Source organism: Syzygium oleosum, unplaced genomic scaffold (assembly GCF_021117445.2).
Source record: "Syzygium oleosum isolate NSW1041296 unplaced genomic scaffold, Sole_v2.1 Sole_v2.13, whole genome shotgun sequence".
Taxonomy (NCBI): domain Eukaryota; kingdom Viridiplantae; phylum Streptophyta; class Magnoliopsida; order Myrtales; family Myrtaceae; genus Syzygium; species Syzygium oleosum.
The window spans coordinates 8,620,886-8,692,274 of NW_026607497.1; the positions used below are offsets into that span (position 1 = coordinate 8,620,886).

Sequence of the window (71,389 nt, forward strand, 5' to 3'; positions counted from 1 at the left end):
TGTTGTTTGCTTTAGATTTAAATGCATGTTTACTTGCTTTAGCACGACACAATGCACCCACGTCCCGCGGTCTAAAACCCCGGATCGCTTTTAGGGCACCTTTAGGAGGTATTAAGAGTGGAATCCGCATGTGAATGCATGTGGTAATCCATTCTTCAATACCGCTCATCTTGATTAGTAAGAAGTGCACCGACCGACGTTAGTAGCGGTGGGTAAACTCTTCTTATCTAATTAAGGTGGGGACCTTAAACCTTTAGAATCCTACCCTTAGATGTCAAAACTCACATGTCCTCATGCGATGTGTCGATGTGTTTGCCATTTTTTTCTTCGCGGTAAGGTTGATTGTATCGTTCTGCAATTTCAATTACGCCATTTCAATTCCACGTTATATTTCTTTCTATAATGCGTGGTGATTAATCTCGATGCCCCAAATTAGGGTAGTCAAAATGGATATGTCGGAGATTCGAATCATCCCCGTACCTAGAGCTCTCGTGACCATATGGGAAAGTCTCGAGTCAAAGCATAAGGACTACGTGGAAAAGAGGATCGGATATCTTTCCGCACTATTATACATCGAGCCTCGTGTTGCTATGATCAAAGCATTGTTCCATTTTTGGAACTCAAAGACATCCACTTTTGTGTTTGGTCGAAATGAGTTGACCCCTACAATTGAGGAGTACGATATTGCCATTGGAAGAGTCGGTTCTTTTGGTCTAGTTAGTCCTCCGATAGATATAGATCCTATAACTCTTTTGAGCCAATTCTTAGGAGTTGACATTCTCCAAATCAAAGGTGTTCTTAGAGGAAATTCCAATGCACTCTCCTTCACATTCTTAGAATGACATTTTTCTAGCTTGCCAAAAGAAGCGGGTAATCAAATTCCTCGAGTCTTTCTCTTAGCATTCTTTGGTTTTGTGGTCTTTCCATTCACCAAAAAGACCATGGATCCTTTGGTAGTTCACATTGTCAATCAAGTGTGTATGTTCAAAAGATTCTCCAATATGATCCTAGGTGAGACCTTCGTATCACTCAATAAGTTCAAACAAAACAGAAATGGTATCTTTAGAGCCCCAATAGGTTTACTCCAAATTTGGTTGGTCTCTCACCTCAAAGACTTCGGTTTGAGCTTGAAAATCATAGATGTGTCCAAAGATTGTCATCCTATCTCGCTCTTCCGAGAAAAGGAAGAAATCTTTCCTTATTGGTCATTCTCAACTTGGTTTAATTTTTTCAAGAACCTTGTTCCAAATCAAATCCAATGGCATGTTCGTTGGCTTGGAAATCCCGAGGTACGCCTTAATAACGGATCCGACAACCCAATCCCACTTTTGGGTCTAACGGGGTCTACGTCATATTACCCTTTTAGGGTGATCCGTCAATATCGCGCGCTTCAAAAGATTCCGCCATTCCTCAAGTTGGGGTTATATCATTTTGACTATCGCAAAGATGTCATCCAAAAGGACCAAATGGCGGATTTGAAGGAAATGATCAAGTCCATCATTGATATGTGGTACAAATGCCACCCGGAGCCGATTCTCATTATCGACGACTCGGAATTGGAAGGGGAAATGAAGATACATCATGCATTGCCGGAGTACATACACCGTCGTCTCGAGCTCGAGCTTATAGTGGATCTCCCTAATGTCCCCGAGGAACCAACTCAACAACAAGCTATAGCCGCAAGAGCTCTTGGGGAAAAGGATGAGGCTTTAGCCGAGGTTGAACGTTTGACCCAAGAAAACAAACGAATTCGCCTCGCACCTAAAGAAGATCCATTAGGAGTTTGGCTATATTCCATGAGGAAATCTCCTTTCATGTAATTTTCATTTTATAGATTTGATGTATAGGGTTTCCTTTTTACTCATTTTAGTAATGATGTAATAGGATTCTCTTCTTGTTTTTAGATTGATCTATAGGGATTGTATTTCACGAATTTTGTTGTTAATAGTGAAATTTCCCTTGTGTGTACTTTCTTTTTCGAGATTCCAATGGAATATAGATGGGGCATCTTGATTAATCATCGCGTGTTACTCCTTTAATTGTATAATTTCTTGTGAAGAAATTGTGATAAGAGATTATTCACATGATATTGGGATCATGAGAGTATTTCTTATCTCTATTTCATCCAAAGAAAATATAAAATTGAAGGGTTTTATATTTTCGTCTCAATTCATTTTCCGTATACTAACTTGATTTATGTTTTTTTTTTAAAAGGTACTAAAATACGGCTGAGACGCGTTCTATTATACGCACCCGTCGCCAAGTAAGGATGGAAAACGAGGACACTCGTACCCGCGTTATTACCATTGAGAATCAGATGGAGCAAATGATGGCGCTCTTAACTGATCTTGCAAACCAAGTAAAGAACCTCACACCTGTGGCTCCTGCTGCTGCAGCTTCTACTCCTAATGCGCCTGCTAATGCACCGATGATAGATCCTGCCGACAAAGGACCTGCTGAAGAGGTCCCCGTTAATGCTATTCCCACCGTCATTGGTTTGGAAGCTCCACCTAAGGAGTCGCCTGTTGTTCATATGGATGAAGAGAGTGTGAGACGTCTCGCAAAATTGGAAGAACGCCTGTGCATGTTGCAAGGTTACCAACTCCAAGGCTTTGATAAGCTGTCGCCGTTTACAAAAGTGAAAGTCCCTGATTTTTACAAGGAACCCAAATTTTCAAGGAAGTACAATGGAACTGGGTGCCCTAAGACCCACTTGAAATATTATTTGAATAAGATGGCTCGTTACTCCGATAATACTCTGCTGTTGATCAACAATTTTCAAGATAGCTTGGCTGATTCCGCCTTAACATGGTTCATCGAGTTGGATTTGGAGAAAATTTGCACCTGGGAAGACCTCGCAGATGAATTCCTCCAACAATACAAGTTTAATACTGAAATTGCTCCAACCCGTGAATAGTTGGTCCGGGTTGATAAAAGGAGAAATGAAACTTTTAGAGCGTATGCCCAAAGGTGGAGAACTATGGCGTCCCAAGTTAAACCTCCGCTGTCCGAGAAAGAGATCATGCAACTGGTTCTTCGAGCTCTGCCTCGAGAATACTTCGAGAAGATGTTTAATAACACTTGTATCAATTTCCCCGCAATGGTTGAACCGGGAGAACGTATCGAAGGAATCATGCGAGAGGGACGATTATCCGAGATAACGACTCGCAGATTTATCCCAAAGAAGGATAATGAGCCAATGGTAGAGGTTGCTTATATTCAAAATTCTAATACTCAAAAGCAATTAAACACACCAGTTCAAAGGTCCGCTATGGAAGCAGGGGGCTCTTCCCGAAATTTTGATCGAAAAGGGAAAGCTCCACAAAGACAATTCACTTCGTTGCCAAGACCTATGTCTCAGTTGCTGCCGATGTTGATTGAACAAAGACTCGTAGCAACAGAAATCCCGAGAGACAACCCACCAAAGTTTGCTGGGCTTGATTTAGCAAAATCTTGCGTGTACCACATGGGTGAGAAGGGCCATGATGTGGACAATTGTTATACTCTCAAGATCAAGATTCAGAACCTACTGGATAAGAAGATCTTGTCATTTAAAGATGCCACACCAAATGTTCAACAAAATCCACTCCCCAATCATACCGAAACCGTTAATGTGATATTTGGAGACGAGATTGAGAAACCTTTCTTGTTCGACATGGTGAAGATGGAAGAGCTATTGACAGTAGCTAGATGTCAACCGAAAGAAGGAAATGTCTCCCGAGAGGAGAAAATGTATTGCCTAGCCAAGATGGCTGCTTTAGGCATAATCTAGCCATTTCAAGGAAAGAAACCCGAAAGGTCCATCGAGACCACTGTAATCGATTTGTCATCCGAAAATTTCTCTTACAAGTTCTTAGGCGAAGTCTCATGCTCTAAGCCGAACGAAGATGGATACGAGTTAGACGTTGACGAACCTTGGAGTGACACATATTTCGATAGTTATTTGGAATGTGAGAGCAAGAATGCCCGTCGAGGTTGTGAATTTATGAAGAAGGCCCACGAGAAAGACTTAAAAGACATTGTTCCGACTGAATGGAACGACGAAGATAATAGAGAAGTTCTTTCCGATGCTGATTCGGAATTTGAATGCCATACCTCCTACTGGGATCGAGAGTTCGTTAGGAAGGCAATCGAAAAGGATGAAATTGTTGATGCTCTCGGGCAGCCGAGTGGTAAATATGACTTCATGGTAAAATACACTCCTCCTCCAAGCGCTTTTATCGACCCTAAGACTATCGTCCCAAGTGGATGGGGGCCCGAATTTGAAGATGATGGCATGGTAGCCATGATTGATCCTGTTGTGATTGAATTGAATGCTACTTGTGAAATCCAAGCGCATGTTGTGGAACCTGTGGTTATAGATTTAATGGCTGATGGCTTCAAGGATATAAAGATCTCCAATGAGGACTTTGAGCCTGTTGTGATCGAGCTACCACCGAAGAAAGATAAGAATTTGAAGGCAAGAACACCCCATGTTTATGACTCCAAGGCAGTTCCTTGGAATTATGAGTCTAATGAGATAGACGCTGTTACTCGGTTAGGCCGATGTTTTCCATCTCGTGAAGGTGTCGAGAAAAAGGCTGTAACCGAAGAGAAGGCGGAGCAACTCCTCAAAACCCTCAAAACGAGTGAAGCAGAAGTGATCGAGCAGTTAAGAAAAATGCCGGCTCAAATCTCGTTACTTGAACTATTCAAGTCTTTTGAGAGACATAGGAATGCTCTCTTAAAAATTCTTAATGAAGTACATGTACCCGAGACAATCGGAGAGGTACAGTTGGAAGAGTTTGTAGGTTCTATCCTTCTTAAGGATCAAATTTCCTTTTCCGAAAAGGACTTGCCGCTAGAAGGGCGAACGCACTCTAAAGCATTATACATCTCTGTTCGACACTTCGATACAAGGATATCGAGAGTACTCATTGATAACGGTTCAGCTCTCAATATCTGTCCATTAGCAACCTTGCGCCATCTAGGTGTGGGTATGGATAATGTTCGTTCTTCTAACACTCCAGTCAGAGCCTTTGATGGCATAAAGAAGGAAGCTCTAGGAGAAATTGACCTACAGCTGATGATTGGTCCAGTCATGTTCACTCAGAAATTTCAAGTGCTCGACATCCCAAGTAACTTCAGCTTGTTGCTGGGACGACTTTGGATTCACGCTGCGGGTGTTATACCCTCAAGTCTACATCAGATGATTCGCTTTGTCGTGTGTGGCAAGATTATAACTGTCCATTGCGAGAAGGATACCGAAACCTTCAACAATACTGCAATTCCCTATGTGGAGCCAGAAGTAAAAGGGGAATCAAGCTACCATTCATTCGAGTTAGTGTCAGTAGCTCATGTGCCCACAGGTATCGTCATAAGAAAGCCTCACTATTTAAAGGCGGCCCTTATGTCTAGCAAAGTGTTGATCGAGCATGGATTCACTATTGGCAAAGGATTGGGAAAGCTGTCCCAAGGCATCCTCACACCCATTGAGGTGACTAAGAGAAGGAAACGAGAAGGCTTAGGTTACCAAGGCGATCAACAAGATCAAGGTAATCAGAAAGTCCCGAACATCAAAGAAAAGAGTTATCGACGTGTGCTCCCTCCTCCGTTGAAAGATTTCTTCCCTGGACCGCCGAAGTTGCTCCAAGATGAAGAAGTAGATATCTATGGTATCGTCGACCTATTTGAAGAGAGTTCTGCGGGTGCCATTTCCGAAAGCTTTGAGGATGATCCACCGACCAATCCCGCTGTGTAAGGGATGTTTCCATGTTCTACTTTGTTTTCAATTGTAATCCATATAATTCTCCCCTGTGAGGGACTTTCATTTGTTCATTTCATATGTTGTAATAATTCGGATCACGAGCTTTGGATCCAAAACACTATATAGCATTTACTGCATATCAATAAAAGCATTCTCATGTTTTGTTAATAGATGTGTGAAAGTATGCCAAACCAGCCCTATGATGATGCTTTGAGGCCTGGGCTTTTGCACGATCTATAGTTTTCAAAACAATCCGTTGGAACAAGGATGTCCAATGATATGAGGACGAGTTCCCCATGAAATTTTTGAAAACCTGGAATTCGAAAAGTTTTTTCATCACATCTGCATGCATTACATTTCTTATCTTCATATACTAACCATTTTTTGTTGCATCTCAGGCATAACACTTTGCATAATCATGATAGTCATATGCATGGCTTGGATTCGTGTCCAAAAAACTCTTGCGAACCCGATTATTCTGATCCCGAAAATGAAGAAGATTCCAAGGTTATTAAAAAAGAATGGATCCGACATGAAGAATCCAAACCTCCCACGGAAGAACAAACTGTCATTATAAATTTGGGTGATTTTGAAAATCCCAAAGAAACAAAAATTGGGGCAAGTCTCTCTCAAACAAATGCTGATCGACTGATCGAACTCTTGAAAAAGTACCGGGATATCTTTGCTTGGTCTTATGCTGATATGCCGGGTCTGGACCCCAATATTGTAGAACACACATTACCTCTCGATCCTGCCATTCCGCCAAAGAAACAGAAGCTTAGGAGGACGAAGCCAGAATTATCCAAGAAGATTGAGGAAGAAGTCATGAAACTGTTAAAAGTTGATTTCATTGAAGTTACTCATTATGCCGACTGGATTGCTAATATTGTCCCAGTCATGAAGAAGGATGGGCGAGTTCGGGTATGTGTCGATTACCGTAACTTGAACAAAGCAAGTCCCAAAGATGATTTTCCATTACCACATATTGACGTCTTGGTCGACAGCACGGCAGGATTCGAATTATTTTCCTTCATGGATGGTTTCTCTGGCTATAACCAAATCCAAATGAAAGAAGAAGATAAGACTAAAACATCTTTTATCACCCCATGGGGAACATTCTGTTACAAGGTTATATCCTTCGGCTTGAAGAACGCGGGGGCAACTTACCAAAGGGCTATGGTGACACTATTTCATGACATGATGCATAAAGAGATTGAAGTTTACGTCGACGACATGATTGCTAAATCACGACAAGGTGAAGACCACATTGAAGTCTTGAGGAAACTGTTTAGTCAACTTTGAAAATTCTAGCTAAGGCTTAACCCCGCTAAATGCGTGTTTGGGGCAAAGTTTGGAAAGCTCCTTGGATTTATGGTTAGAAATAAGGGCATCGAGATTGATCCCCTGAAGGTGAAGGCCATTTGCAATTTGAAACCCCCCTCTACTGTCAAGGAGGTCCGAAGCTTGTTGGGAAGATTGAATTATGTAGCAAGATTTATTTCCCAGTTATCTGAAACAGCCAAGCCATTCTTCAAGCTATTGAAAAAGAATGCAAAGTTGAATAGAACGAACATTGTCAGAAATCCTTTGAACAATTGAAGCAGTATCTTTCACAACCACCAGTTTTAGTACTGCCTACTTAAGGTATACCTTTGATCTTGTATCTCACCATTCACGATGAGTCTTTGGGAGCTATGTTAGCGCAGAAAAGACCGGAGGATGGAATGGAACGCGCTATTTACTACCTCAGCAAGAAGTTTACCTCTGGTGAAGCTCGATACCCTGAAGTTGAGAAAACATGTGTAGCCTTAATTTGGGTATTACACAGATTATGACAATACACTCTTCACCATCGTATCCTGCTTGTGAATGAAAATGATCCTATCAAGTATCTTTTGGAAAAGCCTGCACTGGTTGGAAGGCTTGCCAAATGGCAAATATTGCTCTCTGAATTTGATATCCAGAGCATGTCTCAGAAGTCTGTCAAAGGGCGAGCCATAGCTGACATGTGAGCTGAAAGTCCCTTAAAATCGGACGACTGGGATGAAATTGATGAAAGAATCCATTTGGTATCACATGACAAGTGGACCATGTATTTTGATGGAGCTGTTAACCTCTCCGGTTCTGGCATTGGAGCAGTCCTGATATCCCCAGCGGGTCAGCATTATCCAGTAGCTGCAAAGTTGGTATTTCCTTGTACCAATAACATTTCAGAATATGAAGCTTGTATACTTGGTCTCCAATTAGCCATCGATATGAAGGTTAAAAGATTACAAGTTTATGGTGATTTCGCGCTTATCATTCTCCAAACAGGAGGTGAATGGCAAACTCGTGATTCAAAACTGATTCCTTACCATGAGTATCTTAAAGATTTGGTGGAAGAATTCGAAAATATCTCATTTGATTATTTGCCAAGATCTCAGAATCAATTTGCTGATGCCTTGGCAACGTTATCCTCAATGTTACAAGTAACCAATGGTTTGAATATTGATCCTTTGCAAATCGATGTTTTAAAAGAGCCTGCGTATTGCATGGTTATAGAAGAGGAACTCGATGGTCAACCATGGTACTATGACATTATGAATTACCTTCAAGAAGGAAAATTTCCCCAAGGAAGTCGAGCTACTGATCGGAAATACTTGACTAAGTTAGCTTCCAAATTCTTTCTCAGCGAAGGTGCTTTATATAAAAGATCTTTTGATTCGGTCCTGTTGAAGTGCGTAGACACCAAAGAGGCCAATTTATTAATGAAAGAGATACATGAAGGAGAATGTGGTCCTCATATGAACGGCCATCTTCTAACAAGAAAGATTATGAGGCTAGGTTACTACTGGTTAACCATGGAAGCCGATTGTATTCAACATGTTAGATGTTGCCATCAATGTCAAGTTTATGGAAATAAAATCAATGCTCCTCCAAATGAATTACATCAAATGTCCGAGGCATGGCCTTTCTCAATGGGGCATTGACATTATCGGACCAATTAATCCTAAGGCATCAAATGGACACCGTTTCATTCTAGTAGCTATCGATTACTTTACCAAATGGATCGAAGCCAATTCTTATGCCCACGTCACTGCGAAAAGTGTGGTAAAATTCATTCATCGAGACATTATCGCTCGATATGGGGTTCCAGAAGCAATTATCACTGATAACGGGTCAAACCTGAATAACAAAGTAGTGGATGAGCTACTTAACAAGTTTCACATTCGCCACTTGAATTCTTCTCCTTACCGCCCACAAATGAATGGAGCTGTGGAGGCGGCAAACAAGAACATAAAGAAGATTCTGTCCAAGACGGCAGAAAATTACCGAGATTGGCATGATCGATTGCCGTACGCGTTAATGGCTTACCAAACTTCTATTCGCACTTCGACTGGGGCAACACCATTCTCATTAGTGTATGGAATGGAAGCAGTTTTACCTGTGGAAGTGGAAATTCCTTCATTAAGGGTACTTTCGCAAGTAAAGCTTTCTAAAGTAGAATGGATTCAACAAAAATTTGAACAGCTTAACATGATTGATGAAAAAAGGGTAAAAGCTCTGTGCCATGGACAAAACTACCAAAAGCGAGTGGCTAAGCCATTCAACCGTAAGGTTCGACCCAGGCATTTTGAGGTCGATGACCTGGTTTTGAGGAAAGTCCTACCCATCATTCCAGATCGTGGGAAGTTCACCCCTAATTATGAACGACCGTATGTCATCAAGAAGGTGTTACCTGGCGGAGCATTGATTCTTGTAGAAATAGATGGCAGAGAGTTGCCAAAACCTGTAAATGCTGATGCTGTCAAGAAATATTTTCCCTGAATAAAAAACCTTTGAGCTGCTTTTGGATTGAACCCAAGTCACTTTAGGACATTTGCATCATGCATCTCATGCGTACATAGCATTTTTGCATATTTGTTCATTTTGCAGATACTTAGCTATTCCCCAAGGAGGCTATTCCAAACCCCAAGGAGTCAACCTCGAGAAAGCGGCTACATAAAATCAATCTTCTCCCTAGAGCTTAGGAAGTAGATCCTATTTGTGAGGACCTTTTTTGTTTAAAAAGTTTTTCAAGTTTGAGATCTTAAAAAAAAAATCCCAGAGGAGTGAGCGAATCATTATTCTTAAAATCATTTCCAATCGTTTTGGTCTATCAAAATTTCCCACAGACGGGAGATTTAACCAAATGATCCTTTGAAAAAACAAAAAAATGGGGATTTCTCAAAAATGCCGAATGGAAATGCCTAGGATGATAAAAGGCAAACCTTTGATCAAACACGTCCCTATACACATTTTGAGAAAATTGAGCGAAAAAAAAAACCATGTCCTAGGACGTAGGGTTCGTTCACATTGAATACATGGATTGAAATGATAAAAGACATTTCATTTCTCTATCCTAAACACTCATTTTATCCTTTGCTAGCCACTTTGAGCCAAATAGGGAGAATTTTCAAAATACCCCTGTCAAGAACCACCCCACATTGGGGCAAGTTAAGAAGTTGTGGTTGATCATTTTTTGAGCAAAAAGATTAAGAAAGATTTTATTGTTTTCACTTGCATCAACCTTCTTGGGGTAATTTCAGGTGGATCTTTATGCAAGCTCGAAACATCCTAAAGTGAAGAAGAGCATTATTTTCCTCTACCCAAACACAGTTATCCCTTGCTTAACCAAATTGAGCCTTAAGCATGTTCATTTCAAAGCCCAAAATGTTGATTATCTCCCTACATTGGGGCAATGCATATGATTTACCAAGAAAATTTGGAAAAATTGGTGAATATGTATAGAGTGTCTCGAGAGTCCAAAGAGCTCAAAAGATAAATATTAGGGGGCATGAAAAAGCAGTGTGCCTGGTAAAAGCAAGGCCGATGCCCATGAAAAAGAAAATGTATCAAAAGCAAAAGCAAAAGAATAAAGCAACATGATAATGATGAAAACGAAATTCCCATTGCAAAAGATGCTTAGAAAGAGCAAAGCTCTTATGTTGCAAGAAAAATGGACTCTCGAGACAATTTGATTTTCAAGAGTCAAATGATGTCAAATTTGGATGATTTGGTAATGATGCCAAGATAATCATCATTTCTCTTTCAAACCCCTTCTACAAAATTTCAAGCCTTTTGAGCCTAATCCGAACCGACATTACAACCCTCTCCGAAGTCTCTTCCGATTGGGATGGTTTGAGTTGACATAAAGGTTTCACAAAGAAGCTACCGCTAGAGGGAGTGGAAGTAATCCTATCTTGTCTTAACTTCAAGGTTCTTGACTTGTAAACCCGCTGAAGATGTTGGTGGTATATTTCTTTTCTTGGCCTTAAAACAGAAACCCTTTGTGTAAGCCCATGACCAAGCCTATATTACGGTCCTTTTGAAAGACCTTTCTGATCAATCAATTTGTATTCAATGTGAACGTTTTCGAAAACCTTTGGCATAGGTTCGTGAGGCATCACCAGTGAGAATTGAATAGCTTTCCCACATCAATGGATGGGAATCAAAGCCTTTATGAAAGCCAATGCGAAAGACCTTTTTGATTAGGTTATTTCTAATTTGGCATTTTTTACCTAACCTCTTTAGATGGATATTCAAAGATCATTTTGTTAAAATTTCCTCTTAAGGAAATCAGTGTCCTTTACCAAAATGTGAATAATTCCGTTTGATTTGTCGTTAAACAATCTCGGAACTTCTTTCAAAATATTTTTCCCCAGTGGATCGGTTTTTGGTCAGCCTAAACCATACCCCTCATTTTTTATTTTTGGTCAGCCTAAACCATACCATTCATTTTTGGTTTTTGGTTATCCTAAACCATGCATCGCTTTCAGTTTTCATACCATCCCTTTGGTTTTTAAACCTTGTCTTAGGTTCTAGGTCATCCTTAAACCTTGTTCTTTGGTTCCTGGTCATCCTTAAACCTTACTTTAGGTTCTAGGTCATCCTTAAACCTTATTCTTTGGTTCTTGGTAATCCTTAAATCTTACTTTAGGTTCTAGGTCATCCTTAAACCTTGTCCTTAGGTTCTAAGTCATCCTTAAACTTTGTCCTTTGGTTCTCGGTTATCCTTAAACCTTGTCTTAGGTTTCTGGTCGTCCTTAAACCTTACCGTAGGTTATAGGTTATCCTTAAACCTTGTCTTAGATTCCTGGTCATCCTTAAACCTTACCTTAGGTTCTAGGTTATCCTTAAACCTTGTCTTAGGTTCCTGGTCATCCTTAAACCTTACCTTAGGTTCTAGGTTATCCTTAAACCTTGTCCTTTGGTTCTCGGTCATCCTTAAATCTTGTCATTAGGTTTTTGGTTATCCTTAAACCATAGCTTTCCTACAAAACCCCTTCTTTTTCTTTCTTCCTTTATTCCACCATATGAGAGAGAGAAGAGAAAAACACATGAATGAGTTGACAATCCAAATGGTCAATGGTAAGTGCTTCAGGTAAGACTCTGATCAAATGTCTTTGTCTTTAGTTTCTTTTATTTCCCAAGTGGAGTCGACTAAAAATTTGCAGGTGCCAATTAGTCTTTGAGCGGAACCTCTTCGAACTCCCACTCAAAGAGGGGCAGCTGTTGACACCTAATTTTTAGCTGACGCGTCATTAAAAGCAGAAAATTCGAGATTATGATTTCTAATCGCGACGAAACCCGTTTCTTGAACAAAAAGTGCGGCAGAGAGGTGGAGAGCAAGACAATGATCGATACCATGCTGTCGGAGGGCTACTCGGACGACATCATCAAAGGCCAAATCCTAGTATGTGTATAGCACATGTTCTGTTCACATCACTCATGCATGTTTCAGAGTTTTGTGAGACAGGTCTTTTAGTGCTCTCCAATGAGAAATGATTAAATGACGAACAATAATTTAATTTACTGCGAAATTAATAATATGTTATGAATTACAAAAACTAAATAACAAATAATTATAAATTATTGAAGGATCCACTCCTTCAAGTTCACCAAAATAAGAATAACAATGGTGAGAACATATCCGGAAAGAAAGGAAATGAGAGATGAGGGAGCAAATGGACAAAAATATGACTTCTTCCCAAACAAGGCATTTTCTATGACCTTTAGGTTTGAATGATGGTTTAAAACAGAGAAAGAAGAGAGTGGCCAAAATGAAATTACTTCCATCATGTGTGAGGTAATTGATTTAGGTCAAGTTCTACTTTTCTTTCTTGAATTTACGCATGTTTTTCAACTCCGATCGATTCAAGCTGAATACCGGTCGAACCATACCGAAGCATGTCGTCTCGAAAACTGTCACCATTGACAAGACAAACCACCGTAGAAAATCACTTCTACATCTACATGATGCATGAAACAGATAAATTTTGCACTTACACATGAACAAGACCATAAGAGCGGCCAATTATTGATACCGACTTAAAGCGAACATTTTCCTTTGCATTTTCCTCTTTACGTCTGAACCCGATGGTTCTTCAATTTCGAAAACCAGTTTCATCTCTCTTTGAAACCAACGAACATACTTAGGGCCTGTTTAGTAACTTGCTAAATAATAAAAATTTATGTTCTTTTGTTCATAGAATCAGTTTGGGAGCAGAAATCCGTTTGTTAAATTTTTTGTACTGGACACAATTTTGCAAATAATTGTTCCCAGAATTAGTTTTGGAACAGAATTAAGAAGCACAAAAAAGTAGCTTCTTGATTCTGGAACAATTTTTCCATTTCTGATTCTTCTTGATTTTCTTCTTTTTTTTTGGTTTATTGTCGTTCTTCGGCCTGTCGCCCGCCACCCGCCGGTGACCGGCTAGGGCCGACGAAGGCATCGCGGCCCAAGCGACCTGGGCAACGGCGGCTCGCTACCGCGACGGCGAGGCCTCACCCAGCCAAGGCGAGGCTGACCTCGCCGTCGCCACCCAGGCGATGGACTTGGGTGGCGACGGCGAGGTCGACCTTGCCGTCGCGACCGACGAGGCCGGCGGAGAGGGTGGCGACGAGGGCCGTGATGTCCTCACCGGCCCTGGCCTATGGCCGATCGCGGGCGCCGGCGACCGGCCTTGGCTAAGGAAGGGAAGAGAAAGAAAGAAAAAAGAAAAAAAAGAAAGAAATATTAAAAAATTCAAAATATTATTAAAATATTATTAATAAAATGAAATTTTGTGTAGTTACCAAACGCATTTATGTTCTTTTTCTATTCTAAGAATAGAAATTTTGAGCAGTTGCTAAACACCTTCAAATGCTTATAAATTATTTCCGGGCACAGAATTAAAAAGAATCATTTCTGAGCAAAATCTATTCCCAAGCACAGAATGGCTGCCTTGCGTAGCCTTAGCAAATTACTTAACCATATTCCGCGGCAATCGATGTTAGCTGCGGGCACGGACACGTCCTCGGTGACATTAGAATGGGCCATGTCCCTCCTACTCAACCATCTGGACGTCCTGAAGAAAGTTCAAGCAGAAGTAGACGGCGTCATTGGTCGAGACCGTCTAGCTGACAAAGCAAACATCCAAAAGCTGCCTTGCCTTCAAAACATCATCAACAAAGCGCTATGATTGTTTCCGCCGACGCCACTCCTAGTGCCTCACGAGTCCTCTGAGGAGTGCACGATTGGCAGATTCAACGTGCCTGGAGGCACCGTGATCCTAGTAAATGCGTGGGCAATTCAGAGAGACCCAAAAGTGTGGAACGATCCAACAAGTTTTAAACTAGGGAGATACGAGGGATTGGAAGGGCATCATAGGTGGACGGCTGTTGCCGTTTGGCATGGGGAGGAGGAGGTGTCCCGATGCTAGCCTTGCCAATAGAGTGGTAGGTTTGGCTCTGGCGGCGCTTATTCAATGCTTGGAGTGGGAACGAGTCGGCGAAGAGTCGGTGGACTTGTCGGAAGGGACGGGACTCACAATGCCCAAGAGACAGCCATTGGAGGCTATGTGCAAAGTGCGCCAATGCATGATTGGTAATGTTCTTGCATAGCTTTGAGAAGGTCGTTCTCCAGTGAATTTATTTTGGTCATGTTCAACCGCCACAATGCTTGTGAACTAATGTGTAATAACAAAGTAAGTTGGTATGAATGGAAGGGAGAAAAAAACACAAAGTAGAGTGGAATGAAATAAGAATTCTAATTCATGTCTAATGATAATGTGTTAAAGGAAAGAAAAAGAAGATGGGATGTGTAATGTATTAATGAAATGCCCATTCACATGGACTTTCATTAGGTCTTTGAACGGACTAAGAATACTTTGGACGATTATTATTGTAAGATGATATGTATGTTTGAAGAAAGGACCTGCCATTAACTAAAGTTGCAATATGATTTTCATCTCCTTGGTATACTAGGGATTTCGAGGTTTGATTGACATCTCCTCTGGACATCATATCGGTCCCTAGGCAAATCCAATGTCATGGGGTTAGAGGTTGTTGTGTAAGTACAAAGATTTGGCGGTTGCAAAGAAAACACATTGGTTTGAGAGAGAGAGAGAGAGCGCCTTAGTATACTCCAAATTTCGAGGCCGTCAAGGAAAGAGATAGATTTACAATTGGTGTCGTCGTGATGGTAACGCAAGCATGATAGAGCTAACGAAGCTAGAGAGAGAGAGCAATGCTAGGCAGCGATGTCGACCATAGTGGCCGATGGCAACAGGTGGTGGCTACTGGTGGTGGTGGACGGTGGCTCTGCATAGGACCTAGAATGGGTGAGTTGCTTGGAGTGAGTTGCTCATACCTGATAGTTCGAGTCCGACTCTTATAATCGGTACATATCCTGCTCCTTGGTGGAATAGTTGCTGCTAGTTTCTAGGCGTCTCCTCCTAGGTTTCTTTGCTAGGTGCGACTTCCTTTCTCATCCTCTCTGTTAACAATTCCACTAAAGATGGAAAGCTTTTCTTGGAAACATCTCGTTCGGCTTTGTCTTTCCTAACTTGCCATAACCCCCGTTTTCGCTTTCACTTTCGCTTTCCCATGGCGGATCGGTCTGGATGATCACTTTATGAAATTCCCGAAGCTTTATTAGTCACCCAATGAGAACTTAGTTGCTTTCTGGAGAGAGTTCATTAAACTTGGTTTGCTTGGTTGCTTAGTTTATGTAATTTGCACTTTTTTCATTCAACTGCACATGTAACTGTGCACACTTACATGAAATATTATTTACTTGGTGTGTGACGAACTTTTTAAGGATTATATTAATGAGGGCCCCGGGCATACTTGTTAAGCAACCAATTAAGAAAATTTTATAGTGTTTAATGTGTCGATTGCTTTCTGTTATGCACGATCAGTGCCTTGAAAATTAAATTATTATAAATAAAGTATACTTGATGAGTGCCTACCGTGACTCTTATTTTAAAATGGATCTTGACCATTTAACTTGATGACTCTCAAATGAAGTTCATGTGGAACAATGCGGACCGTTTAAAAGCATTTCAACACTATGTGGCAGTCATTGAATACTTTGCTTGTTGGTAAGCAACATCATGGATCAGTATATGCCCTGGGTGGGGAAATTCTATGATCCAGTCTAGCAATTTACAGAACCGGTCCGATTTGTCATGTTCACCATTGTGGAGAAAAATTTCAAACGTCGAATAACTTTAAAAAGATAGTAGCTTATGAACATTTAAGGAAATAATTGACTATAAAACTGTCAATGTTACTAGTGATTAAGAAAGATAATGACATGTGAGGACTATTGCCCACTGATAGGGTCTTTTAGTTCACAAACTGTAAAGAATTGTTACGATCATAAAGGTAGGTTCCTAAGAATAGGAAAAGACATTTACGATGAATTCAAGATTATTGTGATTTTTCGTAGAAAGCTATTCAGGCTTGCATGTTCAACCTTACGAGACTTTAAGGTTAATAATTACATGCAGAAGACGGTTACTAACTTTTCATTGACAAGAACTTGTAAAGAAATTGCCATTATTAAGGGCAACTACTAAATATAGCTACAGTCACTTATAACAATCTGAATTACTTCTCTAATTGAATGCTAACATTTTCATGTTACAAACTCTATGAATAAATTTATCATTATAAACGGATGTTACTAGTTCCAAGTGCAAATAAATTACGACTAGTACATATAAGTTACGATCGATAGAGCAAAATGGCGTTAACATTTTCGTGTTACGAACTCTATAAATAAATTATCGTCGCGAAGTTATATTACTTAGTTACGAGCGTAAATCCCCTGCTTACTCTCCTGCTCTACTCGTTTCGCGTACTCGTCCTTTCCCTGCTCTTCTCCCATGTCTGAATCGGAAGAAGTTGTGGCTCCGCCGGCGCCGCCGCCGCCGCCGCCTCCTCCACCAGAACAGGATTCGCCGCCGCCTCTACAAATAGAAGCGCCTCCCGAAGAGCCCGACCCCGACACCGCGTTTCGCCTCTGGCCCCCGACCCGGACCACGCGCGACGCGATCGTCTCGCGCCTCGTGGAGACGCTGTCCGCTCCGTCGGCGCTCTCCGCTCGCTACGGCACCCTGCCCCGGGACGAGGCGGCGCCCGTCGCCCGCGCCATCGAGCAGGAGGAGTACGCCGCCGCCGCCGCCGCCGCCTCCGCCGACGACGACGGTGCGGACGTCCTCCAGGCGTACGCCAGGGCTATCGCCCGGCGCATGCTGGATTCCCTCCAGCCGCGCACCGCCCGCGACCGCGGCTCCTTCCCGCCGAAGACCCCCGAGGTGCTGGACGTCTCCCCTTCTTTCGATTCCGGGGTCGAAAGGTCGTCGTCGTTTTGAGGTGGGGTGTTCTCTTTTTGGTCGCGCCTTCCCTTTAGATGACAAGCTCGGGGTTTTGAGGTAGTACAGTGAAGTAGTATGTCTGATAGGATAACATGTGTTGCTGTTTGTCGTGGATTTGTGCATAACATCTTTTACCCTTTGCTCGAGGAGTATTGTTGATCTCGTATGTGTTGTAATTAGGGCAACTTGGACGTCTGAAAGCCTCTCGGTTGTTGATTTGCTATGAGGAAAGGCTCTCTTTTGTGCTAGATTGTACTTTATGTTTGGTTCTGATAGCACTTCCAATTCACAGGGAATTCTTTGGCCCTCTGTTTTGATAAATTTTCCTGCTTAAATTTGGGCTACGGAACTGTTTCTTAGGGGTCGTAGTCATCAGATTACCCTAGATTTTCAAAGTGTGCATTGTAATGTGATACCTTGCAATGCGAATGTGTAGCGTGGCTACGTACCCCGTAACTACGAGAACCATCCCTTGAGGGCCAGGGACATAGAAGGGGCCCTTATGAACTTAAGTCTGATCTGTCTTCTCCATGCAAGCTTTTCTGTTGAAAATAGGATGTGGACCCGTTGATCACTAGCTGTACATACCGTGAAGAATACAGGCATTATCTTGAATGTAAACATGTGTGTCCAAATGAGGAAATTAATTTGATCGAATTTGGTGGAAGTTTGAGCAATGGTTATCACTAATGAAGGTCAATTGGCAAAATCAATCAACACCCTTTTTGACCGCTTTCTGGTGCAGCTCTGCTCATGGTTTTAAGCCTCTAACCCCTTTGCTTCATGTTGCCTTTCTTCTTATTTTGGGCTTGAGGTGGCTTGCTTTGGCTGTTTTCTATTAGGTTATGGTGATTGTTAAAACTTGAAAGTAATAACTGCCAATGGTTATCACTAATGAAGGTCAAGTGGCAAAATTAAATCAAACCCCTTATCCACAATTTTCTGGTGCAGCTTGGCTCATGGTTTTCAGCTTCTGAGCCCTTCACTTCATGTTCCGTCTCTTCTTATTTTGGGCTTTTGGTGGCTTGTTTTGGCTACGGTGACTTAAAACTTGAAAGTAAGAAGTACCAGTCAACTTTTAGTTGGCACTGAAATTGGCTTAGCATTTATCAATTAAGCGAAGCTCCTAAATGCTATCACACATGTTTTAAAAGCTGATATACCAGTTGCTGCTGGAAGCACTTTGATGCACTCAGTCGGATTATTTTGATCCCCCTCATTTTTCCAAAACTAGTCGTCTTGAAGTCGATCGATACAGGCCTATTGGAATCTTCTATTTACCTGCTACTTTTTCTTTGATTTGTTATTTGACGGGTCCTATCCTCTGCGGGGATGCAGCGGCAGATGGCAGTGTGAATAAATGTCTTGTTGCCTGTCCTAGTGTGAAATAGTAGTAATAAGAATAGAGATCTTAAGCTGTTTTTTCTTCACCATATAGATAGATATCCCAGGGCTCAACCCCAGACAGGCGGTGGAAACTATGGAGGACTATTTTAATCCTTACCAACTTGATCTTGTCACCCCTGGATCCGATGGTGCTGAGTGGAAGGGCCATCGCTCAAGGCATTTTGGTCCTTGGTTTGTTCCACCATTTTACCTAATGAACCTAATGGTCCGAAGTCAAACATCAAACCCTCTGTTAAGTGCAGTAATGCATGCTGTTGAGGTATCCTATCCATTAAACTTATCAAATAAACTTCTCATTTTTGTATTGTTTCTGAAGGGATATAAACTGTCGGGGAAACGTAGCTCAGTTGGTAGAGTGGTGCAAGTGCATGTGCCTCAGTAAAAGAATTTTTTTCATTTAAGAACCCTCCTCTCCATTGTATTGCAAAAATGGAAGCTAGCCTTGGGTCACTGACCTCAAAGTCCAGTCCATCAATGATTCCCTCAATATCCATAAACAAACAGTTTCGTAGATGACCAAAAGGCAGGATGATTCTGCGAATGCCTAAACTACTATTTATTTGCAATTGTCTTCATCTTAAATCTGCGCTCAGGCTTATTAAAGTATCTAAACTGAAAAATCAGAACATTGTAAGAGCATCCGAGTCTGATTGTGAAGCCGGAGTTGAAGCTTAGCAGATGCCTCTATCTTTAAACATTTGCACCAAAGAATACCTTCTCGTGATATGACCACATTGAATTACGAATTTGAGTACAGGGTGGAAGGATAACTGGAAATACTTTTCTTTCAGTATAGCAATCACTTATTTTAGCAGTGTAGTTTTCTATATGCGGGGCTCCTAGGAAGTTATTGTCCGTACTTTGGGTGCATTAGCTGATATTATGGACTAGCCTTTATGTTTTGTCGTGTTCAATTTTTCAAGCATGGGAATGTTTTTCCTTTCCACCACTGAAATTAAGAGCAAACCAAGTTGAGTTATGCCTTTATGAGGCGCAATATGAAGCCAAGAGGATCCTTCTTTTTTGACTTGAGATTTGGCGCATAGGAATTTAATCTGTATTGCTTCGCACATATTTGGTCAGATTAGTTTCCTTCTGCACCTTGCTAGTTGCTATTGCCGTTGGTGGTAACCCAGTTAGATCATCTTAAGATTGACTTAGCAGCATCTGCACTAGAGGAACTTTGCAGCATGATGGATGGGCAAAGGATTTTTAGGATCTGCAACATGTGTCGGGGTTGAGACTCGGAGCATAGTTGAACAGAAGTAAACTACCCGGCCTACTAGACGCCAGACACCACCATTTCAGTGTACCTTCTGCTTTAAATCGATAAGCTATTGGCAGCTTTCTTAGCTAAGCGGACAGCCTATTGTCGAGCCGCCAGTCATCTTTCATTCCCCTTCTGTGTTTTTTTTTGGTTGAATCCACTTCTGTGTTGCTTTTTCTAGTTTCTACCAGATAATGTCTAGGCATCAGATGGTGATATCTTTTGGTTCTACATCTAGTTACAAGAACTTGTTCGATGTGAATAGGCTCTGTTCAGTGTTCAATGTTCAATGATTCAAACCCTTTTGCGTCCATCATACGTACTTCCCACAAGGTTGGCCGGGAGTGCAATTTGTTTTCGACCTTCTAAGAAGATTTGAAAATTCAAATCTACCTATATGTCCCGCATGAGTATATTAAATTGCACTTTCACTAAATTATCAACTAGTCAGCTGATTTTGGCGATTTTTGCAAGGATTCCCTTCAAAGTTCCTTGGCCATATTAATTACAAATGGATCTCTCTATCCAACTTGGCAGGACTCACGGACAATTTTCATTAGCAGATCTTTGTCATACCCAAGAGCAAGATGAAAGCAATTTAAGCGAAGTTCTTGCCTCATGACTGGCAACAGAAACTCGCCACGTACTTGAACCATGATAGGTTCTGGTTAAGGTCTCAACTGAGATGAACGAGAACTGTTCCCAAAGTATCACGGCCGTGCGATCAATCTGCCGATCGCAACCCAATCTACCAAACTTGCAATTTTTTTTGCTAATATGGTCTTCGAGTTAGTAATTTGTGCTATCAAGTTCTAGGTTCGGGCAAACTCTATGCTTATCGATTGAAAAGGAAGAGAGAGATCTCCCGAGCCTGTGACAAAAATTCACGGGCTCAAAGAAATAATGATACGCAATCTTTCAACAATCGATTGAACTCCCATTTCGTCAACCTTGGAGTACTTCCACCGTCTCCTTCCCCCATATCTTTAGTCCCTCCAACAGCTAGCACTCGGTTTTAGCATGTGAACGAGGTGTATAAATATCAATCGTTTCTGTGGAGGACACAAATCACCAAAGAGAAGCTGCAACCATGAAGCATCAATGGCGTCGTTTCATGTCCTGCGCAATATTGCTCGGCATGGCCTTGCTTCTCCTCTCACGTCGAGGCATGGTGGCGTCGAGGCATCTTGATGCCAACGAGATGTCCCTGACCCGGTCCTCGCTTCCCATGTTCAAGGCAGCTCAAGCTTATTCCGGCCCCAGCAATAGAGGAATTGGCCACTAGAAGAATAATAGGTCGGGTCCATTGAAGACCCGCCTACGCCAAATTGTTTGTTTTGTTTAATAATCTGATCATATGGTGTTATCTGATACTTTGCAAATTGCAAAGTTGTTGTTTTACCGCTGTTTCATTTAGATAAATAGAGCAGGGTTCGAATCTTGGCGAGTGCGAAACACTTCTTTTTATCAATTGAAAAGAAAAAAAAAAGGCAAATATATCAGATTTCTTGTGGGAGAAAAATAAATCCTCGATTACTGCTAAAAGGAAAGCAAATTTGAGGGGCCCAACAAGCATTTTATGTTATGTCAAATTCATGTTATGTTAATCGTTCTACGGTGTTTATATCGTGTCTGAATCCAGTCTCATCGTATGTCTTTATCTTTATCTTTTCTTTCTTTAGTGGACAAAAAGAAAAATCCAAATATGGTGAATTATTTTTGTCACGACTCGTGGGCCTTTACTTTTTGGCTCCGACGCAAGAAATAGTATTTTTTATTTGTTGAGATTAAACGACGAAAATCGTATGGTCAAGCAATAGAAACACTCATCGTGCCAAAACATAGGCCACGAAATTTATCTACGCGAGGGAGAATATAAAAAGGTCAGAAGGGTTTTGAACCGGATGAAAGATCCGGTTCAATATAAAAGCGAGTATGGTAACGCCAAAAACATCCTTGTCGTCATCGATCCTCGAAAAGTTTGCTTGTAATCTTCCCATCAAAACAAGACACTTTGGCTAACCATAAGATGAAATGAACGTGGATTTAGTCCCAACCGCTTAATTTGCGCTCTCATCTTTATTCAATCTTTCGCCGTTTTGTACTCTCTAACCTTTTGAGCACTTTTCTTTTGTTGTCTCCCCTCCTCAACGCATGTCCCCAAAATTTTGTGATGGGCTATATTAATTAGGGTTCTTAGGCTCCAGTGCTATGTTTGAAGAGAATTTTGGTAGAAAAAATAAAAGGAAAAAATGACGTCAAAAATGTGGTAATTTTCGTACAACACTCACTTGAATGTTAACTAGAAATCGGAAAGTGGTGGTGAAGAAAGTGTGAATTTGGTAATAACTTTATGTCAGATGATTTGACACGTGCTATTTTTGAATGAGAAGGGAGGCTAAATGCGAAGGTTGCCTCAACCCTTTAAACCGGGCTATCCTAGCATGCCAATAGCAACTTACGCGACGAGAACCGATAAAAGAGATCGTTTGCCACGGAACCGTCGTCTTTGAATAGGCTTGGTCAATCTAGCAAGCGATTGTTATCGATTAATCAAAACAAGCATCAGGAATCGGATTCGCCATATGCAACTCTTATATCACATGAAGCACGTGCATTTCTAATTCTTAGGGTGTTTAGTTATTAGGATAACAAGAATAGCTATCTAAATTAGATTCAACTTCGTCAATAAGTACCTCCACCGTGATGAACTACATCTTGGAATAGACGCATGAACAGATAAGATGAGTAATGTATTGGGAAAAAATGAAAATTAAAAGGGTTAATACCACAAAAAAAATTTCAAATTGATACATTTGTGACAAATATACCATAAACTAATTTTTTGACTATTGAAACCCCAAACTGCTACACTTGTGATAAATTCACCCAAAATTAATTTTTTGACCACTAAAAACTTCAAACTTGTACATTTGTGACAAATTTACCCTTCATTAAATTAAATTAATACAAAAAAAATCACAAACTAGTACACCCAAGACAAACGAAAGATAAAAACCTCAAACTGGTACATTCGTCAATTGCAATGTGTTATTTAACTAAGTAATTTGATAATAAAATTTAACGGAGAATAACAGAGGGTAAATTTATACAGATGTATTAATTTGAGATTTTTTATGATCAAAAAATTAATTTAAAATAAATGTATCATAAATATATCAATTTAAGGCTTTTCGTGATAATAATTACGTTAAAAACGTTTCAAGTGAGAATTTCTAATACAAAAAAATCAGCTGCGTCCCTGCCGCAATTTAAGCATTCAGTCATGTCAAATCAGAAACTTTATTATGCCTCCGACAAAAACAGTTAAAAAGAAAAGTCGCTTTGTGCAGCTACTGCTCGAGAGAATCTTCACGAGTTTCGATCGCAAACCCTCGTGCTCCCAACATCACTGGGGCGTTATCACACTATTTGGAGTGACTTCCTTTTTTTTTCGTTCGAAGAGAAATCAAGAGTTAATTCCACCTCCAATCCTTCATTTCATGCCAAATGCCCAATTATTACTAATATGTGCGATCAAACTTTTTAACTTGGGTTTGGGTAATCAAAATTATTAATCATGCACCAATTTGTAATTACGGTTCCGTCGTATTTGCTTGCTCATGCATGGGCAAGTGCCAAACGTTCTCGATAATACGGATGTGTCGACGACGTGGTATGCCACATTAGTGAGAATAGTAGGGAGGGGGCAAGGAGAAATGGGGTGGCACCGCCATCTCTTCGTCGCTAGTTTAGAGTCAATGGGCTCTCGCCTAGCAAACATATGCAAAGGCCACAAAAGTACTTCAATGACCTGTTATGGCGGGGGCGGATCTTTGCTGTGTTAGCAATGCAATGTGATCGAAATAATGGATCGCTAATAACATGTAATGGAAGAATCGGATCTCACCAATTGAGTAAGTTAGAGAACTTAGCTACACAAAAAAAAAAAAAAAAAAAAACTTAGGAACCCAATTGAACATGTGATGGGAATTAGGGGTATTAAAAGCATGTTGGCCCAAAAAAATTGTTATATTGTTAGATCACCAAAGTGCTCGGCCGATGACATGGAGGAGGACGACGAGAGAGTCGGGAGCAAAACAATTGTTACAAGTTCTATGTAGCCTCGTCATGATGAATCCTATGTGTATCGGTGATGAGTATACGACGCAATATTGGTGATGAGTATATGACGCCGCTTGAGTAGTAAAGTCTTGTGTTATGAACACAGAAGCAAGTAAAGAGTAAATGTGTTGAGCCACCAAGGAAGTAATAACACCCAAAGAGGCCAGAGCGATGCCTATATGAAAATGAATCGAATTATCGATCGTGTCATAAAGACTTTTATATTCATGCCCTTATTGCTCCCCCAGAGGAATATGTGCTTCAAAAAGATCTTTTATATTGTGCCCAATTCCGAATTTAGTTCAATACATACGACCAACAAATAGAAAAATAAATACGAGCAATTTTAGTCAACTAGAACGACTATTTTTGCCAATAGACGGAGCAAGGAGGAGCGATCGGAACGGCTACCCTCTTTGACATTACACAAATTCGACGTCAGTCATCGTCGGATGCCACCATCAATCCAGTTGTCCTGCGTTATGATAATAGTCCTTCCAAGGTGCTGGAGGTCCATCGTAAACTGGCTCGAGCTCGCGATCTCGTATTACCTATTATTGGCCCATCGCCATCGTAAACTGGTCCATCGCAAATTGGTTCGAGCTCGCGATCTCGTATTACCTATTATTGGCCATCACCACCAGTGCTACATCTCATCTTTCCATCGGTTCAAATTGGGGGTATGCAAAATGGACCGCTCGGACCGAACCGGACTGGCCGGTTTAGTCCGGTTCTCAAGAATATCGGTCCGATTCTCGGTTTCTAAAAATGGAACCGGTGTCCGGGCGGTCCGATTCTCGGTTCCAAGGGAGAACCGGGCCGGACCGACTATATATATAGTTTAATTTTTTTTCAAAAAATTAGTAAAATATGAACTAAACCCTAAGTGAACTTCATCGACATAAATTTATTGACAAAAATTAGTAAAATGTGAATTAAATCCTAAGTGAACTTCATTGACATAAATTTATTGATAAAAATTAGTAAAATGCGAACTAAACCCTAAGTGACCGGTTCCCGGTCTTAGGACCAACCGGTCTAGTCCCCGGTTTCTAATTTTGGGAACCAATTCTCCCGATCCGGTCCCGTTTTGTGGAGCCGGATTGGATTGAGAACCGATCGCCCTTAGTTCAAATTGGTGTCTCTACAATTCAAGCCACAAAAAAAGAAAGGAAAAAAAAAGAGGAAAGACTTCCAGCTTTCGACAAAGAGGAGGGAAAATGTGGGTGAGAGTTTGGTCCAGATTGCGACTAATTTCTGATGTTAGGAAAAGACTAACACTAGCAGTAACGCAGCTGTACTTATCCGCTTCGAGGAACGCAATTTCAGGAATCCACTGAAATTCGTGGGGATGATCAATGATCATGGCCATTGGGGATCAAGGACCCGCTCCGTATTAAAGCGAAACCAAATAGAGTTTTAGGACACGTTCATTTTGCGAAAAAATGAGTGATTAAAAAATATTTTTCAAAAATAACCGCTTATATTACTTGCAAAAATAAATGAATAGAAACTTTTTTCATCGCCCATGAAAATAGGTAAGTATAGGTTGTTATCGATGATAAAAACATTTTCCGTTGACTAATTTTTCTAAACGATATAAATAATCATTTTTTGAAAAATATTTTTCTAATCACTCATTTTCCACGAAACGAATGTACTCTTAAACGGTACACATGTAATTAGCAAAATGAGCTCAATTGGGAACTTTAATATTCATACGATATAATTTCATCTATTCTTTTTTTTTTTTTGTGGGTCGATTCCATGTGGATCAAGGTAGAAATATGCGGCATGAATGATGATGATTCGCAAAAATTGGTAAATGTCATAGATTATCCCAACCTTCTTCATCTCTTTAATCTAGTAACCCCTCGAGCTTCGTTGTCGATAAAGGAAATAACGATTGCCCGACAAGCATGTGCCTTACATGTATTATGCGTTCTTCAAAATGCGAAATTCGGGGCGTTTCGATGTATTGCCCGATGAGCACATCTCTGCTATTTTTGCCCGATCCAAATGCCCTCGGGAAGGCGTAAAACGTCCTCCCGACAAGCACGTGTTCGTCGGCCACAATTATTCACCGTGATGACGAGCTCGGGATGTCGTGGGATCGAGTGGAATCGAGTTTAAGAGTACTTTGGAGTAAAACCAGGGTCCCGATATTTTATTCGGAAAACAAAAGCCCCGCATGAGATATTTCCGGAGTCTCCCTTCATAAAAATAAGCTAGCACCTAAACCTAGAATAAAGTATTCGAATCTAACATTACCTTGTATAACACACACGATCCAGAAAACACCCTCACTAGTTAACGATTTCTCCGGTTGAGCACTAAGCCCAAAAAAAATCTCGAATGAAGAAGTTAGGAAAAACGGGGGCGTAAAATAAAATAAGAGCACCGCCCAGGGCCAGTTGTTGCGGGGCATTTTGACTTCTTTTAGGTCCCAAACAAACGCACCGTGAAGGGGCAAAAACATTAAAAAAATATACATAAAAATAAAGCAGTCAAAAACTTAAAGGGTTAATTTTACGGGAAAACTCTAAATTTGTGATAAAATTTACCTTAAATTAGAAATAAATTTACGATCGCTAAATTAAATTAATATCACGAAAAATTATAAATTGATAAATATGTGACAAACAGAATGGTAAAATCCTAAATTGATATATTCGTTAACTGCCTCACGTATCATCCAATTCAGTAATTTGACGATAAAATTTAGCGAAAATTGATGGAGGGTAAATTTGTCGTAGAAATACAAGTTCGGAGTTTTGGATGGTACTAACCAAAATTTAAAATCAAAAGGGGGAAAAGTAAAATAAAAACAGGAAGAAAACAAGGTACACGATGAATTTAACAAAAAAGGAAGAAGAGGACAAAATCGTGAATCAGAGAAAGAATCGAAGCGCATTCATTTCTTCGCTTGTCGTCTTCGAAAGCATCCCCCCATCCATCATATCATGTGCTTCCCCTCCTCCTCCTCCTCCTCCTCCCTCCTCCTTCCTTAACCAACCCTCCATCGCCGCCACCATCTTCATCTTCATCTTCATCGTCTTCCCCTTCTTGGCCTCGGCAATCTCGAGTGCCGCCGGTCAGCTGAATCGCTTAAGCCTTCTGGGTCTTCGAGTTTCGGAGGCGCGGGGAGCGAGGCCGGAGATGAAGCGCCCTCTTGCCGGCGAAGACGCCAAGATGAAGAAGAAGGTGAAGCACGACCAGGAGTTCGAGGAGGAGGACGGCGGCAGCGGTGGCGGCGCGGTCCCGCCGACCGGGTTCGCCCACCTCGACGAGAACTTGCTGTTCGAGGTGCTCAAGCACGCGGACGCCCGCACGCTCGCGATGGCGGCCTGCGTGAGCAAGCTCTGGCACCGTACGGCCCAGGACGAGCGGCTCTGGGAGCTGATCTGCACCCGGCACTGGCCCAACATCGGCTGTGGTAACCAGCAGCTCAGATCCGTCGTCCTCGCGCTCGGTGGCTTCAGGCGGCTCCACTCGCTCTACCTCCCCCTCTCCAAGCAGCAGCAGCAGCAGCAGCCCGGGTCGGCCTCCTCCAGCTCGGCTCCGCCCTCGGCTTCGGCGTGGGCGACGCCGCTGCCGCCGATGATGGGGGTGAAGCCGCAGACCAGGTGGGGTAAGGACGAGGTGCATCTGTTCCTGTCCCTGCTCTCGATTCGGTGCTATGAGAAGATGAATTTCACCGGCAGGGGAAGATGATGAAACCCTTTTCAGGAATCATCATATTATTGCTCTAATGATAATTATAACTGTGTATTTTTCTATTCTAACTTGGGTTATTGATTTTATCTCTCTTATGGGGCTCTTGGGTTTGTTCTTGTCCCTTCTTTTTCCAATTTATTACTTGGTTACATTAGCCTTAGGACCTGGGGATTTTCTTCTGATTTCATGTGAAATAGTATGGGTATGATGATTTTTGTTCTTCTTTCTTCTCTGTGTAAACCTGACTATGAATGAATTACATGTTTGTTGACCTCTTCTCTCAAGCCCTTTCTGTAAATTGAGGCGGAATTTGCCAAATGCGTCCCGTTATTGCCATTTCATTCTGCCTCGAGTGGGGTGTTTGTGTGGAGGAGAAAAGGCCAAGCTGTGTTTGGATGGCAAACATTTAATTTGGGGGAGGAGGGGGGGCGTAGTGGGATGCAGTTGCAGATGCTTTTTACTTGTATAAGCACAAGGAGACACAACCAAAAGTCCAGTTGGACTTTAATGTCTGGTTCTGCTCATGTTTTCTGGACTGAGAGAGAGTGGAGAGAGAAAGAGGGAGAGAGACAGTGATATGCTGTTGGATCTGCAAAAGCCAAAATGCTTCAGCCAACGATGTTGTCGTATTGGTGGGCATTTTTCCCCTTGGAGCAGGTACTGCTTGACTTTTGTGCACGTACAAAATGTAGCTCCTCCACTCTTACCATCGAGAAGAATACGGTATAGCCCAAGTTTATTCTCTTACCGAATTTTGACTTTTGGTTTGGTATTTTCTTTGAACCGTTCTTCTTGTACTCAAGTACGATGCTTCTCTATAGATAGTAATGGCCCAAAGGACGATCATCTCTGATATATTTCCATTCAATTTCGTGAGCCCTCGAAACCAAATTACTAAAACAAAGCAGAAAGGGTTTAATTGTGGCAATGGGGACTCGCTAGAAGGAAGAGATGGAAGGCAACTATTGCCCAAGAATTTTGCGGAGCGATCCGTTTCTTTCTGTGTTTTGGGTGTATTTTGCACTTGCAGATCACTAAACTTCTGAGTGGGGATTGAGTTCCTTGTGGAAAGGTTGGATGAGACGGGTCCTGGCGATTTTAAGCAGCAATGTCGCGGGTGTACGACGGCTGTTTATTCTGTACAGCTATAATCTGGACATTGTTGAAATGCATCACGATCTCAAGTCTAGCGGTGAAAACCTGGTATCTGATGGCCCGAGACCAGAACGTATAGTGCCCGCATCCTAGGAAAAGAAGTGTTATCTGAAAGAGAATTCTCATGTTCCCTCTTGATCTGTGAGCATATCAATCTAGTATCATCTAACATGACGAGGAAGACAGGCTTCCAAATTGCACTCTTTTTGCGCCCGTCCCAATTATAATGTAATTAGTAATTTCGTCATAGCAAATGATGTTTTTTTTTTTATAACCATCATAGCAAATGATGTTTATGTTCATGTACTCCTGGAAGTCAACTTGGACCGCAAAGAAGCAATTCCATTTGGTTTTCCAACAACCCAGACATTTTGGTGCTAGTTGCGCTCCTGTGTCGTGGATAAGCGACGAGAAAGAAGAAGATGGCTGTTGCCGACACGGGGACTCTAATGGATAGCGTTCGACTCGGGACTGGTCGACCAATTCTCATTTCCTTTAAAAATTTCTGGAAACTGTTTCTTTCACTTTGTAACTTAAGATATGCCTTTTTTTATATATTATTTTGGACTTCTTTGGCTGAAAAACAGTTGTTTCGGACTGCCATTTCTGCAGTTCTCTGTGATCTTTCGTTTCTATTTCGGTTGAACAAACAGCTTTAACGCAGAACTTTCATAAATGTTCCCTTTATCTTTTAGTTCTTCTCTTCCTCCCTTTAGAGTCACTTTCGAGCTCGAGCTGAAGCTAGCTAATGGACACTTCGACCATAGCGAGGAAATGGGAACTTCGATTTGTTTTGAGTTAAGGAAAACAGGATTGGTTTTGGTACTTAGTTGGTTTGTATGTGAGAGGACGGCTAATACGAAATGCGTGATGGTCATAGAGTTAGGGATAAAGGCACCGGTGCGCCTCTAAACTTTCACAAAATGTTCAATCACGTTTTTTACCTTTTTTTTTTGTTTGATTGATTGGGTCTGGCATCCAAATGGCTATCAATATTTGTAAAAGAAATAAGGCAACAGGTAAGGCTCCGTCGGTTTCACGGAAAATATCGTTTTTTGGGTGTTTGACTGGAACTTGAAAATGAACTGGAAAATGTTTTTCATCGTTTGATATTGAAAATCCTAAATAGACATACATTATTCTGGCACTAGTAACTTGCGCATGGACAATTGGGGACCAGATATGGGCACTAGAGTCCCGGGTTTGGCCGCGATGGACCCCAACCCAAGCACCAAGGATCAAGGCATGGGCACCTAGGTCCCGAGCCTGGCCTCAATGGACCTGGGCGCAGGCACCTAGGTGCCGGGCTCGGCCTCGATAGACCCGAGTGTAGGCACTTAGGTCCTGGGCCCAACTTCGTTGGACCCGGGCACAACATTTGTGGACTTGAGCATGGCCTTTGTGGAATCGGGTCCAGGTGTCAAGGCATCAGGCCCGGGCACCAAAGCTTGAGGTCCAGCATCCCCAGACGAGCTCAAGCGAAGCCACCACCTCGGCACAAAATCATACAAACAGACACGGAGAGATACAGGCGAGGGGCCTGGCGAAGGCGCGACCCACTTGACATGAAGAACGGGGATGGTCAACTAGGAATTTTGTCAAACACGTAGAAGGCATCGTCTACCCACTCGAAATGCTAAAGAAAAATCAACAGTTTCACCATACCATACTATTCAGCAAGCAAAACCCACACAAAAATTTGGACTAAAAGAGCTGCAAAATTGACTTGGGGATTAAAGAAATTCAATGATTCGAATTGAACATTATGCAAAAGTTTAGGAACAAGCCGTTAGAGAGAGGATTGCGTGTGAATTATTACAACGGCTGAAGAAGGTCCAAAAGTTTTTAAATAAAAGAACCACAAAGGAAGAACAAATGCTCAAATTACACCAAAACTCTACCAAACTTTTTGGGGAAAAGTGTTAAAAAAGTCCTAAACCTTCTGCATTAATGCCAATTTAGTCCTAAATCTTTTTTTGATGCCACTTCATTGGTGCCAATTTAGTCATAAACCTTTTTTTAGTGCCAATTCAGTGCTAAACCTTTTGCATTAGTGTCAATTCAGTCATAAACCTTTTGTCTTTGTGCCAATTCAGTCCTTCCGGCTAATTTTGGCCCGATTTTGCTGACATGGACGCCGACCGGCACTGACATGGACAACTTTTAATAATATTTTCATATTTTTTGAATTTTTTTTTATTTTTTTCTTTTTTTTCTCTCCCTTCCATCCTTCCTCCAGCCGGTTGCCGGGCCAGAGGCCGGCGAGGTTGACCTCGCCATGGCTAGGCGAGGCTGGACCTAGCCAGATCCGGTGAGGTCGGGCTTCGCCCAGCCACTGGCGAGGCTGGACCTCACCCAACCGCCGGCGAGGGCTCGAGCCCTCACTAGAGGCCTTTGACCTCACGGCCTCCAGTGAGGGCTCGAGCCCTCGTCCAGCCATGGCGAGGCTCGCCTTTGCCATCGTTGGCGAGGGCGAGCCTCGCCAGCCTCTGGCCTCTGGCCGGTCCAATGATCGGCCGGAGGAAGGAGGAAGGGGAGGGAAAAAGAAAAGAAAAGAAAATAATAAATAAAAATTCAAAAAAATATTAAAATATTATTAAAAGTTATCCATGTCAGCGCCGGTGATTGGCTGCCGGCTAGCCGGCATCCACATTACGAAAATCCGGCTAAAATTGATTGGAAGAACTGAATTGGCACAAAAATAAAAGGTTTATGATTGAATTGGCACAAACACAAAAGGTTTAGGACTGAATTGGCACAAAAAAAAGATTTATGACTAAATTGGCATCAATGCAAAAGGTTTAGGACTGAATTGGCACTGAAAAAAGATTTATGACTAAATTGACATCAATGCTAAAAGTTTAGGACTTTTTTGACACTTTTCCCAAACTTTTGTTTTACAGCATTTCCGTTTGAAAGCAATTTCTTTCCATTTGGCGTTTAGTTTTAGAGTTCCGCATGTGATTCGCGGCGTGGGTCAGGAATGCCAATATAATGTCCGCTTCGATATTTCCATTTGAGTTTGAAGGTGTTTGTAACGTTCGTTTGATTACTATCTCAATGACATTTACTTCCTAGTAATTTCCTTTTCAGTGTTTGCATTCCTTTCACTTTACTTTTCAAGCCATACGTGTTTTATGTCGTTCTAATCCATCTTTGAAAGATGTATTCTGAAGAGTTTGATTGCTTTGTGATCGGGCTAAAATCGGTAAAACTAAGTTTTTTGTTTGTTTTTCCAATCGCCCGATCGTCGGAATTGCCAAAGCCCAGCAGACATATATATAGGAATTGGCTTCAACCTCGTCCTCTTGTAAATCTCAAGCTTATGGGCCTGGGCCTGTCCGACCCATTTGCCACCCCCTTGTCGCACGGGTTGCGTGTGACCCGATTCTAGTGGTTAGGAAAATATAAAGGAAGAAAATGAGACAACATGAATTTCAAGGGACAAGCACTTTAATTAATATTACAAACTATCACCTAATAAACAACATTATCAAAATTCTTCACAATGATAACATTGTTCAATGGTCTTTGTACAAGAGAATGGGAACTCGGGATGCTTTTAGGGTATATTTTGTTTCGCAAAAATTGAATAATTTTAAAAATATTTTCTAAAAAATAACTGCTCGTATAACTTAAAAAAATAAATACACAATTTTTTTCATTATTTAATGAAAATATTTAATCATAAATTGTTGTTGATAATGAAACATTTTTCCTTAACTAATTATTTCAAAAGATATAAACGATTATTCTTAGGAAAAATGTTTTCCAAATAATTCATTTTTCGCGAAGCAAACGCACCCTAAGATAGTTTCCTTTTTTTTTTTGTTTTACAGAAAAAATGGAGAGTAAAATTTCAAGGAAAGCATCAAATTTGGGCTGCTGAGTATGGTGTATGTGATACATGAATATTGAGAGAAAAATTAACCGAGTGGCTATCAATTCTATTGTATACCTTAAAATTTAACGAAAACTCTGACTATTCAAAGCCTTATTTAAGGTTCGACCCCCAAAAAAAAAGCCTTATTTAAGGGATTTGCGCACGAGAAAGTGCGGATCGGGATAAAAACGCTCCATCGATGGGAACCCACTTTGACTTCCACGTCGTTCATGCACTGAGAAATTCCACTTTATATGCTTGCGCGTTACTTCATCACATATTCACAAATCCAACTTCTCCCCCTTTACCCTTCTGGAATCGCCATGCACTTTGGAGCACGAATTCGTCAACGTCTGCGGTCCAACCCATGTAAATCTTTCTCGATCGACGCATTATTAGACAGCAGCTCTTTACTACAGCACCAGCTTTCGGTTTCTCAACCAAATTGTTTAATTTTTACTTTGACCGAGCGTTGGTCAACTTGGACTTGTGACTCGCGAATCACAAATGCATCGAGCTCTTCGGTCCACGGATTCACTCCATCTTTTTGTCATTGTTACGCAGGCAATTACGTCGCAGCAGCAGACGAAGACAGACGACGACCGGTAAAAGGAGTAACTCTCGAGCTTTAGGCGAATTCGCGAGGCCTCCGAGATTTTTTCCACACTCGTTCTTCGTTTTTCGAAAGCCGTGTTTGAATCATAGAAGAAGGAGGAAATGGCTGAATTGTCTAGATGGGTTGTTGGGCTTCTTGTATTGATAGTCAAAAGCAAATTACGATGTGTCATTTTCGAATATTGTGGGTTACATGACGAGGGTTCCCATTGTATTTGTGCTGTTTGGCAACAGACGTGTGTGAAGGTCCGTGGAATTTGTCCTTTCTTGGGTCCGCTTATTTAAAAGAAAACTGTTTCGAAAAATTGTTTCGCGACTTTCCGGTGAAAATAATTTCCAAGAAAAATGGTTAGTTTTCATTTATTGGATAATTTAGGGAAATGAATTTCTTCTTATCAGAAGGAGTAGTCGTTTTTCCTAAATTTTTGGTGTTTTCAGTTCATTTTTTCCATAGATAGATTAGTTTTCCAATATCCAAATACCGAAAAGCCGAAAAACAATTTCCCAAAAAGATTTTTCTTTCAAACAAATGGAGCCTTAGTATCCTTTCTACAGTAATAAAACATACGTTAGTTGAGGACATGCTTAGGGATTTGTGAGATCTGGCGCAAACCATATGTTCGATTCTCTTACGACATGATACAAAAAAGACTTTCGTAACAACTCTATAGCTATGTTATAATTCAGTCATTTCGATAACCACAGCAATTTCGAAATAGTTTTTACTGTTCACATTAATTGTTCTTAGCCACATCACAGTACCTTTAAAGGATGAGTCGCCGAACGCTTGTGTATCAACACGGACACAACATTGCTACACCTGTACCAAACAAACTAAAAATGGATCGTGATGTACGAAATATTATGGCTTAATTTTGTAACTTGAAACTGTTAAAACGAATTTAGGCGATATCTTCTTCTCTCTTAATTAGTTTCCTCTGGACTATCATACTTAGAGGAGATTAGTCGTATGTCCAAGGAACCATGAATATCCCAATGCTCGGAGATACGGAAGGTTCGGGTGGAAACTGACCTACATCGAAGCATCTTTTGAATTCCACCTACATTGAATGAAATCTAACTCGGCATGGTATACCGCTTCAATCCAAAGTTCAGCAGAAGGAAACATTGACACCTCACGTCGCGAAAGGAGTCTGCCCACGTTAATTCCACCACTTCGCTTTCAGCACAATAGAAAAGTAGAGGAAGTTGTTGTTCAAATTGGACTAAAGTTAGTATGGTCACCTTCTAAACTTGGACTACTGCATTAGTTTCTATTTACGAGCTTGGTTCATGCCAATAGTGAATTTCCATGATCGTTCCAAGCGTCAAGTCCTACTTTTCCATGCAAGCGATCGCCCCAAGTCGTGGAGGTGGCGGCAACATCACCCCACCACGTGTTCGAAAGCACAGAAAGAATCAAATTCAACTATGATTCGTTCATCTAGTCCTTGCTTGATCAACTTTGCATGAGACGAACCGGTTCCTGAATCTCTATATATACCAATCCAAACCTTCACTCCTCAGCTCAAACACATCCCATAAAACATCATCCGACTTCACTCTTCCTGTCACGTATTGCCGATTACAAGATCACCGTTCTTTTGTCTTTCCATATCAATGGCGAGAAACACCAAAGGTTGCTTCACTGTCACATGCGTTCTCTTGCTTCTGGTGCTGTTTGTGAGCTCATCGCTTCTTGTGTCGGCAGCTCGGCCTCTAAGTAATGTCGCTGCAGATTCTGTTTCCGGTGACACTGTGAAGAAGGGGATCACGGTGCTGATCGGGGGGCTGCATATCAAGGCAATCAAGGCCGAAGGCGGGCCAAGCCCCGGAGGGAAGGGCCACGGTTCTCCGGGTGTCGCCTTCAAGAACTCTGGTCCCGGCCCCGGCGAGGGCCATTGATCGGAAGTGGGCCCGACCGAATGGAAGAGATTCTTACATTATTATTCTCTTTAGCTCTCCAGCTAGAGAGGATGTTTAGTTGATTTATTTAATTCGATTGGTGGAATATAGTATTGATTTGTGATTTCATACTTACTTAGAGTATTTGTTCGCGCTACGGGTCACTTTTTCAATTGTGATATGCAATAAATCCTGGGATGTTATTGTTCTTTTGGGAGTATTGGGAGTACTATGTATGTTACGAGATATACAATCATGTTCTCTTTGTTTAAAACGGGATCGCATCTCACTACTTTCTTTGTTTCCGACTACTAATGTTTACGTCGCAAAGATATGACTTCGTTCATGACATTGTCATTGTTCTAGTGAATGTACCAATTAAACTTGGCAACGGAATCTTTTTCGTTGCCAACAAAGTATGAGCTTATAGCAGCAAATTTGCTTTGTTAGTAAAGCTCAGTATTCTTGTAATGAATCGTAATTTTGAGATCAGGTGAATTGAAAGAGCATAAACAAATGCAGACAATGAAAAGCTTTAACTGGGAAAAAATTTAAAAGAGGGCCTTATCATCTGAGTTTTATTTATAGCTCAATCATTTTAGTGTAGGAATAAGTGCCTTGGAAGTTTTAAAACTTATCAAGAAAGTACAATTGAATCCCAAAACTTTCAAAAAGTGTAATTAAATCCTAAAACTTGTCACGAAGTGCAATTGAGACCTAAAACTTTCAAAAAGTGTAATCAAGTCCTAAAACTTATGAAATTGCTCTAATCTAAGTAATTCCGTTGATTGCACTTTTTGAAAGTTTTAGGACTCGATTACAATTTCGTGGCAACTTTTAAGACTTAATTGCACTTTTTGAAAGTCTTATGACTCTATTGCACTTTTATAATAAGTTTTAAAATTTTCAATATACTTATCCCTTTAACATGTATATAGAATTATCAGATAAACAGGAAAAAGAAAAGAAAGTGATGGGACACGATTTCGTATATAACAGTGAACAATTATTTCATAGCTCGTAGATCACAACTGAGAAAACGATGAATACTACAAACAAAAAAAAGAAATAAAAAAAATATTATATATCCCACCATACAAATCAATAATCAAACTTAGACCAGAAAAAAACAGTTAATAAACAAATCAACTGAATGTATCCTATCTAGCTAGCTAGATTGCTGAAAGAATACTACTGTAAAATCTCTCAGATCCGATCACGACCGTGTCCCATCAGTGGCCCTCACCGGGAGCTGGACCGGCGTTCTTGAAGGCGACGCCGGGGTAACCATGGCCCTTCCCTCCGGGGCTCGGACCACCGTTGGCCTTGATCGCCTCGATATACAGCCGCTCGATCAGCACTTCGATCCCCTTCTTCATGGTATCACCGGAAACAGAATCTGCAGCAACATTGCTCAGGGGCCGAGCTTCTGACACAAGGAACGACAAGCTCATGAACAGCACCAGAAGCAAGAGAACGCACGCTGCGACAGCGAAGCAACTCTTGGTGTTTCTCGCCATTTTCGAAATGGAAGACAGAGAACGATGGTGTATATTTATTGGCAAAACGTGACAGGAAAAGTGAAGCCCGATGATTTTTCTCCTGGGATTGTGTTTGAGCTGAAGAACGCAGGTGTGGATGGGTATATATAAAGGATTTCAGAAGGTGGTAAGGGGTTCATGCACGAATCACAATTGAATTTGAGGGTACAAATTCTCGCTATGTTCGAGCAAGTGGGGGGTGGTGTTGCCGCCACCTCCACTTGCTGGGATCGCTTGCATGGAAAGATGGACTTAATGCTTGGAAACAACGTGGAAGTTCACTAATGGGATGAAGCATGTATCTATGGAAACTCGCACTATACTTGGTTTAGTCCAATTTCAACGGCAACTTTAGTGTGTCTTTGTTTTGCGAAAAATAATTAATTTGAAAAATATTTTATAAAAAGAATTGCTTGTATCGCTTACCAAAATAAACGAACAAAAAAAATATTCATCGTTCATGAAAATGTTCATGAAAATGTTAAGACATAAATTTATAGATAATAAAACATTTGTCGTCGACTAATTATTTTCAGTGATAATTTTTCAGAAAAATATTTTTCAAATTATTTATTTTAGTCGAAATAAACGGAACCTTTAGCTTTATATTTGCCATGCTGAATGGAGAAGTGGACCCTGTATGAGGTTTACCCCATTTCAAGGGCTCATTGCGCTAATTCCTAAACAACGACCTGATCATCATCCCCTTGTGCAGCTCCTCCATGTGCATCGCCCTCACCTTGAACGCCTTCCTAAAAAAGGTCAAGTCCTTCCACCTCCTCAATTGAGCCATCACAACACCATCTCCTCCTTCTCTCGCTCCCTCCATATAGTCATCGCGGCATCTCCAACAACGGCTTGTACATGTGATCCTAGTATGCGCCGGTGTGCCAGGTTGGATGCCGGTGATGATTGGACCGCCAAGTCAGTGATTTCCAACGGAAATTGATCATAATGACTAAATTGAAATTTTGCACAAACTGTTAAAATTATGTCTCGATTTTGATCCCAAAAAGAAAAGTTTTCTAATTCAAGTAGGTTTCATATTTTGAATAGGTTTCCTAATTAATGGTTTCCTAAAAAGAGGTTTCCTAAAAAGAGGTTTCCTAATTTGGATCCAATTCTTGTCTATAAATAAAAAGGGATATTATTTGTGAAGATCATCAAAGAGGAGCTTCTGCTAGTGAATTACACCCTGAAGATATCCGAGTGTGTTGTAGTCAATTAAATTCTTGTTGTAAGAATATGTGTATAATTCCTTCGCGAGATTGAGAAATTATTTCGTAAAAAATTGGAGCTAAATACTATGTGAGCTATTGGGTGTAATTAGGGCTTTGGAAACACTGAAAGTGTTTAAATGACTCAAGTGTGGTTGTAATCTCCGTTGTATCGCTTGATCTATAGTATAATTTCGTGCTGCTCTCCTTGTAGACGTAGGTCACTACGATTGAACCACGTAAATCTTGTGTCCGATTTATTTCCTTATTTTGTCAATTTTATTATTCGATCGTTTGGCTTCCGCAACAATTAGTATCATCGCCGATTGGTGATTGGTGGGCCTCCAATCTATTATGGTATTTGGTGAATATCTCAACAAAGAAATTTCACGATTGACGCTTGTTTCGAGTGGAAATTGTCATCACAGTTGGTCTAGCGAGAAGTGACCATGGACAGTTGGTCTAATGACGCAATAAAGACCATGGGTGATGCAATCCCAAGTTAGCAATTGATGATGGTTGTTGTGCATAGTTGTGTGTGCATTGCAATGACTTGGAGATTCAAGTTGAGATAAGCTGATGCAGAAGAATACCTAAATTAAGGGAGAGCAAACCTAACACTGAGCTCACTCGTGAGGGGGAGATTGTTGAGATATACGTGTGAGTTGTGTTAGAGAAGTTTCATATTGGATAATTGATGTGGTGTTGAGTAGTTAATATATTCTAGTTGGCCCATAACTCATTGGTTTAAGCTTTTGAGTGAAGGTGGGTCCAACTGGATATGTTGACGGGCTCGGACTTGGACTCCCTCTTGGCGATCTCCCCAGATAAAGGTATCGGGCTTTTGCTGCACTCCCAACAATTGGTATCAAAGTCTGGCTTGGCTGAGTTGAAGGAAATCGATGGTAACAAAAAAAGGAAAAGTGAACATCAACAGATATGATGGGAAGGACTTTGGTTTCTGGAAGATGCAGATTACGGATCATCTTAATCAGATGAAACTGCACTTGCCCCTGTTTAGGGAGAAATCAAAGACGATGAAACAAGATGACTGGGAATTGCTGGATAGACGAGCTTTGGGTATTATTCGGCAGACGTTAGCTTGTAACGTCGTGTTTAACATCGTGAAAGAGACGACAACTGCGGGTTTGATGGAAGCCCTGTCGGACATGTACGAGAAGCCCTCTGCGATCAACAAAGTCTATTTGATGCGACGTCTGTTTAATTTGAAGATGAGCGAAGGTATGTTAGTTACTGATCATATTAATGAATTCAATGTGATCGTTAGTCAATTGAGTTTGGTTGAGATTGACTTTGAAGATGAGGTACGTGCTTTGATTCTATTATCCTCATTGCCTGATAGTTGGAATACAATTATTACTCTTGTTAGTAATTCCTCTAGGTCAGCAAGCTTGACGTTTGATGGTGTTCAAGATTTAATTCTGAGTGAAGACATCCGTAGAAGAGAATCAGGTGAACATGTATTTACTACTTTAGTAGGTGAAAATAGAGAAAGAGCTAGTACACTTGTTAGCAGGAATAGTATAAACATGAATAGACGTCGTATGCGTTTCCTTGCTTCTGGTGCTACTCTTGGGATTGTTGCTTCTTGCACCGGAAGCTCAGCCTCTGAGCAATGTCGCTGTGGATTCTGTTTTCGGCAATGCTGTGAAGAAAGGGGTTGAGGTGCTGATCTAGGGGTTGTATGTCGAGGCTATCAAGGCCGGAAGTGGGCCTAGCCCTGGAGGGAAGGGCCACAGTTAATCGGGTGTCGCTTTCAACTACTCTGGTCCTAGCCCTAGTGACGGCCATTGATCGGAAGTGGTCACGACCAAATGGAAGAGATTCTTTACATTATTATTTTCTTAGCTCTCAAGCTAGAGAAGATGTTCAGTAGATTTATTTAATTTGATTGGTGGTGTTCGCTCGTTTTACGACGAGGAATACCTTTCACCGAAACTTTGATTTTCGGTTTTTATTAAGATAGGTTATGTGGCTTGATTTCTAGGAGAGTTGTGGCGAAAAACAGAGTGTAGCACATGATTATATGGAACGGATAGAAATCGAATGGATTGAAAATGAATTTGAGATTAACAGAGTTCCAAGCTAAGTTACAATACTCCTCTGAAAGCTGTAAATGACTTGAAAGTTAACTAAAGTTGCAGTAAGCTGTAAATGCAGGAAGTAAATGTACAGAGGAAACTAAAGTGCAGATAAACTTGAGTGTTTTTGCATGTTGTTGATTTCTCTTTTCTCTTTCTTTATATGAGTATTTGTATCTCCTCATACCCTGTAACTGCTTGCCGGTTACTTCTATGTTTTCAAACTTTGAATCTTGGCGCTTCCAATAACTGCTGTATCTAACCACGTTTTCCAAATTCATTGTCCGCCAAAACTTGATCTCAACCGCTGGGACGATTTCAAATTTGGACAAGTAACTCCCCACAATCTGCTCGTACTCACTATCTCCGCTTCTTGCTCATAACTTCCTGTTATCATGATTCACGTGGCTGGGTCATGATTCATCTTTACCGATTTTTTGTAATTTCGGTATATTCCCGATTATAGACTTTCCATGTTTCGGTAAATATCCCGATCTTCATCAATTACCGAATTCGGGATATGATGCCATTCACGCTTGCTTCCGAGCATGTTCCCGAACTTTATCCAAACGAATTTCGGAAGATGGCTGATTTCCATTATACACCAGATTCGGCATTAAAGCCGACTTAGCATTTATGCCGATCCTCATTTTGGTGTCAACAGATGCCCACGTTAAAAGGATTAAAAGAACTTTTAATTCTTTTAAATGCCAGAAATAAAAGGGTACTTACTTCTTGCCGTCCCTTGTTTCGCGCGCTTGTCCTTTCATCTTCAATTTGTACTTCCTCATCCTAATAAATGCCTGCTCGAGATAATCCAGATGATCTTCTTGGGTTGATTTAACCACCATGTCGTCAATATAAACTTCTAAGAATTTACCGATCATATCATGAAAAATAAAGTTCATTGCCCGCTGGTATGTAGCCCCTGCATTCTTCAATCCGAAAGGCATAACTACCCACTGAAAAGTCCCGATCGCACCAGGACACCTAAATGCTATCTTCGGGATGTCTTCCTTAGCAATAAAAATCCGGTTATAACCCGAATGACCATCCATCAAGGATAACATCTCATTTCCCGACGTTGAGTCTACTAACATATCTGCCATGGGCATTTGGTATTCATCCTGGTTGTTTCAATAAATTTTGCTTTCATCAGCCTTTCTATTTCCTCTTTGACTTTATCAACTACATCTGGAGCAAATCTTCTTGCGAACTACTTATGCGGACGAAATCCTTTCTTGATTGGAAGGCGATGTTCTACAATATCTCTTGACAAACCAGGCATTTCATGATAGTCACATGCAAAGCAATCTTTGTACCCTTTGATCAGGTTAACCAACTTTTCTTTCATGCCCCCTTGCAAAAACTTACTTATATACACTGGATGGAAATAACCAGGCTCTCCTATATCAACCTCTAATAATGGATCTTGAGCCTCCATTGTTCTGTTTTCTTTGACTAATAACTCTTCTCATTCATCAATACAATCTGAGGCCTCAACATTTTGCTGCGCCATTTCCGCCAAGTGTGTGAAGTATCTTTCACAAACTTCTTGCAATACGGACTCGTTTTCCATAAAGAGTGTGTAATTCTTCTAATGCCAGGCTTGACTTGGGTAACTTCCCCAAGAAAATCAGACAACTGAACATTGGATGGGATAATGTCGTCGTCATCTTTTCCCAATTTCTTGAAGTACTTGTAAGATATGAGGTTCAAAGTAGCTCCAGCATCTTCAAATAATTTATCGACAGACCTACCATTGGCCCTACCTGAAATAACCAAGGACCTCAAATGCTTTGCTTTTTCAGAAGGTACTTTATTAAACTTAATGGCTTCTTTGTCGGGGAACTGAAATTCTGCCATGGCTATCTCCTTTTCTGAAATGTGTTCGATGTCTTCTTCCACAACCAAATTAGTTTCATACTCCGCTGGAAGTTTAGCATGGACCATGTTAATCCGTATTGGAGAACCATGTTCCTTTGATATCTTGGAGTAGCCAGTTCGATAACTTCTGCCATCTTCTTGTGACAATTTAGGACCCAAGTTCTTTTGCTCCACCTTTCTTTATTGTTTTGGGTTGAGAGCTACAGTGATCTGCCCAAAATTAATTGTCTGTGAAACCTGTGAAACTCCCTTCTCCCTTTTCATTTCAACGTGAGAGCTACTTCCCGAATCACCTGGTTCTAATTTAATTCGATCTTTCTCATAAGGGTTTCTTTTCCAGACCCAATTACCTTTCCTACTGACAGACGTGAAAGGTTAATTCTGCCTTGTTGTACATTTAGCTCATCCACTCTCGAAATTCCTTTGTCTGTTTTTCATCCGCTGGAAACGCCTCTTGATGGTTCTGTAAGACGCCTGTCCCGGCGATTTAACTGTTGACCATTTTCCTTCGGGAGGATTATATGGCACCTTAACTGTTTTTTCCTTGTGGATTTCCTGAGAAACTGATGGTGGTGGATCATTAAACTCATCTCCCCAACCAGTCGGTTTAACTGGTAATGATGGAAGTGGATAATCATCCGTATCTTCGTAGTAGACCACATAATCAAACTTCCCGCTAGGTTCTCCAAGCAATTCGACTTTGGGGTCACCTTCCTTATATCGCTGCCATAAACTCTTTTTCTTTGCAGGCTTTGGTAATGTTTCTTTTTCTTCATGAACTTGCGTAACCAATTCCCGAATTGGAAGGGCTAGTTGAGATGAATCAGGGTGGTATTCCTTCCTCTCATATTTATGACCAACATCTTTTCTTTCAAGCACTTGTGCTGTCTATCTTGGTTGAACTTCCTCCTCCCTTGCTTGTACCGACAAGTTTTCGGTAGCTACAATCTCAGATCTTACCTGTGGTCTACCTATCCTGCGGACAAACAATCCCGATCTGTATCGCCTCCTCGTTCCTCTCATGTATTGGAACCTGGGAATCTCCCGATCTTGACGAATCAGCCCTTGGTGACAACGAGTGCAAAGTTGTTTATTATCATCGCCCGTCGTCTCTCGTTTATTAATCATACTGATCATGTTCGGGAAAGGGTCTGTGTCTACTTCCATTGGGACCTTACCTTTGTCTTCGGCAAATTTAATCTTGCCTTGGCGAATTGCCTCTTGGATAGTCTTCCTAAACACAATGCAATTCACCGTATCATGAGTTGTAGAGTGATGCCATTTGCAATATCTCTTATCTGTTATTTCATCCTTTGACGGGATTACTTGTCCTTCAGATAATTTGATCATTCCATCTTTCAACAGCAGGTCAAATATTTCATCTAACTTGTAGATATCAATGGAGTAGTTATTTGTCTCCTTAGCCTTGAACTTGGATACATCTCTCACCCTGGCCAGTTTAAGTGCGGGGCACACATACGGTTTTTCAAGCACCATGGTTGCTACGGCTATTTCATTCTCCTCTTCGGCTGTACCACCATGTTCGATACTTTCAGCAAATGCCACTGTCTGTCGATTGTCCTTATTCGGCTTCTTATCTTTCTCCTTCAACAAGTGTTCGTACTTGGAAACCCGAGCGTTTAACTGAAAGAGATCGTCAAAGGCTTGTCCTTCAAATCTTTCCTTAAGGTTAAACCTCAAGCCGTTAAAAGCCAAATCTGTGAACTCTTTCTCAGTGAGTGATGTTAAACATCAGTTTCTGGATTTCTTGAAACGTGCAATAAACTGATCTACTATCTCGGTATTATATTGATACATCCTGGCCAAATCGGCTACCGTTACCTCTGGTACCGTTCGGTAAAATTGAGAATGAAACTGTCTTTCCATCTCGGTCCATGTTTGAATAGAATTCGCAGGCAAATTTGTATACCAAGTGAATGCTGTTTTTGACAAAGACAATGGGAACAATCTTAACCTTAAATAGTCATTAGTTCCAGCTTCTCCACATTGTGCCAAGAATCGACCCACATGCTCCACAGTTGACTGATCCTCCTTTCCTGTAAATACAGCAAAGTCTGGCATCTTGAAACCCCTTGGATATGGTATGTTATCAACCCAATCGGGATGTGGCTTCCTATATACTGGCCTTGGCAATCCCCTCTCTGCTCCTATTGTTGCATTACCAATTCTGCAACTCTATCTGGGTTCCATGGTCTTAAATTTTGCTGGCCTAACCAACGATCTTGACCCTTAGGATCAAACTGCTGAGGTCGATTCACCCCTTGCTGCTCCATGTTAAAATTAACGGGTGGTGGTGACCTATAAAAAGGGTTTTCTATCACATGAGGATACGGTTGAGGCGCAGGTGGTCTGATATGGTCAACATTAGGCATATTTACTGGCGGAGGTACGTTCAACACTGGTGGTGCATTTGTGACTATGGGATTAACCAAATTAACATCATTTGGGGCATTTTGAGGGAAATTATAAGCATTCACACCATTCATAAGGTTTATAGGGGTAGGATTCTCTGGCCTTGGTATAATTCTAACAGGAGGTTGAGAATTTGATCCCCTATTACCGTTATATCCAACATGAGGAGGTCCCGATGTTGGTGGAAACGATGTTGTCCCAAAAGGATTTGCATAAAATGATGAAAATTGAGAAGATGAACTGGGACGCGATATTACCTCATTTATAGCATTGATCACCATGGATTTTATCACATCTGTCACATGTCGCACTATATGGTTGGTAAGCTCGTTCTGCTGTTCCTCAAATATCCTTTTCATCGTGGCTACCAAGGTATTATCTGGTGCCAACGTGTGGGCTTGTTCTTCAGTTAATTGCCGAGGAATGTCGGCATTCTCCTCTACTTGATTAGCCGCAGAGTGCTCACAACGTGCTCCATCAACTGGATTGTTGACGTTACCCACCGGTATTCCTTCAGATTGCCTGGTTCTCACCATTTCTCCAAATCTTACCACGCGGGTCCCACCGAGCGTGCCAAAAAGATGGTCGCTCGTTTTACGACTAGGAATACCTTTCACCGAAACTTTGATTTTCGATTTTTATTAAGATAGGTTCTGTGGCTTGATTTCTAGGAGAGTTGTGGCGAAAAACAGAGTGTAGCACAGGATTATATGGAACAGATAGAAATCGAATGGATTGAAAATGAATTTGAGATTAACAGAGTTCCAAGCTAAGTTACAATACTCTTATGAAAGCTGTAAAGGACTTGAAAGTTAACTAAAGTTGTAGGAAGCTGTAAATGCAGGAAGTAAATGTACAGAGGAAACTAAAGTGCAGGTAAACTTGAGTGTTTTTGCATTGTTGTTGATTTCTCTTTTCTCTTTCTTTCTTCTGAGTATTTGTATCTCCTCATACCCTGTAACTGCTTGTCGGTTACTTCTATGTTTTCAAACTTTGAATCTTGGCGCTTCCAATAATTGCTGTATCTAACCACGTTTTCCAAATTCATTGTCCGCCAAAACTTGATCTCAACCGCTGGGACGATTTCAAATTTGGACAAGTAACTCCCTACAATCTGCTCGTGCTCACTATCTCCGCTTCTTGCTCATAACTTCCTATTATCATGATTCACGTGGCTGGGTCATGATTCATCTTTACCGATTTTCTATAATTTCGGTATATTCCCGATTATAGACTTTCCATGTTTCGGTAAATATCCCGATCTTCATCAATTACCGAATTTGGGATATGATGCCATTCACGCTTGCTTCCTAGCATGTTCCCGAACTTTATCCAAACGAATTTCGGAAGATGGCTAATTCCCATTATACACCAGATTCGGCATTAAAGCCGACTCAGCATTTATGCCGATCCTCATTTTGGTGTCAACAGGTGGAATATAGTATTAACTTGTGATTTCATAGTTGGTCAAAATATTTGTTTGTAATACGGATAACTTTTCCAATTGTGATTTGCAAAAGATCTTGGGATGTTATTGTTCTTTTGGGAGTACTACGATACGAGATATATAACCATGTTTTCTTCATTTGGAGCAATATCGCATCTCACCCCTTTCTTTGTTTCCGACTATTAATGTTTACGTCGTAAAGATATGACTTCGTTCATGACATCGTCATTGTTCTAGCGAATCTACGTACGAAACTTGGCAACTGAATTTTTTTCGTTGCCAACGAAGTATGAGCTTATAGCAGCAAAATTGTTTTGTTGGTAAAGCTCGGTATTCTTGTGGTGAATCGTCATTTTGAAATCAGGCGAATTGAAAGAATATAAACAAATGCAGCAAAGAAAACTTTATTTGGGAAAATATTTAAAAGAGAGCCGTATCATCCCAATTTTATGGGAAAATGACACAAATAGTCCCTGAACTTTGACCTAATGTGCAATTTGGTCTCTGAACTTTTAATTTGTTCAATGTAGTCCCTGAACTTTAACCTAATGTTCAATTTGGTCCCTGAACTTTTGATTTGTTCAATGTGGTCCCTGAACTTTTAATATGTGTTCAATTTAGTCCTTGAACTATTTGAAAATGTTCAATATAGTCCTTCCATTAATTCAAGTGCATGGACTATATTGAATATTTTCATATAGTTCATGGACTAAATTGAACACATATTAAAAGTTTAGGGACCACATTGAACAAATTAAAAGTTCATGGACCAAATTGAACATTATGTTAAAGTTCAGGGACTACATTAAATAATTAAAAGTTCATGGATCAAATTGCACATTAAGTTAAAGTTCATGGACTATTTGTGTCATTATCCCGAATTTTATTTATGGCTCACTCATTTAAATATATATAAAATTGCCAGATAAACAGAAAAAAGAAAAGAAAGTGATGGGACACCATTTCGTATAAACAGTAAACAATCATTTCATGTCTAGTAGATCACAGCCCAGAAAACGATGAATATTACAAATAAATACTGTGTCCAAGAAAGAAATCAAAAAATTACACCATATCCCACTAATCAAATTAATAATCAACATTCGACCAAAAAATAATAATAATCAAATCAATTGAATATATCCTCTCTAGCTAGCCAGAGGGCTGAAAGAATACTACTGTAAAAATCTTTCCGATGCGATCATGACCGCGTCACATCAGTGGCCCTCGCCGGGGCCTGGACCAGAGTTCTTGCTTGAAGGGGACGCCGGGGTAACTGTGGCCCTTCCGGCCAGGGCTTGGACCACCGTTGGCCTTGATCGCCTCGACATACAGCCCCTTGATCAGCACTTCGATCCCCTTCTTCATGGTATCTCCGGAAACAGAATCCGCAGCGGCATTGCTCAGGGGCCGAGCTTCAGACACAAGGAACGACGAGCTCATGAACAGCACCAGAAGCAAGAGAATGCACGCTGTGACAGCGAAGCAACTGTTGGTGTTTCTCGCCATTTTCGAAATGGAAGACAGAGAACGATGGTGTATATTTATTGGCAAAACGTGACAGGAAAAGTGAAGCCCGACGATGTTTTTCCTGGGATTGTGTTTGAGCTGGAGAACGCAGGTGTGGATGGGTATATGTAAAGGGATTTCAGAAGGTGGTAAGGGGTTCATGCACGAATCACAATTGAATTTGAGGGTACAAAGAGTTTGAATTCTCGCTATTTTCAAAGCACGTGGGGGGTGGTGTTGCCGCCACCTCCACTTGTTGGGATGGTTTGCATGCAAAGATGGACTTAATACTTGGAAACATCATGGAAGTTCACTATTGGAATGAAGCATGTATCTATGGAAACTCTAGTATTTAGTCCAATTTCAACAGCAACTTGGGCGTGAGTTTGTTTCGCAAAAAACAATTGATTTGAAAAATATTGTTCTAAAAATTATAGCTTGTATCGCTTAAAAAATAAACGAATGAAAAAAAAATTTCATTGTTCATGAAAATGTTAAGCCAGAAACTTTTGTCATAATAAAACATTTTTTATTAACTAATTATTGCAATCGATAATATTTCAGAAAAATATTTTTCAAATTATTTATTTTTTTCGAAACAAACGGAACATTAGTTTTATATCTGCAAATAGAGAAGTGGACCCCATATGAGGTTTATCCCATTTCAAGGGCTCATTACGCTAGATACACAGGTTACGTTTAGTTGAGTATCTGAGAAAAGTTTCTATGAAAAATGTAAAGACTTTAGGTTAAATGGATTTTTAGAAAGGGTCACGCTCTTTCTATTCCTTTTTTCACTAACACACTCCCTACCATAATGTTTTGATCATTATTTACTTTGGGGATCCACGTTTTTGGCATCCAAAGGTTTCCAGGTCAAATGCGGTGCCCCTCCTATTTGGTTTCTTCCTCTCTTGTTTCTTTGCGGGTCCCACTCCCTCTTCTTACTTCTCTTTGTTCTCTCTGCTTGTATTTCACATACCTTTTCCTAGATGAGAAGGGAATTTTCCGTGCATTTCTTTAGATTCGGATATCGAGCATGTGATAATAACTTACTGGCAAAACAACAGGGCCAACCAAGCTCGATCTTATGCAAAGATGGGAAGGGAGTGAGTGAGTGAGCATACATCTAGGCACACTCGACTTCGCATGAAGCAGAGAGGACAAAATCCATATGAAATAATAAGAAAATTAGCCCGTGAGGGTTGATGCTTAAGCTTATCATGGCTCAAGTAATTGTCAAAGAGAAGGATTGAGGCAGATTTCTATTGGTGAAATCAGGACAAAGCTAAATGCTTGACCAGGAACTATTGAAACCAACTGGCAAACTGTTACTCAGGTAACCAAAAGAATTACTAGGGCCTAGTGGGATGCTCAAAAAATTTGCTGATAAAGTGTTAGTTTGCTGATAGAAAGACTTACGATCCAGGTTTCAATTTCCCCCTCCAGCTCTCTCACTGTGAATCCTTTAGGTAAAGATAAAAAATGAATTACTAAGCAAAAATTCGTAAACAATGACCCCGATCCTAGACCCCTCGTGCGGCTCCTCCATGTGCATTGCCTCCACGTCGAACGCCTTCCTGAAGAATGCCGAGTCCTTCCACCTTCTCAGCTAAGCCATCACGACACCGTCTCCTCCTCCTCTTGCTCCCTTCAAACAACCATCGCAACATCTCCAACAGCGGCTTGTGCTGGTGATCTTAGTAGGCAGCGGTGTCCCACATAGGACAGCCAGTGATGATTGGACTACCAAGTCAATGATTTCCAACGAAAATTAATCATAAGAACTAAATTGAAATTTCGCGCAAAGGTTTAGGAATAAATTGAAAAAATTGAGAAGTCTGTGACTGAATTGGCAAACGGTAGATTTATGATTGATTTAATAATTTTTTCAATTTGTTGCTAATGTTAAGGTAGAGGTGGCAAAATGGGCTATGAATCACTTTATAACTCAAACCAGCTAGCGACACCTGGACTCATATATGCGTATTTATTTAGAGATAACCTTTTAAAAAGAGATTATTATATTAAAGTAGTAGCCATCATAATAGAAGTTTATGAGCTTGGAGTCGGTTACCCTCCTGCTTTTTGTGTTGCCCATGAAGTTCTGCAATATAGAGAGAAAAAAATTCATGAACTTTTGCAATTATATTATGATTTCTATCATGGTAAATGACATTCATAACTACGTAGATATATAGCTTACATAATATTACTACAAATTTAGCACCAATGTACTCCATGGGAGTCGTAACACAAAATGTCAAGTACTGTCAAGATTTTTCTCTTCTTTTTTCGCCTTTACAAACTTTCAGGCTCTTTGATTCGGTATTATCGTGCGCAAATCCTGCAGAAAGTGATCTCACGAAAGAATCTGGCCTCATTCCACCCCTTCTTCACTTTCAGCATACTGGAATATAGAGCAAGTCGCCGTTGGAATTTGGACAGAATTGAATAGCAGACTGGAAATTCTAGGTTCCGTACGTGCACGTGCTTCGTCGTCGCTCCCTGAAGTGAGCTTCCATGATGTTTCCAAACAAAGGAAGTCCAACTTTCCCAGAGAAAAAAACTTACGCAAGCGATCGCATCAGTGGTGGAGATGGCGGCAACACCACCCCCGCCACGTGCTTGATAACACGAAGAGAGGATAAAATTCTTTCTTCCTGTCAAAATTCAATTACGATTCGTTCATTAAGTCCTTCGTTCGACCATCCTTTGCACGAGCATTCATCATCTTCCCGAGTCTTTATAAGTACCAATCCAAACCTGCACTCTCCAGCTAGAGAGGATGTTGAGTTGATTTATTTAATTCGATTGGTGGAATATAGAATTAACTTGTGATTATATACTTGGCCAGAGTTTACTACAGCTCACTTTCTCAATTGTGATCTGCAATAGATCCTGGGATGTTATCTTTTGGGAATACTACGCATGTTACCAGATATAAAATCATGTTTTCTTCATTTAGAACGGGATCGCGTCTCACCATTTTCTTTGTTTCCGACTATTAATGTTTACGTCGAAAAGATATGACTTCGTTCGCGACACCGTCATTGTTCCAGCGAATGTACCAACAAAACTTGGCGATGGAATTTTTTTCGTTCCCAACAAAGTATGAGCTTATAGCAGCAAAATTGTTTTGTTGGTAAAGCTCAGTATTCTTGTAGTCAATCGTAATTTCAAGATTAGGTGAACTGAAAGGATATAAACAAATGCAGACAAAGAAAACTTTATTTGGGAAAAAATTTAAAAGAGGGCCGTGATATCTCAGTTTTATTTAGGCCTAATACCCAAAAAAACCTCAAACTTTATCTTTTGTCCTATTTCTACCTTTTGTCTCATAAAAAACCTTCAACTTTAGGTCATGTCTCAATTCTACCCCAATCTTTTTTTTGTCTCATAAAAAATCCTCAACTTTAGGTCTTGTCTCAATTTTACCCTAAGTTTTTTTTGTCTCATGAAAAACCTCAAACTTTTGGTATTGTCCCACTTTTACCATCTAGCCTCGATTTTACTGTAAAATTTTTACAATCTCATAAAAAACCACAAAATTTTACTTGAGTCACAAATCTGACTCTATTAACCCTCCGTCCAAAATTTCTCGTTGACAATCAAGAGATAGAAATATCTCAAGCAAGAGTTGTTTGAGTGTCCCAAGCACTCTCCGACTGCGAGAGATGGAACATTCCCAAGCATGAAAGATCAATAAGCGCAAAATTCTGAGGGCGATTTTGACGGAGGGTTAATGGAGATCTTTATGAAACAAAAAAATTAGAGTGAAATTGAAATTTGACCTAAAGTTGAAATTTTTTTATGAGATAAAAAAAGTTTAGAGTAAAATTGATACTGAACTTAAAGTTGAGGGTTTTTTATGAAACAAAAAAAAGTTTATGGTAGAATTAGGATTTGACCTAAAGTTGAGGGTTTTTTATGAGACAAAAAAAAGTTTAGGGTAAAATTGGGACATGACCTAAAGTTGGAGTTGGAGGTTTTTTATAAGATAAAAGGTAGAAACGGGACAAAAGCTAAAATTTGAGGTTTTTTTGGGTATTAGGCCGTTTTATTTACAGCTCAATCATTTTAATATATATAGAGACTTGTCAGATAAACAGAAAAAAGAAAAGAAAGTGATGGGACACGATTTCGTATATAATTGTAAACAATTAATTCATATCGTTTAGATCACAACTGAGAAAACGCTGAATATTACAAACAAACACTGTGTCCAACAAAGAAAACAAAAAATTATACCATATCCCACCAATCAAATTAACAATCAAATCAACTTCATGTATCCTCTCTAGCTTGCCAGAGGGCTGAAAGAATACTACTGTAAAGATCTTTCCAAAGCGATCATGACTGCGTACCATCAGTGGCCCTCGCCGGGGGCTGGACCAGAATTCTTGAATACGACGGTGGGGTAACCGTGGCCCTTCCCGCCGGGTCTCGGACCACCGTTGGCCTTGATCGCCTCGACATACAGCCCCTCGATCAGCACTTCGATCCCCTTCTTCGCGGTGTAGCTAGAAACAGAATCCGCAGCGACATTGTTTAGGGGCCGAGCTTCCGACACAAGGCACAGCGAGCTCATGAACAGCACTAGAAGCAAGAGAACGCACGCTGCGACAGCGAAGCAACTCTTGGTGTTTCTTGCCATCCTAGAAATGGAAGACAGAGAGCGATGGTCTATATTTATTAGCAAAACGTGACAGGAAAAGTGAAGCCCGACGATGTTTCTCCTGGGATTGTGTTTGAGCTGAAGAAAGCCAGTGTGGATGGGGCATATATAAAGGATTTCAGAAAGCACGAATCAGAATTGAATTTGAGGGTACGAAGAATTTGAAAATTCAGTATTCTCAAAGCACCTGGGGAGTGGTGTTGCCGCCACCTCCACTGGTTGGGATCGCTTGCATGGAAAGAAATTGACTTAATACTTGGAAACATCATGGAAGTTCACTGTGGGGATGAAGCATGTACCTATGGAAACTCGTCCTATACTGAGTTTAGTCCGACTTCAACGGCAGCATGCGTTTGTTTCGCAAAAATGATTGATTTGAAAAATATTTCCTAAAAATAATAGCTTGTATCGTTTACAAAAATGAACGAACGAAAAATAATTTTATTATTCATGAAAATGTTAAGATATAAGCTTTTGTCGATGGTAAAATATTTTTCATCGACTAATTATTTCAAGTAATAATTTTTCAAAAAAGTGCTTTTCAAATTATTTTTTTCCTCGAAAAAAATGGAACCTTAACTTTATATCCGCGATGGAGAAGCGAACCCCATATGAGGTTTACCCCATGTGAAGCACTTATTATTGCTAGGTACATTGGTTACGTTTGGTGCGGACTTTGAGAAAAGTTTTTAGGGAAAATGCAAAGATTTTAGGTTAAATGAATTTTTCGAAAGTGCCTTGCGCTTTCTACTCCATTTTTCACTAATACGCTCCCTACCAAATGTTTTGACCATTATATACTTTGTGGGTCCACATTTTTGGCATCCAAAGATTTCTAGGTAAAATGCGGTGCCCCTCCTTTTATTTAGTTTTCTCCTTTTCTTTTTCCTTGCGGTTCCACTTCTTCTTACTTCTCTTTGTTCTCTCTGCGTGCATTTCACAGACGTTTTCCTAGATGAGAAGGGAAATTTTTCGAGCATTTCTTTAGAACCGGATATCGTGCATGTAATAATAACTTACTGGCAAAACAATACGGCCGACCAAGCTCGCTCTTATGCAAAGATGGGAAGGAAGTGAGTAAGCATACATCTAGGCACACTCGACTTCGCATGAAGCAACAGTTAGAGAGGACAAAATCCATATGAAACAGTTAAAATATTAGCTCATGAGGGTTGATGCTTAAGCTTATTTATGGCTCAAGTAATTGTCGATGAGAAGGATTGAGGCAGACTTCTATTGTTGAAATCAGGACAATGCTAAATGCTTGACCAGGAAAGAAACCAATTGGCAAACTATTACTCAGGCAACCAAAAGAATTACTAGGGCCCAGTGGAATGCTCCAAAAATTTGCTGATAAAGTGTTAGTTTGCTGATAGCAAAGACTTATGATCTTGGTTTCAAGTTCCCCCTCCAGCCTTTGTATCCTTTAGGTAACGATCAACAATGAATTACAGAGCGGAAATTCCTAAACAATGACCCCAATCCTCGACCCCTCGTGCGGTTCCTCCATGTGCATCAACTCCACGTTTAACACCTTCCTGAAGCATGCCGAGTCCTTCTAGCTCCTCAGCTGAGCCATCACGACACCATCTCCTCCTCCTCTCGCTCCCTTCAAATAGCCATCGCAGCATCTCCGATAGCGGCTTGTACAAGTAATCCTAGTACGTGACAGTGTGCCACGTTAGATAGCCGGTGATTTCCAATAGAAATTGATCATAAGGGCTAAATTAGAATTTGGCGCAAAGGCTTAGGACTAATTTGGCAAAATTAAAAAGTTTAGGAATAAATTAACATCCGTACAGTAAGTTTATGATTGATTTGATAATTTTCCCAACTTGCTACCGATGCTAAGGTAGATGTGCCAAAATAGGTCATAAAACACTTTTTAACTCAAACAACTATGTACCCGCGACATGCGGACTCGTATGTATGTACTTTTTTAGAGATAACCTTTTAAATAGAGATTATTATATTAAAGTAGTAACCATCATAATAGAAGTTTATGAGCTTGTAGTCGGTTGCTCTCCTGCCTTTGTGTTGTCCATAAAGTTCTGCAATATAGAGAGAATAAGATTCATGAAGTTTTGCAATTGTATTTTAATTTCTATAATAGTAATGACATTCATAACAACGTAAGATATATAGCTTACATAACATTACTACAAATTTAGCACCAATGTATTCCATGGTTGTCGTAACGGTAATGTTGTACTTAAGAACACAACTTCTACGAACAGAAGTAGAAGGAAAATCGGGGACTACACAAAATGTCAAGTATTGTCAAGATTTTTCTTTTCATTTTTCACGTTCGGAAGCTTTCAGGCTCTGCAAATCCTGGAGAAAAAGATCTCACAAAAGAATCTGGCCTCATTCCACCATTTCTTCACCTTCAGCATGGGGGAAAATAGAGCAAGTCGCTGTTGGAATTTGGACGGAATTGAATAGTGGACTGGAAGTACTAGGTTCCATGCACGTGCTTCGCCATCGCTCCCTGTACTGAACTTCCATGATGTTTCCGAACAAAGGAAGTCCAACTAGCCCAGAGAAAAAAACTTACGTATGCGATCGCATCAGTCGTGGAGATGGCGGCAACACCACCCCCCGCCACGTGCTTCAGAACACGGAGTGAGGATCAAACTCTTTCTTCCCTGTCAAAATTCAATTACGATTCGTTCCTCAAGTCCTTCGTTCGACCATCCTTTGCACCAGCATTCATCACCTTCCTGAGCCTTTATAAATACCAATCCAAACCTGCACTCTTCAGCTCAAACGCATCCCGAGAAACAACATCTGACTTCGCTTATCCCGTCACATCTTCCCAAGTTTTATCGACCATCGGTTGTTTTCCGTTTCCCACCTCAAAATGGCGAGAAACACCGAGAGTTGCTTCACTGTTGCCTGCCTTCTCTGGCTTCTGGTGCTATTCATTGGCTCGTCGCTTCTTGAGTTGGAAGCTCGACCTCTAAGCAATGTTGCCGCAGATTCCGTTTCCAGCAACGCCGTGGCGAATGGGATTGAAGCATTGATTGAGGGGCTGTACGTCGAGGCGATCAAGGCCGGAGGAGGGCCCAGCCCCGGAGGGAAGGGCCATGGTTCCCCCCGCGTCGCCTTCAAGAACTCCGGTCCCAGCCCCGGAGGGAAGGGCCATGCTTACCCCAGCGTCGCCTTCAAGAACTCCGGTCCCAGCCCCGGCAATGGCCACTGATTTAAAGCGGTTTCAGTGCCGGAGAGAGATTTTGACATTATTATTCTTCTAGCCTTCCAGCTAGAGAGATATAATCAGTTGATTTCTTTATTAATTTAATTGGTGAAATATGGTATGACGTGTGATTTTTTATTTGTTGAAGATCCTATTGTTTTCCATCGTCACTTGCGATGGATCATGGGATCGTATCATTCTTATTTGAGTATTACGTATGTTACAAAATATTTAATGATGTTTTCGTCCTTATTTGTGAGATTCCATCTCACTCTTTTGAACAGAGAGCTTCTTACTTTTTGTATTCCCTCTTTGAATGCCTCAATCATCTCATCGGTTGATCCATGTAAAAAAGATTAGTTTCGAAACTTATCACTTAATAAATCAATGCTAAGATAACCAAAGCACTACAGGAGAGCATGTGACGAGATAGAAGATTTTCATCCCTAAAAAAAGTCATTCTTACAACGATTTGTCTTAGATTGAATGTCCCGTGTCGATAAATATAATGTACCTAGCAAGGATATACATCACCCATTTAGGTCGGCCAATTTCATAATGCAACGACCACCTTAAAGATTGTGTGGTGCGAGAGGATCACGTCTATAATGACTCGCATACATCAATAGTCTCATAGACTCGTCCATTTAACGAGAGGATGACTTCGACCAAAAAAAAAAACAAGAGGATGACTATCTAACAAGTCAATTCCAACAAATAGTAGCAAACAAGAAAATACAAATAACGGTGAAAATTGTCCAAAAAATCCTAAACTTATTACAGCTTTGCCAATTGAATCCATTCAATTAATTTCTAACCGGAAATCACTAACGTGGACACTTGTCATCCAACATTGCACAATCGACGCTGATGTAGATAAATTTTAGTGATATTTTAATATTTTTTATTTTTTTTAGTAATTTTTATTTTTTTTATTTTTTTTCTTTTCTTCTATTTTCATTCTTTACTCTCTTTTTTCCTTTTCTCTTCTTTTTTCTTTTTTTTTCTTTTTTCCCCTCCCTCGACCATTGCCGGGCCTCATCAATGGCCGGCGGAGGTCGCCGGCTAGAGCCGCCCTCGCTAGCATCCACGTCAGCGATTTCGGATCAAAATTGACCGGTAGACTTAACTGATAAAACGTGAAAACTTTAATATTTAATTGGCACAATTAAAAAATGTAAAACTGAATTGACAAAAGTATAATAAATTTATGACTTTTTAGATAAATTTTCCCATGTCGCATGTGTAGAATGATAAGGGTTCTGTCGGTCTGGTCGATCTCTATGAACTCCCATCAGATATCGGCTGTCCAAAGTGCTGGCAACCGACCAAAAACACAAAAAAGTTTCTACTGGTCTAAAGTCAAAGTGGGCATCTAATGGTGCAGGGCGGTGCGGCCGGGTTGGAAGAGACTCGATTGGCTTTGTTCCCGAACTTTGACGATCTTAAAGATGCCCCCGCAATTGGGCTGAACTGACACCTTTCTGTCTTCCACCCTCTCGAAACCCACGGGGTACGTCGATGCCAATGGTTTTGACTATCGTCGTTCAGGAGGTTTTGCTCTCGATATTTGCTCGGCTTCGAGGAAGGGCTGCTAGCACCCGTGCTGAAATAAACATCAAAAGCAGAATGAATTAGAAGCGGGCGTGAAGGAAAAAGAGCAGCCCCAATTGGATGGTGTTTGAGCGGCTTGGCATTCCACGGGGAAATTACTAAAAAAAGTCATATATATATTCCATTCGTGTCGATTCAGTTTTAAACCTTTTTAATTTGATCAATTTAGTCCTAGACATTTTAACGATTTTCCAACGTAATCATAGACCCATTCAGTTGCTCCAATTCAGTCCCAATCCCGATGTGCTTATGTAAGTGCGCCTCATAATATTTCTCGGGCAAGGAGAATCTCGAGGGTCGTGTGAATCCCATGAAGCTATCTCGATCTCTATCAATACGGGTAGTTATATACTTGCAAAAAATGAACCCCGCGACTTATCTAATGCCCGCGTGTCATGATTTACATCACGTGACATAGCCACGTGCGAGTCTTTTTGCCTGTTCAAGTTCTTTTCACAATTTACCGTAATCCATTTCTGTTGACTACGAAATTCATGTTTCTACGCATATAAATCTACAAAAAATCTGAAAAACCATTGATGAAGACAACATGCGGATTCACAAGTCCGTACAATTCCATCAGCAAATTGCCATTTTCATGAACTAATCCGATTCTTCCAGAGCAAAAACAGAGAATCAAACTTGATATTGACTGGGCTTCTTTACTTCTCCTGAAGCTGCACAGTGATGGCTTCGTGTATCTGGGCCTGAGCTTCGATTCTTCCACCCGAAGTTGCAGTTCCAGGGTCGTCGTCGTCGTCGTCAACTTTCTCTTTGCGCGATCTCCAACCCACCATTGTTTCTACGCAAGAATTTCACATCGAGACCCATATCCTGAACTTGAGAAATAACCCCCCCAAATTTCAGTTACTGGACTGCATCCCCTCGACCTGACGACCGCCATATACAGAACGACAAAAGATCGTCTCTTTCTACTCTTTCTACGCCCCGTACCTCGGCTCCAGCGACCCAGGCTAGGGAGACATCATGGGTAGCTCCAAAAGCGGCTTCGACGGCGATTCCGCCAGCGAATCCTACGGCGGCGCCGCCACCGAGAGCGACGCGGAGGGCGACCGGGACGACGGGTGCCCGCCTGCCCTCGAATCGAGCCCTTTCGCTGAGGAGGAAAAGGTCCTCGCTTTCCATAGCCTCCACATTTACGAGGCCAAGGTGCTTGCTTTTTCTCTCTTTTCTCTTTGCTCTCTGCTGGGCTTTCTCGACTTAGTCCCCTCTTGGTTTTGATTGTATTTTGGATTCTGTGATTTGACGATGAAATGAAGGACATTTTCTTGTTGGGTAGAAGATGAAGCTCATTTGTAGTAAGTTTGTCTGAGGTTTCAGTGGACTATAATGGGCATTTTCTTATCGTGTGGACAGAGCCCGTCGCAGTATTGGAACTGCATAGGAACTTGTATTTTTCCTCTAACCCGGTGTGGCATCACTTCCTTGAGGCGTGATGCTTGGTTGACTTGGTCCAGTAAAATGAGTCTAAGCAATAGTAACTCGTGTGTCTGCCTTTTGCATTGGTACTTCAGCTTCAGTAATGATCAGCAGAAAGCGTTACTTATAATTTGATCAAAGTTATCTCATCACCTTGTAAGCTGGAGACAGTTAACTTCAAGGGTAGTGCTATTATGTAGGAATCATCTTTCTTTTTAACCTGCTATTCGACAAAATCAACCGATGTTGTGGCATGAGTGTATCTGGATTAGTCAAATTTTCCTCAACAAAGTCAAGCACCAGTTATGGACTTCAAGTTGCGGTTGCTTCTTTTTCATGGTTTTCTCCACTTTTTTTCACGATACTTTCATGTCATTTCAATTAAAATTCTGTGCATGGAGTGCGCCATTTCTATCAGGAACTCTCATGGTTAATGCCAATAAAATGCAGGCTACTGCTTCCTTTAATTATGCGATGAATTTAAGTGCATATGTCTATTTCCTGAAGCAATTTATGCTCGTACTTAACTGCTCTTTACATGGTTTGTCTTCTAGCCAGCTTAACTGCTTTTCTATTCGATATATTTTCACGCACTGTGTGCTCTATGTGCAAGGTCAAAAAAATTGAATATCGACTCAGGGAATGGAGATACTATGTTCATTACCTGGTAAGTAGTATTTTTACCAATATCCCTAAGCAAATCTATTTTCGTTAAAACTGCCTGCTAGACTTCTCCTATATCATCGTGAAGATATTTGATCAAGGAGCTAAGTTGCTTTGAACTTCTGAAAATGGCATATGTTGATTTTAGATGCATCTCTTTGCAGGGTTGGAGCAAAAAGTGAGTGCATTGTCCTTCTCAAGCTGAGCTTACTGGCTTCTTAGGTGGTTAAGTTACTGGGTTTTATGTTCAGTCCACTCTAAGATGGTCATTGGCTTCTTTTGTTAATCTGATATTATAGTTGTTTTTCAGCATGTTGTTTCTTACTCTTTTTGTCATCAGTCAAAATTATGACTGCTTTTGCAATATATGGTCGCATGATCTTCAACATAAACTTTCTATATATTAATTATCCTGGCAGAATTTTTGATATGTCCATAAATCTAGTGTTGTCTTCATCATATCTTCTCTTCTTGTTATTTTTGTTAATGTTGCCATATTCATTCTCTTTTTTTAATTACCAAACCTTTCTTGTTAATTCATCTTATTTCATGATTATCTTTTTCTACCTTTCCTTTAAATAGTTGGGATGAGTGGGTCGGCGTGGATCGACTGATGAAATACACTGATGAGAACCTTCAGAAACAGCGGGAGCTCAATAATAAACAAGACGCAGAGAAAACTACAAAACCCAGCCGTGCATCTCATACTAAACCAAAGGGTTCGAATGGTTAGTTTGTTCCCCCTCAGAATGTACATTTATATAATAATACAAGTTCTTTCTTCTACTATACAAGTGGAATTGGCATACCATGATTTCGGTCCCTAATACTCTTCCTGGTCGTACCATAGTCCTATCCGCATCGTTAATATAAATTCATGTGATCTCCTTGAATGTTTCCTTCTATGGAAGGTGGTTTGCACCAATCAGCTTGAAAATTTTCCCTGGAAACTTTGTTTTAAAATTCTTGAGTGACCAGCATGTTCGAGTGGAGAAAACTTTATGGTGAAAGAATATTGAACGGCTATGCATAACATGATCCACCGGCTAAGAATGATTTTGCTAGAGCTTTCATACTAGAAGTTCAGGGATTAAAAGTTTAAAATGCAGAATCAAGAGACTCAAGTGTAATGTCTGACAGACTTCAAGAACTGAGAAAGGAATTTCTACTTTTCCGTTATTGCTTTGTTCATTTCCATTCTAATTGAAAGATTCGCGTTTAAATATGGCATGATGTTCTTTCAAACTAGTATGTTAGTTTATACTTTCTTTTCTTGTGAATGAACATATTAGTCATGTTCTAATAGGGTATATACAAAGTCATGCCGGAGACCTAATGAGTTAAAGGGTATTGATGCTTTTCATTTCCAACCTAATGAGTCAGCCTTTCTCTTTACAAACTTTTGCTTCTGCTTCAGTTCTCCTCTCAATAATGTCATAGTGTGATTTGCCTCTGACGCTTGACATCCCATCTCTCCATTATAATTGAGGAAACAACTTGAAAAGTGATGATCTATTGTTGAAAGATGGTGCTTGTAGATGCTTCAATTCTTCTCTCTTCTCTGTTTATGTGCTGATTTTTATGCAACTAATTACATTCCGGTGCTATGCAGTGCCAAGAGGCAAGAAGCGAAAGAATGATTCTATTCTCAAGGTATAAACCCGTACCTAAATTCGAACATTGTCTGCACGTGCTAAAGAAACTATCCAGAAGAATGTGTTACTCCGGTGAAAATAGCAGTTTCAGACTTTTACTTTAGTTTGGGTTTTTAGAAATGTAATCTCTGGTAATAATTTTGGTTCTCAGGAGAAAAGTGCTTTACCCTCGGAGAAGCTTGTGAATATACAGATTCCACCAACACTGAAGAAGCAGCTCATCGATGATTGTGAATTTGTTACTCATCTGGGCAAGGTAGCGAAGTTTGAATTCTTCCATGTCTTGAGTTGGCCTTGAATTATTAATGCAAACATAGTTGTGACAGAGCCAGAGCACCATTATAATGCAACTCGATGTATCTTGCTTGAGAAGTCAGATTGCCACCATTAGCAACGACCTGCTCTAATCAAAACCTTATTTACAGCTGGTCAGACTTCCCCGTGCTCCAAGTGTTGATGACATCTTGAAGAAGTATCTTGATTATAGATTAAAGAAGGATGGAATGTAAGTCCACAACGTACATTAAGCTCTTTACTTTGCTTTTTTGTATAGGTGTGTTGTTTGATTATTATTTTAAACTCAGTTATGGTGAATTGATTTTGGTTGTGAACTTATGTCATGCGCCTGGTGTTCCAACTCAGCCATGGAATTTCTTATTCTCATCCTTTGATAAAGTAACTCTTCTGACTGTACTTAATTATCTTTGTAAATAAAAACAAGCTTGGTAAACCATGAAATCTTATGAACGGAAGTGGTACAGCTAGCTTTCTCATGGAGAAATTTGTTAACTTTATCTGAATTGGCATTTAATGTGTGACTAAAAACAAATTCGAGATTCAATGTGAAGGGTGTAAGATATGGTCAATTGTTAAAAGCTGATGCAAGAAGAGAAGCACTACAAGCATGACTGTGTCCCATAAATGAGAAGTGGCTGTCAAATGGAAGTATGTTCTTTTTCAGAACTGGTGCTTTTTGGAACAAAATTCCAACTCCATCAAACCTTTGACATTGTAGTCAGACTCTTTCATGAGTATTTTTGTTCTTTTTCATAAGTCCAGTTGATTAATAGGTAGAAGAAAAGCATCAGTGCTCTTAAGTATGGTAGCTGAGGCAACTAATAGGTTACCTTGAGATATGTTATTATAGCATGGGGAATAATTTGGGCCGATTTTCCTGGCATGTAAATCTCTCTATTTTACTGTTCCCCCCCCCCCCCCCCCCAAAAAAAATATTTTCTGTTTTACCATTGCCATAATTGTTTTCTCTCAGTTTTCTTTACCAATGTAGGATGGCGGATTGTGTGGGAGAAATTATGAAAGGCCTGCGCTGTTACTTTGATAAAGCCCTGCCTGTGATGCTCTTGTACAAAAGCGAGCGTCAACAGTATGAGGAAACAGTTGTTGATGACGTCGATCCTTCAACTATTTACGGTGCAGAACATCTGTTACGCCTCTTCGGTATGCATCAATTTACAATCATGGATGTGGACAAAAGTTTTTATTGTGCGCTTCAAAGAGTTCATGCAACATTTCCTCATTTCTGTCTGTAGCCTTCATATTTTTCAGACTAGCACTAATTCCTCGAAAATGCTTCATCAAACTGTTAATGCTTCTGATCTTCAAAGTATGTGCATTCCCTGATAGTGTAATAGGTGCCTAAATAATAAGCACGTGCTCTGATAGTGCAACAAGAATATTGCTAGCACACCTTATCTTTGTGTGGCTATCCTAATTCATGGCTTCTGCAGTCAAGTTGCCCGAGCTGTTGGTCTATGCAAATATCGAAGAGGAGACGCTGAGAGAGTTGCAGCACAAATTAAACGACTTTCTAAAGTACGAACTCCTTATGGTGGTTTTTTTTTCCTTAATCGTGGAAATGGCAACATTTAATTGGGTGACCAACCGATTTCATCTTTTGTATGATTAAGCAAGCCTGTAAAAGGGTGTGCTCGTCATCTACTTACTGTATGATTAAAGTTTCAAACGGAAAGATCATGACAATGGAATGCTATCCTCATGCAGGTTCCTGCAGAAAAATCAGAGTTTGTTTTTCCTATCAGCGTACAATGTTCGAGAAGAGATCGAAACCAGCACGAACAATTTAGTGGACTGATTGGATCAGTTGCAGCAACAGCATGTACATATTATGATACGTATATGTATAGATAAAAATCCGCAGTGTCTTGTCCACTTTATGGCCATCCATATTCTTGTTTTGAGGTTTTCGGAGTTCCCTGTTGTGCTCTTGCAAGCCGGGTACGGTCGGAAAATGAGATGTGTTTGTGCTTGAGGACGCACTTTGTTTCACTACTGTGTCTCTAGGATGATGACTCCAGCTGAAGATTGTCTTATAATATCCAAGGAAGATTTTTATTGAGTCATCCTGAAAACAGAATCTCTCTCTCTCTCTTTCTGGATATGTGTGGAATTTCAAACGAATTGATGGTAATCTGCTGCAAGGTTTATTGATACGAGAATTTTTCAGCTTATATCTGGTGGGGATCGGGAGATGTATGTAGGTGCTGAAATCGAACGAACCCCTAGGTAAAGTCAACGGAGGCCTACAACAGTATCGACCGCCTGGATTCATTCAGGCCATCGTGGACACAGAATTTAGGCAAGATTTTCATCGTAAGAGAGGGTATGGTGATCGTCCGTGGCCCGTCACACGGCCATGCAGTGATTTTTCGATCGATCAAAAACTTAGGCGCCGTAATTCTTGAAAAGCATTCACTTCACAACATCGATGATTTCTCCTAACCAGAAAATCCAACGTACGACAACCCGAAGTAAACCGTTTCACCCTCTCTGTCAAGTCTTCCATCTAATTTTTACTTAATTGGGTGGAGGTGGGAGTCAATCTCACTGACGGATTCTTAAACAGAAAGTCGACCACTTGAACTGGGTCCAAAGATTGGGAAGTGGATGACAGGGAATTTCTTGGATTTTGGGTTTGGACGGATTCTCACTTGGTAGGACCATCCCCCTCTTCCACTTCCTCTTCACACCACATAACGACTCAACCCATTTAATCATTCACGACCCCAACCGATTCCCTTGTATCTTTCTTCCTCTTCTCGCTCTCGGACAAGCCTCCTGTCAGCATCGTCATCATCATCTTCTCTCCGTTCGTCGGTTCGTCGAAATGGCGCACAGCCAGAAAAACACACGGGGAAAAGTTTCCTCCCCACTCCCTCCCCATTTCAAAGAGGACTTCTCTCTCTCTCCCTCCCTCTCTCGTTTTCTTTTTCCATTTCAATTCCAAATTTGGGTTTTTTATGGGCATTGTTTATAAATATACGGAAGGGGAAACGAGTAACGTCACGAAAGCAGAAAGTGGAAGGAAATTCCATGGAAATATTTCTTCTTTTTTTTGTTGTTCTTTTTGTTCTTGATTTTTCACATTCGGGAATAACGTTTTGCTCGATCGCTGGCTGCTGCTGGCTGCTGCTGCTGCTTCTTCATGGCTTTCCTCTTTGCCCCCCGCAACCGATCCATTCCATCTCCGACAAAACCCACCTCTCCATCCGCCTCTTCCCTCTTTATATACAACCCCCCACCCACCACCCACCACCGAAGTTATTACCATCTGTATAAAGATGACATGAAAGACTAGAAAAGATGGAAAATAAAAAATAAAAAGTTGGACTAAAAGGGAAAAAAAAAAAAAAAGAACGGTTGATGACGGTCACTCTCTCTCTCTCTCTGCATCTCTAGCGCCGATTTGATGGTTTTTCTTGTGCCTCGATCACTTGGGGAAGATGATCGCCAACGTAAAAGCTTGAGATGGCCCCCCCCTACTCCCTGTGCTAATTTTTCGGTTTTCAGTCGATCTTGCTAACGCCGATGCGCTTGACAGCCGCATTCCGAACCGCCTCGCTCTGCAGGCGCAGGCCGTTCTGCTCGATCCCGGACATGTAGCTCCTAACCTCCTTCCTTATCATCTCCTGCATCACCGCCATGAAGTCCGCGCTGAAGAACTGCTTCTCGTACCCGGCCGCCCCCATCCCTTCGCCGTACTGACCATGATGAGGAATCGGCACCGTCGTCGTCGGCGTCGGTAGCGGCGGAGGCGGCGGCGGCGGCTGTTGCTGCATCACCTGGGTCCTGGTCGAGAACAGGGTCGGGCTGGGCCTTGGGTCGGACGCCGGCACGGTCCCGCAAGACGGTCCGTGGTTCGAGACCTCGGCCAAATCGGATCCGGGCAGAGACAGGCTGAGCAGAGTAGGGGGATCCGTGGTGGTGGACGACGACGCGTCGCCGTGCTGGCCCGACAGCGCGGGCATGATCGGGCCCGTCCTCGCCACGGGGCGGAACACGCGCGGGGAGGGCATCCCCACCGGCAAGCCCGAGTCGCTCAGGTCGGATCCCGACGGGCTGCTCGGGCTGAGGAACAGATCGGAGACCGCGTTGGTGCCCGTGGGCGTGCCGAGGCTGGCCGACCGCTTGAGCGGCTGCCGCTCCGCGAGGTCGCCGTCGCCGTCGCCGGCGGAGCACGAGGAGGAGCACTTCCTCTTGAGGGTAGAGTTCCAGTGGTTCTTGACGGCGTTGTCGGTGCGGCCGTTGAGGAGGCGGGCGATGGTGGCCCACTTGTTGCCGAACTTGGCGTGGGCGCGGACGATGGCGTCGTCCTCCTCCGGGGTGAAGGGGCGGTGCTCCACCTGGGGGGAGAGCTGGTTGCACCACCGGAGGCGGCAGGACTTGCCGGACCGCCCGGGGATGGACTTGCTGATGAGGGACCAGTTCCGGGGGCCGTAGGTCTGGACCAGCCTCTGCAGCGCCTCGTCCTCCTCGGGGCTCCACGGTCCCTTGATCCGATCCGCGTCTCTCCTCGCGGAAGCAACAGAAGAAGCAGAAGCCGCCGCCGCCGCAGCCATGGCCGACCCCCCCTCGATGCTGCTTCTCTCTCTTATATAATATTACCGAATAACACGCCCTAAGCCGAGAGCTACGACTATAAAAAAAACCGGGGATACGACGGCGTAGCGATCTTTCGTACAGCGGTGGGCGGCGGCGGCGGCGGGGGGCGGGGGAGGTGGTGGTGGTGGTGGTGGTGGAGGCAGGGGCCTCACCTCTCAGTGAATTGAGAGAGAACAAGAAGGAGAACGGGGAGGAGGGAGTATTTATATGGGGGGTGGGGGAGGGGATAGGGATGACTGGGGGGAGCCGGTTGCGGTGACCGGTCATGAGCCGTTGGGAGGTGGGATTTTCTTTTCGAGGCGGGGGGCAGTTACTCTATCAGAGCCGCGGTACAGCTGTCATGGGGACACGCGTCGCGTCGCCGCCCGTCCGAGTTACACGTATTGTCGCTCCCCCTTCCCCTTCCCCCCACATTTCACTTTGCTCCGCTCGATGTACACGTCGTCAGCCAGCTCCAGCATTTTGAAATATGCACCCCCCTCTTAATCTATTCCCCCCACCCCCACGCTTTCCTCCTTGGAAAAAAACAATGCATCTAAAATTTCTAAATTTTATTTAGAGTTAATATCGTTACAAATTTCAAATTTTATACGGCTATAATAAACTCATCTTTCGTTAATTTTCGTTAAATTTTCAAATTACTGAATTAGATAACGCGTAACAGTTGACGGGTAAATTTAGAATTTTGCCCTCCATTTGTCACAGGTGTATCAGTTTATGATGTTTTGTGATATTAATCCAATTTAACGGAAACTAACAGAGGGTAATTTTATAACAAGTGTACCAATTCATGATTTTTTGTGGTCGAAAAATTAATTTTGGATAAGTTTTTGTTCACAGGTATACCGATTCGGGATTTTTCGTGATCAAAAAATTAATTTTTAATAAATTTGTCGCGAATTTATCAATTTGGCATTTTTTATGATATTAACCTCTCGCTTTTAACATGGTCACATCATTTCAAATATATTTTAAGTCACGGATATTGTGTGATAACCATACTCGCCGCCTACCGTCAAAAACCTTAAACTTCATCCCATCCATAGATATTTACCCGGACCACCTTAATTTAATTCGGTCGTCGTCCGAAGACCACATTAACCCCGAGATAAGGATGGAATGCCGAGCCAATGCTACGGAGCAACAACCGAATCAGCGAAAAGACTCTCGATCTGCTGCAGCCGAGACGGCAGACTTTCCAAAAAGAAACTTCTCTCAGAAGACTTCGGGGGAAGTTGAAACGGTGGGGGGCAGGGTCGGACGACCCGACCGAACCGAACGGGGGCGGGTCGAGGAGATGAAAAATTATCCAAGAGAGCCGAACCGAAGGGAGGACTGACCGTTTTGGAAGTTAACGAGGGAGGAGGTTAAATAGAGATAAGGACGAATAATAAAAAAAAAATAAGAATAAAAAAAGAGGAAAACATGATTTTTTTTTTTCAATTTTTTTTTTGTGTGGGGGTACTCCTCCTTTCTTCCTTTTTTGAAATTCAACGAGTTTTATGGTGCGTCGTTGCGGTTCGCGTAACCATCACAAAAGGTGAGGGAGGAGGTTGGATCGCGGACGGATGGACACTTTGACCGATCTTCCCACCCAGCCAGCCTGTACTCCATTTCGTGTATTACACAGAGAGAGAGAGAGAGAGGGGAGGGGGATCGATGATGACGACATGATTTTTTCCTCCTCTCTCTCTCTGTCCGTCTCTTTCCTGGTTTGAGTGTGTGTGTGGGGTGCGTGAGAGAGAGATGGGTTTTTCTCTTTCGTTGAAATAAAAAAATGAAATAAAATATGGGATTCGAGAAAAGGGAGAGAGAGAGAGAGAGAGAGAGAGAGAGAGGGGGGGCTGGGGGGAAGAGAAAAAGGGAGGAAAAGGACGCACGGAAGTTGCTCGCTACACGACAAAACCCCGGAGTTAGCAGAATCGGAGGACGACGATCACGATCGGTACTCGCTGCCTGCTACCGGTGTCAGTCCAGCCTGTCATCGATTTAGAGCCCCACCCCCACCCCACCCCACCCCACCCCCCTCCCCCCCTAACGGCCACACGGGGACCGACACGTGTCGGTCGACTCGATCCGAACCGCCTTTACCTGTCGATCCGTATTTTGGAAACGGAATTAAATGGGCTGCCCTCCCTCTTTTCGCCCCCCCACCCCCCCACATCCGTTGGTTTTTGCTTTCCTATCCTTTTAGTTTTAGTAGACTAGTAGTAGTAGTCTCCCTCGTTTGATTCTTTTTGGCCCCTTCTTTTTCTTTCGATCTTCTTTCTTACCCCCCCGCGATTCGTTTAAGCTTTAATCTCATCGAACATCATGTGCGTTTTTCCGTGTAATTCGAAGAGAGAATCTTGAACTGCAGAACCCGGTAGCTTTGTCCTCGTTCCGGCGTCGTTATGTATGCTTTTTCCCACTTTGGTAATCCCGCTTAAAAAATGCAGTGTGCGTCGGTACTGCTTCGGTTAGAATCGCATAGAAGAATCGTAACGGGGGCCTCTCGGTTCCATCCTAATCTTCACTCGGTTACCTATCGATTGTATATGAAAGGACGAACGGATCACGGGCCGCTCACGAATCCTCACCTGCGCGACATTCTGGACTCGAGACCCGGACAACATCGAGACGGAGAAGACAAAAAAGATGCACGGGCTCTGGCCCTTAATCTCCATCTTTTTCCTTCTTCCAACCCCCTTCAGATCTCCGACATCACTTGTCTACCCGCTTTTGGTGCAGCGATGGCACCCGTAACAAGATGCTGAAATTGAGGCCGACCGTGGTGCGATCGAGGTCGTGGGCCTAATCATAACGTCAAATGACACAAACCAGATTCGTGCCCCGTCACATATTCCACCACCGAAATGCCTCTTAGTGCAATGACCGACCATCAACGAGCGGCTCAATACGCCTTCCACGCACCGTTCGGCAACCTATGGCAGTAGTCCGTCCCGTCCCCGACCGCAATCCTCTTCGTGCCCCTTAGGATCGATCGGGTCGAGATTAGAACTAGTTAATGAGGGGTTGAAAAGGTATTAAAGCGGCAACGAAAGCAACCTCCCCAGAAAAAAAAACGGAAGGAAGGAAAAAGCAGACAAAAGGATGGAGAGAGTCCACCGTTAACGCGGGAAACAGCTGGCCGGGAGGGGCACATCTGATCTGAGCCATACAAATACATTAACAATGTGGTGGTCATAGTCACACCCACTCTCACGTGCCGTCCTCACCTAACTCTGTCCCTTTCCCATCTTTCCCCGACCCCGTACTCGCACGTTTCGTATTTTGGCCCTCACGTGACTCCTTTCCCCATGAATCGTATGTAGTTTCTTCGATAACCTTCCGAATGCCCCCTCCTTTTGCAAATTTCCAATCTTTTCTCGAGAGAAAAATCAACGAGAGAGATTAGGGTCTTGAGTCGCGCCTTCGCGTCCTTACAAAAAAAAGTTCACTTTAATTCGGGAATGGCGAAGACGAATGCGGAGTCATATGGCAGCAATTTTAGCAAATCCAAACTCGCAAGCATGACCTCGCCTTTCGTTTCACGTCAAAACCCCCCACCTAATTCTCCTCTTGGGTTCTTTGAGGGGTAGGGTGGAGTCAGCTTCCGTGAGAGGACTTGCAACGCGGAGCGGCAGCTCTTCGACCAAAAAGAGAATAAAACTGGCCCCAAGAGGGGACACGCCGGTAGCCTTGCATGGCTTTTTGCAGCAATTTGCATGCTTCGGATTCTTACAGTAATGCCCCGGTTCCGCTCTTATTTTACTTGACACCTCGAGTGGCTTTTTTCTGTCAGTCTTTTGCTTCGTAAAGGAAAAGTTCGCTTGCTGCATCTTTTGGTATTCACACCACGGAACACCCCCTTGGCATTAGATTTAATCGAATCGTTAACGCTAAAGTATGTCGAAGGAAGCGGGGGGAATGGGGATGGCCGTGATTCTAACAACACATGGGGTGTGGAAAGTTGTAGGATGTTTCCTCGCGAAGAAGACCCTGATTAAAATAATGATGAGGGAAAACCAAGAGGAAAAAGAAAAGGGCAACTGGTGGATCGTTCATATATGTAAAAAGATGGTCGAAAGTCGTCCGCTTTAGTTTTAATCAAATGCTCTCCACGATTCCCAAGTCCCCACGAGCTTCGCGTCAAGCAAGACATCATGGGTTGAGTGCAGAGCCGTAGAGAGCCGCGAGTTGGGCGAAGGTGGCGTAATCGTGCATGTAATACAGAAGGACACTGAGATTCAGCTCGACGAGGCGAAGGGCATTGGGAGGAGCAGAGCAGCACTTTGGTTGCTGCGTTTGCCCCTAAGGGCCATGGGAATTTCTTCTTGGGGTTTCCAACTCAAATGTAAGAAGTAGAGGAAATCAGGAGCGAGCCTGCTAAAAAACAACCGTCTCGCTGTCGCCTTGTGTACTTTGTTGCTCCTGTTTCGACTTAGATCAATCGTTCTTCTTTGTTCTTTTGGCAAAGTAACTCGGCCTTCGGGTCGATTTCCGCCTTCTAATGGCCGATGATTGTCCCTTCCTTGTAGGAATAGGATTCAAATAACGAAGTGTATTCAAATGGGCTTCCGGGAAAAGTCTAGCTAGGGTCTGACTCCAATCTGTGGAGAACGGAAGCACGTAGCGATGACTAATCCAGAATCGTGGAAAGTGAATGGAATCAGATTGCAACAACGGAGGGAGAAACTAGAGAAATAGTGGAAAAAAGAGACGGAAGTGCCAGTTCAGGGGGGAGGAAAGAATGCCAAGTAGGCAATATTCTATAATGAAAAATCATCATCCAAGCGTACAAAATCTTCATCTCAAACTATATTTACAGGCAAACCCTAATGACCCTTCTCCTAAGAAAAATAGCTCTGATTTCATCATCCAAGCCCTAATGATATCTTACAAAGCCTTTTCATATATATATATATATGCCCACGTTTTATTTTCCTCCTCTTTTGCGTTCTATTGTTTCTTAAGAAATTGCATTTATCCATTACAGTCATTGCAGAGAGACCGTGGAAGTGCATCCGATCAGAAAGCCTCGGACTTGGACATGAAAGTTGTGATTACACTTGAATCTTTCACCTGTTTCCTAATCCGATGTCGAGAATGGTGTTTATATGAACCGATTTTTCCTTCGAAGTTTCACGTTTTGCAGTCCTCTGAGCAGAGAAAAAGAAGCATACCAACAGATAGATAAACAAAGCCTAAATATGCTGTTACATATGTAGCCATGGTGGATGGTGATGAAAAAGAAGCATCCCCTTCCCCATAGCATATATATGCTTCACCAAAATGTGAAGGTCGGCAATCCTTGTGACATTCCGCAACAGAAATGCCGAGAAAGGAATCGAATTCGACAAATGTTGTGGAAAGGGGTTCTTTGTTGATTATGGACATGGATGTAATCGACAATAAAAAATAAAGATATGAAAGGCTAGATAGTGGTAATTTAACGGTTACGAGAAGGATAATAGGTACGGGATTTTAAAAGTGCTCAAAAGGGTAAATTTGCAGGAAGAGTAAAGGTGAAAGTAAACGTGCATAAGAACATATGCTCTGTTGTTGATTGGGAGTGTCACAGAGGTTGCAACGTGAGCTTTTATACCCCCCCATCAG

At 41.6% G+C, this 71,389-nt stretch overlaps 5 protein-coding genes and 1 pseudogene across 8 annotated transcripts; 5 read left to right on the forward strand and 1 right to left on the reverse strand.

The window, feature by feature from the left end:
- The first annotated feature begins 2,269 nt into the window (after positions 1-2,269).
- On the forward strand, positions 2,270-2,917 carry LOC115675706 (uncharacterized). Its single transcript, XM_030598455.2, has one exon. The coding sequence runs from the start codon at positions 2,270-2,272 to the stop codon at positions 2,915-2,917; it is 648 nt and encodes a 215-aa protein (XP_030454315.2).
- A 9,484-nt stretch (positions 2,918-12,401) lies between these two features.
- On the forward strand, positions 12,402-14,747 carry LOC130139760 ((+)-piperitol/(+)-sesamin synthase CYP81Q2-like; annotated as a pseudogene).
- A 2,135-nt stretch (positions 14,748-16,882) lies between these two features.
- LOC115675708 (MFP1 attachment factor 1-like) lies at positions 16,883-20,638 on the forward strand. Of its 2 annotated transcripts, none has more exons than XM_056316859.1 (2): positions 16,883-17,410; positions 20,624-20,638. In XM_056316859.1, the coding sequence occupies exon 1, from the start codon at positions 16,921-16,923 to the stop codon at positions 17,407-17,409; it is 489 nt and encodes a 162-aa protein (XP_056172834.1). In that variant the 5' UTR covers positions 16,883-16,920; the 3' UTR covers position 17,410; positions 20,624-20,638. The 2 variants fall into 2 exon arrangements, with proteins under 2 accessions (XP_056172834.1, XP_030454318.2); XM_030598458.2 differs by lacking the exon at positions 20,624-20,638 and adding an exon at positions 19,998-20,399.
- A 6,408-nt stretch (positions 20,639-27,046) lies between these two features.
- Positions 27,047-28,199, forward strand: LOC115675818 (F-box protein GID2). The gene has a single exon (XM_030598601.2). The coding sequence runs from the start codon at positions 27,062-27,064 to the stop codon at positions 27,923-27,925; it is 864 nt and encodes a 287-aa protein (XP_030454461.2). The 5' UTR covers positions 27,047-27,061; the 3' UTR covers positions 27,926-28,199.
- A 29,337-nt stretch (positions 28,200-57,536) lies between these two features.
- LOC115675812 (protein MRG2-like) lies at positions 57,537-63,252 on the forward strand. 3 transcript variants are annotated; one of them, XM_056317150.1, is made up of 11 exons: positions 57,537-57,677; positions 57,791-58,283; positions 59,167-59,220; positions 59,381-59,394; positions 59,799-59,944; positions 60,829-60,869; positions 61,023-61,127; positions 61,297-61,376; positions 62,142-62,329; positions 62,620-62,704; positions 62,894-63,252. In XM_056317150.1, the coding sequence occupies exons 2-11, from the start codon at positions 58,101-58,103 to the stop codon at positions 62,982-62,984; spliced, it is 987 nt and encodes a 328-aa protein (XP_056173125.1). In that variant the 5' UTR covers positions 57,537-57,677; positions 57,791-58,100; the 3' UTR covers positions 62,985-63,252. The 3 variants fall into 3 exon arrangements, with proteins under 3 accessions (XP_056173125.1, XP_030454454.2, XP_030454455.2); XM_030598594.2 differs by lacking the exon at positions 57,537-57,677 and having other exon boundaries at positions 57,684-58,283; XM_030598595.2 differs by lacking the exon at positions 57,537-57,677 and having other exon boundaries at positions 57,684-58,283; positions 62,160-62,329.
- Positions 63,253-64,563: 1,311 nt separating this feature from the next.
- On the reverse strand, positions 64,564-65,903 carry LOC115675811 (transcription factor MYB44-like). Its single transcript, XM_030598593.2, has one exon. It carries the CDS (start codon positions 65,746-65,748, stop codon positions 64,696-64,698), a length of 1,053 nt encoding a protein of 350 aa, XP_030454453.1. The 5' UTR covers positions 65,749-65,903; the 3' UTR covers positions 64,564-64,695.
- Between the last annotated feature and the right edge of the window lie 5,486 nt (positions 65,904-71,389).

Excerpts from the sequence above, each read along its gene's own strand:
- LOC115675811 (XM_030598593.2), bottom strand. The coding sequence starts at position 65,748 with ATGGCTGCGGCGGCGGCGGCTTCTGCTTCTTCTGTTGCTTCCGCGAGG.
- LOC115675818 (XM_030598601.2), top strand. The coding sequence starts at position 27,062 with ATGAATTTAACAAAAAAGGAAGAAGAGGACAAAATCGTGAATCAGAGA.
- LOC115675812 (XM_056317150.1), top strand. The coding sequence starts at position 58,101 with ATGGGTAGCTCCAAAAGCGGCTTCGACGGCGATTCCGCCAGCGAATCC. Across the intron at positions 58,284-59,166 it reads TCCACATTTACGAGGCCAAG|GTCAAAAAAATTGAATATCG; the intron begins GTGCTTGCTTTT and ends TCTATGTGCAAG. Across the intron at positions 62,705-62,893 it reads AAATTAAACGACTTTCTAAA|GTTCCTGCAGAAAAATCAGA; the intron begins GTACGAACTCCT and ends ATCCTCATGCAG.
- LOC115675708 (XM_056316859.1), top strand. The coding sequence starts at position 16,921 with ATGTCTGAATCGGAAGAAGTTGTGGCTCCGCCGGCGCCGCCGCCGCCG.
- LOC115675706 (XM_030598455.2), top strand. The coding sequence starts at position 2,270 with ATGGAAAACGAGGACACTCGTACCCGCGTTATTACCATTGAGAATCAG.